The 72089-nt window shown below is 24.6% G+C and overlaps 1 protein-coding gene across 1 annotated transcript; it reads right to left on the reverse strand.

The window, feature by feature from the left end:
• Nucleotides 1–22184: 22184 nt before the first annotated feature.
• Nucleotides 22185–23554, reverse strand: LOC129605472 (glutamine synthetase 1, mitochondrial-like). Its single transcript, XM_055515258.1, has 2 exons — nt 23527–23554; nt 22185–23287 (listed from the first exon to the last, which is right to left on the reverse strand). Exons 1-2 carry the CDS (start codon nt 23552–23554, stop codon nt 22185–22187), a joined length of 1131 nt encoding a protein of 376 aa, XP_055371233.1.
• Nucleotides 23555–72089: the final 48535 nt, after the last annotated feature.

Here is a 72089-nt window from a genome sequence, read left to right on the forward strand (position 1 = left end):
TCTTCGGAAATGCCGAATCAGAGGAGATGTATCACGTGGAATTAGAAAAAGTGGAATCAGAAGTGAAAAAAAAAATATTTTTTTAGAATAAAATTTGTATCATTCATTATACCTTTGACTTTTTCATTACACCTTCATTATTACGAGCTTCTGTAGTGTTTCCAATACCTTCCAAAAATTCTACTATGCGTAAGTATTTTCTAATTCTATCACAACTGCAATTCACACAATACTACCACAAATACAATCTTCCGAGCTCCTTCCAATTTTTTTCTGCTTCTTAATTTATATAAACCAAAAAATCAAGTGGGGTATTAACAAATTAATGTTTTTCAGAAACTCTCTATAATGTTTTTGTGGCTTTCTTTATTCTATCCATTGCAGCTTCATTCCATAAATTCATCAATTAGTGAGATATAAATCGATCATCGTCTCTCTAGGGAAAACAATCCCAACTCCTCGCTCAACTACTTAATTTTCTTGTGGGAATCTATCCGTAACCGGAGTGTTAAATTGTTAAAAACAAATGAGCTGATTTAAAAATTTCTAGCTGCATAAATATTTTAATATTGAATAAAGTTGTTTATTTTTATAACTTTTGATTGCGTTTCCTTTTAAGCCATATTATTTAATTTTCTCTACACCTTGGCGGCTTCAAATTTATTGTACTTTAATTTGTTGAATTTGAGTAATTTCACAATCAATTTGTTTCCGTACTGATTAAGTTAAAAGCCTTGTGTTAAAACCTTAAATTAGAATTAATAAAATTTATATAGATTTTTTTTTATTTAAATAAATTGTATGCTATTTTTGTATATGAATAATTTTTTACTACATTCATTTCAATTCATGAAAATTCAAAAATTTAAATAAAGCTATAATTTTTCTCTATTAAAATATTAATTTGGAGAAACTATTCATCATACATAAAATCTTCCTTTATTTTTCAATTTTTATGCACGTGTACGTATTCTTATTAAGGAAGTAACTATTTATTTACAAAACTATATATTGTGTATAATAGAAATCTTTTGTAATTTAACATAATAAATTTATTATTTTTATTGCAATGTGGTTGGAAGAACTATATACAGAAAAAAAAAATAGTGAAACAAATAAATTAAGGCTTAATTCAGGACAATAATTTTTTTCTTTACTTTAGCCATATTATTATTAAATGATTGTTTAAAATATTATTTCTGTCTAAGCTTCATGCTATTACCGAAAAAAAAAATAGAAAATCTTTTTTATATACACTTCTGACTACAGGAATTGAAATTTGTATACACTCAGAATGAAAGTATATACTTTATAATATTTTATATAAAAACGAAAAGAAAATTTTTTTAATTCAAATTCAGCGAACCAAAAAATATAGGAAACAAAATAGAACAAGAAACACTGAAAAAAAAATTATATTGTAATTGTAAGGAGCCTAAAAATATGTGAATTGTAAATGGAAAAAAAAAACCATAGTAAGTATACAACTTGTAAGCTGAGTAGAAAAGTCATAGAAAAACAAAAAAGGAAGCAAAAAATTCACTTAATAAAGAAAAAAAAATTTTGATCCTGTCAGGATTTAATTTTTTTTGTTTTCTTTTTTCTTTTAAATAATGATACAAAGAAATTCTATTTTTTTTTAGTTATTTATAGCTACATACATACATACAAATTTGTTTATTTGTTTGTGTACATATTATGAATTTATGTAAGTGTGTATGCACTTTTAAATAGTGGTGCATTCAAAATACATACATATATGTTTAAAATTTTATATAATTTGTGTATATAAACAAAATTTTTATATTTCATTTAATGTTTGCATGTAATATGCTTTTTAGTGTACATAACATAAAATAAAGCTAGCTTTATATTCTATATATTTATGTAAAATAGCAGGACTAACGACCTCTTCATAAACGACAAAAAAAAAAAAATGGTGGAAATTTTATATTTAACTCTGTTAACTTTAAGTTTTTTTTTTAAAAAGAATAATAAAAATTACTTATAGACATTTTAAGAAGTTGAAAATTAACATTATCTTACTGAAATATTTTTTTTTTTGTAATTGAAATTGCATGAGATATTTTCCAGAGAATTAAGAGCCATATCAAAATCCATGTGATTTTCGAAGCGGCACATGACATTTTGTGCGACTTTACGAAACAACTCGCAGCATTTTGTGCAAGTTTACGTAAAAGCTTTAAGTTTTGTTTTAGTTTAGGCTCGATGATGGAAAGCAAAATATCTGGCTTCGGAAGTCGTATCCAAAACAAATTTTGCATTGGAGCCAGATTTATTAAAATCGTGAAGTTTGCTATCAGTTTTTTATCGTACGGTGTGATAGAAATCAAAAATATTAAGAATGAAAGCACTTAGAAAAATTTGAATCTGATCTGGACTAGAACAATCTGGATATAAATATTTCTGTGAAATAGATTTTTCGTAAAGTTTCAAAAAATTCTACAACTTTAAGATTTAGTAGGTATTTTCAAACAAAGAAAAGAAGGAAATTCCTGCGGATTGCAATGCGTTTCGCATTTTTTTTTAAAAAATATTTATGGTTTTATCATCGCTTCGCTTGTCACATTGATTGAAAAATCAAAGATCATTTTTATGTTGGTTCCGAAATTCTATCCATATACAAAATTATTAATTTTTTGTAAAAACAATATCGACTATTTGTTACCACAATCACGATTTCTTATACCCACAGAAAAAAGAATCGGGTCTAATTTTCGATTATTACTTCAGTTTTTTTTTGGATTTATGACAACCTTTTAGGATTTAAATAATTTTTCTTTCAAAATTTTACGGGAAATTGAATTTTTCCATATTTAAATCTGAATTTTTAAAACGGCAACAAAATATTTTTTGAAATAAAAATTTAAAATATTAAAAACTCTTCAAAAATTTTCTTTATGATTTTTAAAAAAGTCACGCTTGCTTATTCCAATCCTGAGTGTTAAACGTTTTTTAAACTATGTGATGGTTTCTATATTTCAAGGTTCCCATAAATATGGCTAAAATTAAAAATAACATTATTTTTTTTTTGTTTTGTTTCATTGCATAAAAAAGAAAATCTTTCTTTTTTTTGTTCTTCTTGAAAGCTAAAAAAAAGAAAGAAAAGGTCTATGTATAAAAGTGCATTTTAATTTATGATGTTCTTTAAAAATATGTTTAGTAAGAAGATTGTATGAGGGTACTCAAAGAAATTGATGAATAATTAAGGAAGAAAAACATACATAAACTTTATAAAAAAATATTTTTAATTTAAGGTTGTCAGTTTTGCCCCTTTTTGCTAACGTTGACATTTGGATTTTAGTGAATTTAATATTGTGTAAAAAAAACTACAAAAATTCAAAGACTTAATATAAGTCATTTGTGTAAGCAATAAGGTGGAAATGTCTAAGACGACTTAGCGTTCGATATCACTCTGCTTAATATTTAGAAAAGAAAAAAATTTGACTTTAAAAGCTTTCCTTAAAATTTTTAACTTAATTTACTTTAAAGTTTTTGTTGTTTTGGGTGGAGTTTTCTAATACTTCGGAAAATGCTCACCAACTTTATTGAGGGTATCTCTAGCTTTATACTAAAAAAAGGGTAAATACATGGAAAGGAAATATTATAGAGCTTAAGGAGGATAAAATAAGTAACGAATGGCTGTTGTGGCCCAGAGGGAGATATCCTCTTGCTACATTCCGTTCCCTGAAAAATCTACAATCTCCTGGAAAATTTTGACTCCGACTTGGGAATTTTTATCCCATTACTACAAATATAATGTGTGTCTGCACATTTAACGAAACTATATGATAAAATTTATCAAATCTTTAGTGGTTTTTATACAGATTAGCCTAAATTCGGAAGTAAATTTCATTTAAATTTTAAACAGAGTTGAAATATTAATATTAAAGAATTACTTTCTTTTGTTAACTCTGTTAATATCTTTTATTTAACAAATTTTAACTTTTATTTTAGAAATTAAAAAAAAAAACCAAATTTTAAAGAAAGATACGAGATTTCTTTAGATAACCCAACTGTATAACTTGTAATGAATGGACACGATTTTTATTAACTACAATATATTCTTTTGGTTTATTTTATTTTGAGTACATACAAAATAAGAAAACATAAACTTTGTTAACAAAATAAAAGAAAAAAAACAGCGACAACGAAAAATAAAAATTCTAAAGGATGTTGATATTTTTTTTCATCCTTTCTCAAAGTACATGCATGCATACATTCTTATTCCTATAAATGCCATATTAAAAAGTAGCTTTACTCTTTATAAGAAAAGTTCTTCTTTAAAACAAAAACACAAAAAAAAAATCTTCTTTTAGATAAAAAAAAATATACAAAAAAACTTAAGGCACTCTCAGGTAAAATACAAAAAAAAACAGGATATCCTTTTAGCGGAGTAAAGGCAACAGAATGAAAGTTTGTTTTTTCTTTTCAAATTTTTGGTTTTTACCACGAAAATTACCATTGCAATTATAATTTTGGTAGACTGCTGTGTTCTGCTTTTTTTTTGTTTTACATTATTCTATAAATTTTTCACTTGTTTTACTCAAAAAATAATGAGAAAAACAGAAATTTTCACAAAATTTTCCATTTTTTCTCATATTTTTTTTTTTGAACTATGAAAAAACTTTTCGTTTTTTACGATGAGATAAATGTACTTTTCTTAAAGGATGAATGGGAGGAGGTTGGAATGGGGGGGTTACAAAACAAATAAAAAATGTTTTTCTTTTTACCATTATTTCTTTTGAAAAGTACAATATTATATCATAGAGAAAATATAACAAGAAATATAGAGGACTAAAGGGAGAAAGAGGGATGAAGTGAGTAAGCCATAACTAAAGAAATATATAATCTATGGAAGAGGATAGACCGTGTGAAAGTGAAATTCCTGTGAAAAATCTTTAAAAGTTTTAAGAAAATTATTGTAAAAATTTAAAAAACAAAAAAAAAAAACTTTTTTCCTTCTGGAAATGATTTTATTTCCGGAGTTTTAAGTTTTTTCTTCTTTTGTGTTCTTATTTTAAATATCCAATAAAATACATAAGCTTAGCCAAGAATTTATTAATAATAATGAAAAAATGGAAAATATTTATGGCACCAAACAACACCATAAACGTTAACCAAAAAAGATAAAAACACTTTGGTTTGAGTTCAAAAATAAAATGCAAATTGGTTTAATAAAATTCAGTTTTTTTTTTGGAATTTATAAAAAGAACAATGGGAAAATTATTTTGCAATATTTTAAAGTTTACGTGTGGCACCTTAAAAAAAAACGGTCAAAACTGATATAAAAATCAAATATTTTATGAATGAATTTACTAAAACTTATTTAAAGTTAATTGAATATGTACTTTACTTTGTTGTTACCTCTGCTTGAATCATTTCGATCCCCCTTAAATAATAAATTTATGGGCATTATTCTCCTTGGAGGCGATTATTTTTTGCAAGCTATCGTATATAATGTTTTAAAGAACTGGTGTTAGTACTGACAGTACCAGATTCAGCTACTTTTCCTGTTATTATCTTCTTTCATTCTCCACTTTCAATCCTTCATGTCAGACCATAATCCTTCAAGTATATAGTTTTTTCAAAGTTTTTCTTAGTAGAAACCCAGTCACATGCATTGATTCACATTTTAATGCATTGATCCACATTTTAATGCACTGATCCATATTTTAATGCATTGATCCACATTTTAATGCATTGATCCACATTTTAATGCATTGATCCACATTTTCATGCATTGATCTTATTGCTTCAATTTTCTATTAAAGTAATGCCAATGTCATTATTCTGAAACTGTTTCCGCTGGATGCTGTTCCGCTATATCAATTATTCTTATAATTTTACCTGCTGACTGATGCTATCCAGCGTATCTTACATGATATGATAATAGGTCTTGTCGTTCGCATTTGTATATATGTTATTATTAATTTTCATCCCTGTAAATGAAAAAAAAAAATAGTTTTTATTTTAAAATTATGAAATAAATGTAATTGCAAGTTTTATAACCATTGGTTAAAAATTCTCATCTAATGTAAATAAAATAAAAAGATATTGTAGAATTCTAACAATAAATGTAATTGTTATTTACATATATAATGGTCACAAAGGAATATAGAGTTCAAAATTCTTGAAATTCTTGTTAAGAAAGAATAGAAGAAACAAGTAGCATAAAAAAAGAGTTAATGCAATTTTAAACAATTTTAAAGTATTTTTTGATTTAATTTTAGAATCTTTTCTGAATACTACCATAAAGTTGATCTTTTTGAATTCATATAGTACATTGATTGCAAAATTATGAAGTGATTTTTGAAAATGAATTTTGCCTAATGCCCAAAATCTAAGATCTAAGAAGTAAACTATCTCATTAGTTTAACAATTTCTGAATAATAAGTTGAAATTAATTTGAAATTTGAAATAGAACTAACAATACTTTACCTATCAAGAAAATTTAAATATTTCATTAATCTAAATTTATTTGTATTACATGAAAATTATTCTGAATAGATAACTCTAATATTATAAAAACTACATTTTCTACATTTTACAAATTAAATTCTTGTTCCAGCTTAACTTAAACGTTCCTTTTTTTTATTATCAGTGTAACATGAGTACTTTAAAGATTTTATTAATTTATAGTCGCATATTATTCAACATTTTGTATATTTAAAACAATTATTATTGTACTACAAATTATACAAACCTATAAGTATAAAATAATAATATGCTAAAGGTGAAAAATTTAAAATAATAAATGCAAGCATAAGGTTTTCCTTTATACATAATAATTTGTTTTCTCTCCTTGAAATTACTATTATAAATGGTGAAATAAATCACTTTATGGCAGAAAATTACATACCTTTTGAATTTAAAAAAAAAATTTATTTTTAAAGTTTCACATTTGATTTTATTTAGGATATAAAAAGGAGAAAAGAAAAAATGTTAAATGGGGAAGAAAAAAAAATTATAAAATCGCGTAACTCTCTCGGATTTTTCTTGCACTTATAACAATGAAATAAAGAGAAGAAATCGGGTAAATGACATTACAATAAATTTTATATAATTACGTTCCTTTCTACCTTTGAATTTTTAGCTAGAGATGACTTTAAATTATTTAAATAATTTCCAATAATGACTGAGATTTGCAAAATTCAGTATGAATTTCTTAAATCAAAATGCTCGATTTATGAGTAAAATTTGAAAAAATTTACTTATAACTACCCAATAGGAACTTGATTAGCTTGATAATATAAAAAAAAAAATTCTAAAAATTACCAATATACACTGAGACCTTACATTTTTTAAACGATTTTCTTAATTCCACAATGGACCGGGAATGTAAAATCGTGAGCAAAATAAATAAGAAAAATTTTTGTCTGGTTTTCTTTTTAGATTACCTTGAATTATATAAGCGAGCAATCAGAATACCTATATAAAACAAAAAATAAAAGAAAAGATGAAATAAATTTGAAACAAGGGAATTTATGGTTGATCAGGCTTATTCTACCACAGTAGATGTAAAAAATTGCTTCAATCTCGAAATTTAATAGAATAATTTTTGTACGAAAGATAAAAATATAATATTACATTTAATTGTTAATTTAAATAGAATTTTATATATACACGTATTATATAAAATGGTATATGTATATAATTTTGAAAATGCAATTTTATTAATAATTTTCATTGGATGCTTTAAAGTATAATTAAATCAGTCTACAATATAGTTTTTAATATTGGGGTGTAATGATGAAATTGCTTTTAATATTGTTTGGAATAATATTGAGCAAGAACACGTTTTCAAAAAAAAATTGCTGAATTGCGGATAAATAGTAGAGCTTGTATAAATTCAACGTTCATACAAGCAAAATTTTGTTAGTTCATTTATTCAGTTTCTTACTCCTGATGTAAAGTACTTTTTGTTATTAAGTTCTTATTATTACATTATATACCGGTTCTTACCAGTCGATTCGTATCCACTTTACATAGCCACATATCCATATCCATATCAATTTTCCTACGTTTCGAACAGTACAAAATATTAATTTGTAGCATAATACTTAGAATTTCGTTATAGAATTCTGAAACTGTGATAACAGTAACATTTATGTTAATTCATTCATTTTATAAATTTTATAATGCTTTTTTCCTTCCAAAAACGGTTTTGAAATTAATAATACCATTCAAGTTTATCTATTAAACGTGTACACATCTATATATACAACAGCTCCTTCAACACATACATTTAAGGCAAAAAAAAATACAATCATGATAACCAGGAGTGAATCCTTATATATAAGGTAACAGTAACAGTAAACGCAGCATAAACATTATTAATAATGACCCCATCTTCGTTTCATGATTTTCCATGAGTAGCATTTTTTTTTTGTAGAATAGTGAGTGAAATCGATATTTTCTGTATTAAAGTTGCTTAAACACAAATTAAATTTCGTTGATTCGGGAAATTTAATTGTTTTATAAATATCCAACATGATTTAAGAATATCCATTGTACCTAAAATGATAAAAAAAAAATATATTGAATTCGGTTTTATATAAGTATAGAGTAAAAGTAATGAAGGAAGAATTTCACTTATATATATTTTGAAAAAAGGAGACCTTCCTTCAGAAAATCAGAAAAGCAATCTTTTAATATGATGGTTTGTTATTCAAAAATTTTGAGATTTTCAGAATAAAATTAATTTCGAAATTTGAAATTCTTTACTGAAGAGTAAAATGCTTTTAAAGAATACCCCATCTATGAATATGTATTGTTGTGTCTGGAGGTCAAAGTTTTAAACTTAAAATTTTATAAGAAATTTTGGGTTAAAATATAAAATGTTTAAGTTTCTAAAGAGCAACTCCACCTACACATTATAGAATTAAATATCTTCTATATAGTGTGTTAAAATTAGGGAAACATTATTGCTGACGATTTTAAATTTTTACTATAAATGTAATTTTGATTGCTATACAAAATATCTTTTTTTTGTAAAATTTTTTTTTTATATTTTTAGTATTTTTACACATACGTGAATTGGAATTTTAACATTTCTAACGATAAAACAAAGAAACATGAACGTGATTTAAGAAAATTTGAATAAATCTTAAAACCATTTACCAAAAAAAAAACAAAATTTAAACAAAATACAGAAAAAAAAAAAAAGAATCATGAATTTCGGATAGAGGTAGGTTACTTAAGTTTTTTAAATCGTTCTACTTGCAATTTGTGTACGTATTGTTCGTACATCTTTAGAATATAGAATTAGTACTTTTTCTTTTTGTGAATTAGTATTACACAATGTGCCTAGAAATATTTTATATTGTATGTTTGAATAAAGTTATATAAATAAATCATTTCTACCTACATATACATATTTTGTCATCTTAAATGTTAAAGTTAATATAGATAACCTATAGCCCTATAACATAGTCTGTTAAAGTTATTTAAATATATTTTAACATTAACATCTATTTGTGGCCTAATGTAGGTTAATAGCATAACAAGTTTTAAGAAACCATTTTTTTTTCTATGTTATTTTTAATTAACAAATTCTAAGGTTTCTTCTACTCTCATATGCAACGTACATGTATATAATAAATATTCTAATAAATTATCATAGAAACGACATTTAAAATAAATTACTGTGAACTAATAGAAGGACATTAAATAGCAAAAACCATTAGACAGCGGAAGTAATGTTACAGAAATAAAAAGTGTATATATTAATATACATACATATATGTGTATGGATATGTAAAATACGCCTATATACTTATATGTATATAATGGGAAATGAAATGCAAATTAACTTTATTTTCAATAGATGTTTGTCAGTATAAAATTGTATGTATATATACATCGTTAATTTGTAATTTCCATCTTCATTTAGAGTTTCATTAATTTAAAGTACAGAAAATTAATGTCAAGGTTAAGAATATTTTTTTTTTAAAATTGATTGTTTACTAAATTACCATAAATGAAATGAGAAAAAACATAATCAATTATATTTTATGTACAAAATACTTTTATATTTTAGTTTGACATTTTCTTAATATATACGAGTACCTATATATGTATGTACATTGATACATAAATCAATTTTAAAGTTTTTAAAGATATTTAAATATTTTTAAATGAGTTAAAGTAAAATATTCTACTCAGTTACAAATAAACGAAGCAGTGTAGTCATTACAAAATTCACAAGAGGAAAAATTTTAATTCGAAGCATGAAGAATTTGGCCCAAGACGGGGACGGATTTATTTATGTTAACTTTACATTTATTTAGCCTTTATGATAATAATTAAGGTAGTAAATTAATTTGTTATACAAATATATTTAAGAGTTATCTTTATGAAGTAAAAATACGCTATATTATTCGAACCGTACACTTCGAAAAACGAAGTGCTTTCATCTGCTATTTATATTTAACTAGTTTAGCGTTATTGAGCGTTTGTAAAATTTTGCTTTACTTTCAAACCATTAGCGAGTTTACACTATAGAAAATTTCTACTAAAATGTTTTTCTTCTAAAGTTTCCAAAATATTCTGATATATATATAATGTGCCTACTTAATAAAATTTCACAAGAAGCGAGAAAATATAGAATTGACAAAGTTTACGAAATTTGTGGTATACTCACGTTTATATGATTTCGCATATGAAATTTTGGTTCCAAATACTAATAAACTTCATTGTTTCTAGGTTACATTAACTTAAAAATTAAATTAATAACTTCAGATTTGTATGATAGCTAATTGATTTCAAAGGGTTTACCAGAAACTTCAGCAACCGGCTATTATTCGATCGAAATATTTTCGAAAACAAGCTTGACACACTTGCTTTGTACTTATAAATTCTCTTCTCCAATTTTATTTGCCTCGATTCTATACAATCAAAATATTCATCCACATTCTGTTAGTCGCATGGTGTCCCAATTTTCTGTATAAAATTAATTTAAAAATTTTAAATTCTATACAGACATCCAAAATACTTTTTAATGATTACCTCAATTACTCGCGTTTTGAGTGGACTTAGATATAAACTTGGTAAACTAATATATTCTCTCTGATTTTTCACTTTTCTTGCTTAGATCTTGAACTATTTACCTAGTATAATAAATTAGAGCTAAAATATGTATAGCAGGCACATAATATTTTACAATTTGTTTACGGTTGTAAAATAAAAACTTGTAAAACATATTGAAAATATTGTAGTAGGAATTTGTCTGTATAGGACTTAAAATCGATAAACTTATTTTAATCGCTTCAATTAATTTTTATGATATTAATAATTATATAAACAATTAAAAAAGCTAACAAAATAAAGTAATAAAAAGAAAGAATAACAAGAATAAATTCATAAATTACATGATGTCGGGGAAAATTTTTTATATCTTTCGGTTTAACTGTCCTTTAATATTTCTGTTGTTTTTTTTTCGTTCTCTTATGAATAAAATATTTATTGAGTTGGCTATATGTTGGAAGTCCTAAAATAGAGCAATTAAAATTGAAAAAATAACTTTTTATGTTCAATTTTATAAAAGTATATTACTCCTGTTGAGCAATCATCTTTTAATAACTATCTTTTAATAGTTTCCCATTTTGTTTTTCAGACTTTTTTTTTTATAATGAGTTGTCAAGTAAGTCAATTGTGTTGCAAAAAAATTTTTTTTGTTTTCTATATTAACGAACATATTTGACCGTATATATTTATATACATATTACATACGTTTTGTCTTTGATCTAAACTGAAACTAATGCAATAAAAATGAAGATATTATAGAATTATTTCTGTAGACTTTGATATAGGATATAAAATATGAAATTATAACTTCGCTACAAGTTTCAAGTTCAGCAATATTTCTATTTTTTTTAGATACTCGTATAGAAATGACTAACATACATATATACTCGCAATGTTATATGTGCAAGTTGACCTTTTGTGCGTACTTGCGTCTACTTTTGAGGTCGTTGATAACTTTCAATACGTCATATAATATGGACAATATAACAAACTGTAACACTGAAGTAAGATTTGTAATGTCTGGAGTTTTTTGTGCAGCAGCGGATCTCTTCAAAAATCCCAAAGCAATTGAGAAATATCGAAATTTTTCTTCCCTTTTAATGGATTTAAGTATACCGAAGTGTGTCCGATACTTGGAACATTCAATAGTCAATAAAAGCAGAGTAAGTTCGTATGTGAATACGTTGGCATCTTATCATGAATTATTGAAAACTATGGGGAAGAATTACGTTCGAAATAAAATCCGTTCGGATCTCTACCGAAAAACGCAGCCATTCTCAGTTTTCGAAAACTACTTATCAATAACGATGATTAACTTTTGCAATTAATTCGAGTTATGCGTTCAAGATACTAGTATTATTAATCACATTTATTAAACCTTTTCTTAATCTTTTAATGTTGTTAACGAAACTAACTACTTACTATCATTCAAAATCACCATTATTGGAACATAATATAAAATTGACATTATGACAACAATGTAATTGTCTCGTCCTTTAAAAAATAACATTGACCACACAATGTTAAAATTCTATTAAAGCCGCGAACAAAAAGAATGAATAAAAGAATTTTTAATGAAAAGTAAATTGATGTAAAAGTTATTTTTCTTCATTTAATGCAATTAATACAAGAATGTATATATGTTTGTCTCATTCTCATACAAGATCTGTAATTAATAAGGAAAAGAAATATTTTTTTTTTTCTCTTTTTAATTGAAATAGAAATTGTTTGCTTTTCTTTCTTGTGTAAAGCTATGTTTTTTTTTATTTTAACTTATTTTGTTTAGAATTTTCGTACTTTTTTTTCGGTTTAATTTGGTTTAAATTAACAATTACATTTTTATTTTCCCTCAGTTTTAAGTATTTTAAGTGAAGAGGCTGGCTTTTGACTATAAAGGAAAAAAAAATGTTTTTTTTGAAGAGACCATTGTTAAAATGGTGAAAAATATTTTTAGAAAGAGGTTGTTAACATTGTGTATTTGTTTTAACATTAAATTATGATTTTCTTTTTTTTTCGAAAATGCAACGAGAAGTTTAAATAAGAAGTTCAGAAAAATTTAATACTGATTTTTAATTATGTATTTAAATCTAAGGCGCTTGCTTGTACGTATTATAAATACTTTTCGACTAATAATCAATATTTCTTTTTGATGTTTAATTGTTCTTTTTTAAAATTTGGACCTTACGCATTATTATTATAGTTGTAAAATCGATTAAGTTCTAAAATTAGCTTAACATTTTCCTTGTCAATATTATATCCTTCTGGCATCGATCCATCCAAACCTGGAAAATAAAATTAAACATTTAATTAGTGGCTCAAAATTAAGGCTTTTGAACGGACTCCCTAAAATATGTTTGTAGCTAACATACGCAAATGTTCCTTACACGACAATATTTATTTGAGAAGTAAAGATTATAAATTCGTTTAAGAACGAAACGTCTGTTTGTTCAAATTTTGAAAAAAATTTAAGCTTCAGCAATTCTATTTTAAGTCAATTTTCATAATTTGATTTCAAATTCTTACATTGAATGTAAGAATTTTTTTTCAAATAAAATGCATAAATTATTAACAGTTATATAAAGAAAGTTGTAATGTTAACATTATGTGTACATATAAATATTTTTTTGTACTCGTTTTCATACTACTCTATAATATATTTTTTGTTCATTTGAAAACCGTAATTTTAACTGCAGCAATTTTACAGCTTCATTTTTTTTAATCATCATTATTATTTCGCCAAACAAAGGTGAATAAAATAACACTCTTCTCTATAGATTCCATTATTATGTATAAAGAAACCACCAGCTTTAATTTTTATTATTCTTTTCCAGCTATTATTCTCGAATAAAAGGAGTTATTTAATTTATAATGTTATTATTTTCAGAAAACATAAGTGTTATAAGCAGTTTAAGAAGATGAATTAATCAGTGTTGGAATAAGTCATAAAAACATTTGTATCAAAAATTATCAACAATGTAACAAACAAAATAACAATGTGGCGTGAAATAACACCGTGGCGTAAAATAACATTGTGGCGTGACTTTCGATATTTTGAAGGTGCATAATCATAATACAATACAATAAATTTGCAAAAATTTGAGTTTTCCATTTTAAATTTAACGAATAATATTTCCACAATTTTTGTGACAACGCACATGTATCTGGTATTTGTAAAAGCTTGACTAGATTTTTAAGGTTTGACTAAGATTTTTTTAAGGCTTGACTACAAATGTACTTAAGTTTACTTATTACTCAAATTTACTTAAGTTTATTTATTGCTGAAATGTACTTCAATTTTTAAAATTATTGAGTTGAAAATACATGATTTTGGTACCGTAATGTATGTAAAAGTGTTCTCACTAACTGTAAAATAATATTGTTTCGTGGTAAGTCGATTTCAGGATTCAAAAAAAGTGAGAAAGTGAAAATGAAAATCTCAGTAAATCTACCAGGTGATTAAAAACGTAAAAATACCATTATATATACCATTATTTTGAATATGGCAAATGAGAAAACTTTTTTTCCGAAGTGGATAAGTGAAATCTCAAGCGGCATTTCTTCTGTTGTGAGTTCATTTTTCAATTTTTAATGTTTAATCGGCCCAAAAAAAAAGACGAATAAAGAATCACAACCCTATAATAACAAATTTGAATGCACTTTACTTACGTATCCATTGTAGCAGCTAAATTTTCTTAGCTCGGATCCAGTCGTTGTGTATGTTGTTGTTGCATCTTTATGTTACATACACGATTACTAACGTCAATAAAATAACATTTATTGTATATGTTGAAAAAACCCCCCTAGCTCGGATCCTTGTGTTTTATCCAAGGCTACTAACATCTTAAATGAAGTAAAAATAATCTGAAAGAAGAGAAAATGTGAATTAATGGAATTTTTAAAAAAAGTACAAATATTTAACTAGCCGAAGCAAGTTTTTTTTAAAAGATTTGTTGATTTATGGTTTAACGAAATATCAAAGAAATTTAAGAAAGTTTTTACATATAGAGTGTGCGGGTATGTATAGTTTATAAATTTGAGTATATAAGGACGCTTTCCGAAATCCTTTATTTTAAAATCCTGTTATTTTGGCATACGCTTCTGAATAACCCTGTTTGTAGGAAATGTAAAGAATGAATGAAAAAAAAAAAATTGAAAAATATGGAAATAAAAAAGCAGATTTTTTCTTCCCTTTTCATTATGTTTCGTTTTTTCCAATATTTACTAGCTTTACAAAAAAAAAAACCGTTTTAAGGATATTTTATTTATTTGAGGTGAGTCAGTGCTTTTTTATTACTTAAAAATCTTTATTAAAATCTTTATTGCACTTTTTAAAGGATATTGTTGTAAAACGTAGTCCTTCGTGAAATATTTGAATTTTAAAAAATTTAATAGTATTGTGAGAATATGCAAGCTATATTTAATAAAATTTTAAATTTAAATTATTTTTGTAAATAAAATGCTGACATTTTAATAAAAATATATTTCGAGTATGAAATATTCGACCGTACTTAATCAGTGAAATTTTATGAATTTTTCGCGAAATCATACAAAAAATTCAATTTTTTTAAAAATTATAATCAAATATAATATTAAAATCTATATGTAAACTTCCTAAAAATAAGTCTCCGCTGGTCTCTAAAAGTCTCCAGGCATACAAAAGTCTCTTCCGTGCAAAAACTTTCAAAGTTTTTCTTGTGGAAAAGTATCCAATGATCTTCCACACAAAATTTCCCAAAATAACCTTTTTTTAACAAAATTCTCCAATGGTTGCCACAGAATAGTCTCCAGTGGTCCTAAATACAAAAGTCTTCATTAGCGTTCCAGAAGAAGTATTTACGGTATAAATGCTAAATTTCTAAAAATTTCTGACAAAAGGAATCAATTTGAATTTTCGGCCCTTATTAGTAGCTTTTATATTAGAGCATTCTCAGACTCAAGTTAGAATCTTCTTTTTGCTTATTTTTGTTGTTAACTTTGTTATAAAAGTTATTTTATTTTTGAAGATGAGAGGGTACACACACATATCCTGAATTCAATGAAACTTCTTAATAGAAATTTTAAAATCAGATTAGAATTGCCATAAATTATGTACGATGTGTGACACTAAAACTTTTAATGAATTTAATAATTTATTCAAAAAATTAATTTTATTTCAATTCCTATACGTTAAATTATTTTATCAAAAGCATTTTTGTATAGATTGCAATTTTAACTTTTGGGAATAATAGCTATGGAATTCTTTTCATATTTAAACATAAATCGATTTTATTATTTTTTCTAGCGTGTTTCAAAGCTATCAAAAATCGATTCATTCAACAAATTTTTACAGTTTTTTTTTTGTTTCATTATATTTTGTAAAATTTTATTGTTGCTTTGGTTTTTGTTTTTTAGATTACTTGTTACACCACATGCAACAGTAATAATTTTCTTTCATGTTTGGCCTATATTTAACGGTGCTACTTTGTATTATACGTCAACGCTCTATAAAATTTAAAAAAAAAAAATGTAGAAAATAAAAAAAGAAAAATGCCGCGAAAATATGGTTAGAAAATAATAATAATAATAACAATAATAAAACAATTTAATTATAATATTGGTACATAACTACATACATACAAATATAAATTCACTAAGCTAATTATAAGATTAATTCATTTTCAAATACCGAACGAAAAATATTATGCTCGGTTTGAATGCATGTATAATATTTTTCTATTCTTCAATTTTATATAAAAACAAGTTTTTAACAAATTTAAATAGAGTTGAGCATTCTGTGAAATTGAAATGGAAGTTACTGGGATTACAGTCAATTACAAGAAGATTAACAACTACTTTCTCCGGTTGTAGTCTATAAAATATCATATTGAAATGTATGCGAAATGTGTTTGTAATATTATGTATGGTATAGATAAACGGTCATGGGGATTTGAATACCTTGAACTAAGATTTTGTAAGTTTATTGTTTCAAATTTTCTTGTACAATCCCGGTCTGAACTTTAATCTTATTCAATTTCATATGTGTGCGTTTTTTCGTCAGTTTTTGAAATGCTAACATAAAAGGCTAACTAAAATGCTAGATGTGTAACGAGCTGTATAAACTTGAAACTTAACAAATATAATTTTTGATTGAATTCGTGTTAGCAGTTCTAACAAATTTCTGCAATGTAGTTTGCTGCAAAAGGTATTCTGTTTTCATGGTAGTACTGCAAAAGATCTTCTGTCAAATCGACAGCATAAATTTTTTTTCTTATCCCAATCAGAAGAGAATATATATTAAACTTTTTGAAACCAGAGTTTCTGCTTGCAGGCTGCTTTACTAGTGTTATTGCAGTACAGTTTTAACTAATAAGATCTCTCACAGTCAGAATTGCAAACGTTAATTTAACCTTTTGCTTCATACAGATCGGAAATGCAAAAATTAACTCATATCTTATTTAAAATTTAAAAATACGATAAAATGTTGAAAAGTTCTACAACTTTTTTACAGTAATATATTCTAAGACCGATGCGTTTCACTCCTTAACTCCGAAAAATGTTTAGGTTCTGAAACTATATAATTTTAAAAACTTTTCAATTACAATAGGTGTGTATATTTCAATTTTTATAATACTGAAAATTTTTATACTCTTGTTAAATGTACGTATGTATACTCCAAATACAGGATTGAAATTCTTGAATATTAACTTCATATAACACCACACCTAGTAGCTGTCAATTAAGTTTAGAAGCAATGCCATACTGAATATATTTTTCTATTTTTTCTTATCCCGTACACTTTATATTATACGATTTTAAATGAATACAGTGGTGTACACGCTTTTTAATAATTTAATGATATGCGTATCTATACTTAAATATATGCTTACATATGTACGTTAATTTAGGTTTATAAAATTCATGGCGAACACATTATTGAGTATAAATAATTTATGATACAGTGCTTGTATGTTGAATTTATGTAATTCTGTATGTGCTATGTGAATTTTAGAAAAATGCCAGTTTATTTATTATTCAAAAATTTCAATGCATGTAGAATCAATTCGACAGGTTCAATTAAAAATATTGCCAATGATTAGATTATTAAGCTAAAATTTTTTATTAAAAACCATTTTATTTAACTGTTTCGTTTTTTTTTTTTGATTTTATGATTTTCTCTCACTTTGTAGTAGAAAATTAAAAAAAAAAATTATTTTTACGTACGATTTTCTCATTTCTAACAATATAAAAAAAAAAGTTAAATAATGTGGAAAAAAGGGTTAATTATACTTTTATAAAGCAATAGAATTTTTTTTGTCAGAGACATGGGTGTTCTATTTTATAAAAATCTCGATTGATATTTTCGTTTCTTGTTGACCGAAAATTAAATAAAAAGAAAATAAAAAAAAACTGAATGAACAAAAGATTAGAATTGTTTTATGAAAAAAATTAAATTTTATGCAGAATGTTGCATTTAAAAACACGCACCTTAAATTGTAAAAAAAAAATGGTGCAAATTTCTGAAAAAGTTAAAAAATAAAAATTTTTTTTTGAAAAAAATGTGAAAAAGTTGTTTTTAAGTAACAATCTAATTCAAAATATTAATTTGAAAATATTTTTTCATAATAGAATTTTGCAAGCAAGAGTTTAAAGTTGACCCACAAAATCAAAGAATGCCGAAACGGATGTGCGAGAATTAATGAACAATAAGTTATAAATAAGAGCATGCTTAAGAAAAGAGAAAATTAATGTTCTTAATTTCTATAGAAAAGTAAATTTTTTAAGAGAATAGAGAAAATAGAGAATGAGAAAATCAAAAAGCTATTTAATTAATTTTCGATATTTACATAAGAAATTTTTTTATACGACTATACTTTGTCAACATATTCAATACTCTTGTCGTATGTTATTTTCCGTGATTTTTACTTTAACACCGTGTAACTTTAAAAAGTTATTAAACAATTTAATTAGGAGTACAAATTTTAATTTGATTTATAATTTCCAAACTAGTTTTTAATAATTATTTTTTATTCTACTTAAAATAAATTCATAATATTTTAACACAATTATATGAGAGTGCATTGTGATAATTTGGAAATAATTAACCATCATTATAGTAATAAGTCTTTTGACATCTTTTTTATATTCCTGATTTATTAATATAGGTCAATTATGACTACATATTTACACATACAATATATATATTTGTTTATATTCATAAATATGTATATTTATATTTTGTCCTCATTATAATATTGAGATTATAATTATTAAAATCTTTTGTATTATTTAAAATTATTTCAGAGTTTAATATTTTTATTAATTAACAAAATTAATGGTCATCTGACATATTAAAAGCAGTTACAATGTGGATAATAAATGTGCATTGTAAAATTTTAAAATTAAACTTAAAAAATTTTTTTGTACTTATATAGTATACAAAATAAGCGGAAATAAAAATAAAAAATCTAAAAAATAAAAAAGCAAATTGTAATTAATTTTTTCCAAATAATGTAAGTATGACAAATGATTTTTTACTGTCACTTGACATTATTAAAATATTTTTTTTTTTTGTTTTTAAGTATTTTCAACTCATAAAATATAAAATTATATTTTGAAAATCGAAATACTAAATGATAAAAACTCATTTTACTTACACTGTGTACAATATTATGATGATTTTTTTAAAAATACTATAGAATAATTCTGCGTGTATGCTATGCTGACTGTATATTAAGTATTGAACCACACTTATTGAAGTATCTATAACTAGTTGTACACATCAAACATAAGTATAAAAAATTCAGGTTCCGCACATGGTGGCTATATGAAAACAGAAAATAATTTATTATGCATGCATAGAAATCTTAATGATATTGTAAATAAAATAAATAAACATGAACATTATGTAAAATGTATGTTAAGATTATCAGTTATCACTATTACTATACATAGTATACATACATATGTACATATATAAATACTTACATAATAATATATACAGTTAGAATTCTATGTTGTCAATAGTTTGTTAAAAGAATTTTAACCATATACAAAAATGAAAACTGTTTCAAATTTCGATTCAAATTATCATTTTATTTTTATTTTACGTTCTCATTCTTTGAACTAAATTCTAAACTTATTTCACGTGTGCATCTATGAATATGTTTAGGTACAACGGTAAAATATAAAAATTTGCATTCTGTCACAATTTTTCTTGTATAGAAGAATTTATATCTATAGTAGTGGAGTTTGTGGCGGAAAGGTTTTTCCTGAAAATAAAAATAAAATTTAAAAAATTATTAAAGAAATTATTTTTATCTATAGTAATTATTTTCAATTGTATACAAACTGAACAAATGATTATTTATAAATGTTTAAATTAAAATGAGAAATAATTTAAAATTATTTCGATTCACTTCTCAATATATAGAAAATTGCAATAATTTTACATCTGTAGATTGCTACAAGATTAATTGATAATAAGAAAGTGAAGAAGATTTTTTCAAATATGGCAACATCATTATAAGAAACCTTACTACCAATATTTAATAAGAGATAAACAAGTTGATTTACTTAGGGTTTGTTTACTAAATTAATAAAATAATTCAAGGCATCATTTACGAAATTTGTTTTCAAAAACTTTAACTTGCGCCGAATTTTTCTCATTTACCATTATAGTTAAATTTTAAATACTGACTATAGCTTTACTAGAGCTACAATATATGATTTAGATCTCTGACATAAAAAATTCCATTTAATTTGAATAAATTTTGGTTTGTTCACAATATTTTTTTTTTAATTTTTCTCTATATTTTACTTGTATTTAAATTTTTTCTTATGTCTTTATATTTTGTATAAAAAATAAATATTAAACCATTGAAATTACCATACATAATAATTTTTCAATAATTATTTTTTCATAATATTTTAAGTATTTACGATAATAAAACCCAACAGAATATTAGTATACGTAATTATACATGAGAAACCCAAAATCAATCATAAATTTTCATACCAGACCGAACACAGCAGAATTATGTACAATGTGGTAAAAAATTATAAATTTCATAATTATTTATTTATTCTCATAATTATTTTATAATTTAGCTTTGTTTATGAAATCAAAAGAATTTTTAATATTCAAATAAAATTCTTTTTTTATGGTATTTTTTATAATGATTTAAAAAAATTAAAAAAAAAAGAATGTTTGTTTTTAATACATATTTTTTTTATGTCCTTTTAATCATTTTATGCCATGAATGAATTTTTTAAAAATTTATTACAAAAATAAAATGGAATGAATTTCATTGTAACATGCAATCATTTGAATATATTTTAATTTAAATAAAAAAACATATAATACATGTATATCAGAACTTAAATAATGTTTGTGTTACATAGAAAAAAAAAAAAATGTCCTTGGAGATAAAACACACAAGTAAATGACTTCAAAGAATCAAAAAATTGTGTCAAGAACTTATAAATTATATACTAAGACAACAATGTCCTATAATTTTGTAGGGGTCAATTCAAAATTTCGTCGAACCACTTCATGTCCATGCCGAATTTCTGAAACTATAGATACTGCACAATTCGAAAATTACTTCAGAATTTAATATTGAACTTCTAAACTTCAGTCAATATAAAAATTCAATGCTTGAATATAAAAATTTTATTCACAACCTTTTATAATTTCCACTTTGTAAGTCTCTCTGTAATTTTCCACTTATTTCCATTGATTTAATTTTAAAAATTTCCTTAAATTTTTTTCTTTTCTTTTACTATACAATGAAATCGGAATTTCTGTGGTTTAATAAATAAGTGGGTATAAAAAATTTATGATAATAAATTATGTTCATAATTAATTATCAATTATATTTCGAGGTTTTTAATTGAATAATGTAGAAGCACAGCTAAGCTATTACGGGTATGAGTGGTTTTTTGAGTATGTGTAAGAAGAGCAGTTTTTTTTGTATAAAATAAAATATCCAATGAAATTGTACATCATTTAATATACCTGTAGTGCAATTTTAATGTGGCATGTAAATATTTTCTAAAATTTCCCGTAAAAATTTTTTTTGTATTAAATTAATAAAAAAAATTTACAAATTGAATTTTCAAAATTCAAAAGACTTTAATCAGAACAAAACAAAAAATTAATGACAACCAAAAATTGTTGTTATAATAGCATTGGTAACACTATACGGATCACAATTAGAGCTTGGTCTTCGATCTTCTATATAACCTTTACCACATTTTGAAACACTTAATGGAATACGAACACTAGCTCTACGATCAGAAATACCAAATGTAAATGTATCAATACTTGATGTTTCATGTGTACCTAGAAGTCTTCGTTTATTATCTAATCCACCATGTGGATCATAAGCAATCAAATGTTCTTTATGTTTTTTTGATAATTTCGATATAATTTCATTTATAACATTAATACCACCATCATTTCGCATTGATTTTGACGAAAAATTTGTATGACAACCAGCACCATTCCAATCACCGGGTATTGGTTTAGGATCAAATGTTACTGTTAAACCAAAATCTTCAGTTATTCTCTGTAAAATATAACGGGAAACCCATAAATCATCAGCAGCTTTAATTCCAAATGTTGGACCAGTTTGATATTCTAATTGTGAAGGCATAACTTCAGCATTTGTCCCATGTAAATCAATACCGGCATAGAGGCATGCCATAATATGTGATTCCATTAAATCTCTTAAAAATACTTTATCACCACCAACACCACAATAGTAAGGACCTTGTGGTTTAGGAAAACCATCTATTGGCCAGCCAAATGGTCTTCCGCCAAAACCTAAAACAGTATATTCTTGTTCGAATCCAAATAGCATTTTTTCATTTTCATATTTACAGAATGTTTCAGTACACTCTTTTCGTTTATTAGTTGCTGTAGGGCTACCATCTGAATGGAAAGTTTCGCATAAAGCTATGATATCATTATTTCCAGCTTTGAATGGATCTTTATATATGACTTTTGGGATTAAAACTACATCAGAATTATCTGCTGAAGCTTGATAAGTGGAACCGCCATCATATTGCCAAACTGGTAAATCATCAACTTCGCCAAATCGATTATCAAGTGCTTGTTGTGGAATACAATCAATTATTTTGTCCTTTATACGTATATTTGAAATACCATCAATCCAAAGATATGTCACTTGAATTTTATTTTCCGGTATTTGAAGACGTCTATACCGGTTCAAAATTTTTTTGTCTAATATTCCTCCTGGATAAACATGAAATTTTTTATTTATACAAAATTTCACGGATTTAGTGAATGACCACAGTATTTTCGATGACTGAAAAGTTTGCGTAAATCGAATCAAGGCAGGTCCAGTGACGGAAATCATAATAAAGCAAAAATATTTTACAATTTCTCAAAGGAAAATCAAAGAATTAATTTTTCATTTTTAAATTCAATGACAGAATGTTACTTAGTTCCATATTTTTTTTTCTAAAATTTACTTTGTAAAATTATTTCAATATCAAACATGTTGTACTCGTATTTAGTATGTTCTTATACCAATTGACGAAGTTAAATTTTGTTTGTTCGTGATTTTTTCGTCATTTATTTTGAGCTCATTGTATTCAACTCATTTATTATTTTAAATTAATGTTGAAACAGAAATATAAAATTACAAACAAATAATAATATTTTTATTAAATTAATTTTTCATTTATTGAAAGGATTCAGTTTTATATAATATATCTGTATGTATGTATCTATGTAGATAAACGTTTAGTTAAATAAATGATTTTTTAATGCCAATTTAAATCATTTGTTGGATTCAAGAGTTGAAGAGCTATACAAAAAAAATTGAAGTGGTTTAGAAGAATTTTGAATTCATATTTAAATTAACCTTAGAAAAATATTTAATAGGAAAAGAACTGAGCAATTTGCATTGAAATGGTCCCCCTTTATGCTTATTTGCTTTGATTATGTAAGGAAAATATAAATATTTCTAAAGCATCCTTTTGAAATTTAATAAACAAAAGCTTTTTATACCAGTTTTTCAATTTAATGACTTAATATAATTAAAATAATTTAGCTTTCTATTATTCAATTCTTATTTTGATTTAAATAATAGCATAAAAGTTAATTAATAATAAAATGTTAATGATCGAGCAATTTTGAGATAAAATTCAGACTAATAATTTTTGAGATTAAACTAATGATTTGTATAAATTGGTATTCGAACTTTTTACAAAGTTCTATCATAATTAGCACTGCTATTATAATTATAAAAGAGAATTTTTGTTCTTAAGACGGTATATATGTATAAGAATACGCATTAAAAGATCAAAAATATAGGAACCAGAAAACTTATGTAAATAAAATGACACAATACCAATATAATGAAATGAGATATTTTTCTCTTATGAAAGCTCTATACAAATGGTCTGCAACGGTCTTAATATGCGAATATAGTAGTTCAAACAACAGTGAATTACTAGAAGGTGGATGCGCGGATCTCTTTCCTGAATTTCAAGCTGTATATAAATTTTTTTTTGACGAGTCTCGAATGAGCAGTCATGGTTGCCACATGTCTCATGTCTCTTCCTAACACTATTATTCCTATTTATTTCCTCAGAGCAGCTATCTCAAATCTTGATCGACCACTGAGGAGCTCTGAGTTAATGAGGATATCTTGTTACCATATACGACCACGTGCCCGGAAATCAACGTAGAATGATTATATATTGTTTCTCTCAAAATCGGATGGAGTTCCGAAAGCTATAATTAAAGTTATATTTATATTATATTATAATTTCAAAAGATTCTTAAAAAGTTATAAGCAAATAAAAGGAATATTCATTATCAGAACTCGAGGATAAATTAATCAAAAAATAGGTTGCCAGTAAAAAAAAAGCGCCCCGTACATATTTCATACTTTTAAACCCTATACTAAAACATTTTCGATAGAAGACAAAATATTTGATAAGAAAGGATTAAAGTATAGAAAAAAAATTTTTGTTATATAAATCCCATTTATTTTCAAAATTTAAGAAAATATTTGAATATGATTTTTTATCATTTTGGATGCTATAGTTTTTCTATTGTTCTCAATTTTTTCATACTTATGTATAAATAACATACTATGTAAATCGAAACTACTATGGTATACCATTGTGAAAATAAGAAATGTTTGTATGAAATTAATGAGAGTATAAAAGGATATTAAAAACAAGATAGAAGTGAGATAAATTTTTTCAACGAAATTTTGTTGATGGGTGGGACTTAAAGTGTTGATTAATTGCTTTTTATTTTAACATTTACATAAAATATACATTTTATGTAAATATATATTGTAACTGTTATGTTCATAGGTTCCAAGGTGTTACGTATGGATGAGGATTAATGACCTAACGTAATTTGAAAATGTGGGTATAAAATTTTTTTAAATCTATTTTCGAATTTAATTTTATCGTTCTATTTCTTATTTAGGTCATGATCATATTTTACTTGAATTTTTTCTCTCCAACTTAAAATTAAGATTTAAATAGTAAATTCAAATTTGATTCTAATTTTGAAATTTCATTCTAGTTCTATATACGGAATTTAAAAAATTTGCTATAAAAAAAATAAGTTTTTTTTCGGGTATTTTTTAATGATAAAATAATACGTTGTGTAACATAAAAATTTGAAAATATTTAGTTACTGGGTGGGTTACTCAACGGGGATTGTATATGTAAACTTACACAACACCACACAAAATTTATAAAATCCTGAAATCCGAATTGCTAATACTAATTAAAATGCACAACGGAATTCAGATTTATCAAAGAATTTCTTCAAAATTTTCTTTCGAAAGGTATTTTATCACTTAGGGTAAAGTTCGTCAAGTAAGAGCTGTATTATATTTTCTTTGAACTACATTTCAAATTTACAGTTTACATTTAACTCTAACTTATGTTTGTTTTGTGTTACATTAAATTCACCTTAATTTTTATTAAATATAAAGTTCATTTAATACCTTAAGATTATTTTGCAACTAATTTTTTCTTTTATTCTCGTTTCAGGTATGATAACATTTTTTTGTTAAAGTCATTTTGGCAGCATATGTGTTAAACTACAAAAACATTTTATTTCAGCAAAGCAAATTTTTTATTTTTCATTTCATTTAAAATAGTTTTGAAAAATCTTTAAAGTTATCCCAACCCAGAAGTATTCTATCTACTTAATTATATTGTTCCATTTACATTTTGTAAATAATTTTTAAAATTTATTTCAAAACTTTTTATAAAACAACTAGAAAAAAAAAACTTGAATTTACAAAATAAAGGAGCAAATAATAATATTATGTTTGGTTGGGTAAGTAAAAATTGCAAAATAAATTCTCAAAACATAATTTTTAATTTTATAAATTTTTTTGTTTTTTAGTTTTTAATTGAAGTTTTTTAAATTTTTTATTCATTCAACAGAATGTACACTAAATTATAATTTTTAAAATTATCCAAGGTATAAACTAAAAAACATAAATGTGACATAAATTTTATGGTGTGCAACAACAACAAAAATTATTTTTTTGCATTATCTAAGATGAGGTCAACTTGTCTAACAAGATTCTTTTGCTAATTTTTATAATAATTTTAATGCTACCGCATTTTCTTTTATATACTTTATCAGAAAAATTATTAAACCAAATCTAAATGAATTCAATGTACCATAAAATAATATTGAAAAATTGGAAAACAACTCATACACCCTGACATACATCGTATGTGCAAATATACTGAGAAATTGCGATGAAACACTGCGATTAAAACAATTTTTCGTTAGTTTAAATATTAAAAAATATGAAACAAATGTAATTATAAATTTCGTACACACATATTGGCTATTAAATATCATGTACCATGTCATCGTTAATACTTAGATGTAATGGAAGATTGTAATAGCATACTTTTGTTGATTTATTCGCCTTTAAATCTGATTGTAATTTTTAAATTTTCTATTTTAATACAAAAACTTAATTTTGTTATTTGATATTATAGAATAAGTGATGCTTTAATTAACTCGTTTATTATAGTATAATGAACTTAATGTCGTCCACTGTAACTTAATTAGAAAAACAAAACCAAAATGTGTACACACTTACTCAACACACACACATTTATTGGTACGATTAGAATATGAACTCATTTTAAAAGGAGATCAGTAGCGGAGACTACACCTGCTTATTTTCATGAAATATGAGAAATTTGGAATAATCCAAAGACAGGAATAAATGTTTATTTACATTATTGAAGGAAATTTTTAGGTACATGTTTGACATACTTTGATGTAAAACATGTACATAGATTGATGGAGATAAATTGAAAATCAAGACCTTTGATAATTATAAAAAATTTATTCTAGTTAAGTTTTTTTTTCGGCAACAAAAGAATGTTTTCCCCAAAACAAGTTGAAAGATCACAAAATGTAAAACAATTATCTACTCTTGTTTACTTTACCAAATAAAATATTTACGTACTCTTCTACGTCACTGATATACAGTTTTATTTATACCAAACAATTTCATTTGTAATATCGTATAGTAGTGTGTTATATTAAATATCGTACAATGCATTATATTAAATATTGTAAATGCATGAAGTTCATGCAAACCTATGTAATGTGAAAAATTATTTTGTTAATTATACTTCAGGTAGGTGTACCACAAAATCTTATAAATAGTAAACAAGAATGCGAATGCATTAATATGTTAAGCTTACGAATAATGTATATTTAACCCCATAACCTTACTAAAGTATTTATTATAGCAGGAATGTGCAAAACATGGCCCACAGGTTGGACTCAGAGTATTATGAATAGCTAATCAAGTAGTAGATATATTTTTTTTTGCTTTTGTTCTTGAAGCAAAAAATTAGTTTGACATTTTAGATGAAAAGAGTTTATTACCTTTACTTATGTGGTGGTATTATGAATTTAGTAATTTATTTGTGTATTTTGTTTTATTTATTGTCTGAATTACAAACGATGCCATTAAAGTAGGTACAAGGAAGTGAGCCTAATAGCTTCCTTATATAAAAATGTTCTTAGTTAAAACAGAAGCATCAAACAGAGCAGCTATTTGTAAGTACTGTTTCAAAGTGAATTGAACGAGTAGAGGATTACAAAATCGAGAAGAGTTCAGTGGTTATCTAAATAAAAAATCTGCATCCCAAGGTTAGTCAGACCAATTAACAATTTTTCCACTTATATTTTTCTGTTTTTCCTTTTTATATAATAAATCAGCCTGCATTAGGTGAGTGAAAAAACACATTATTTATATTATTTATAAAAAAAATGAAAAAAAAGCAAATTTCAAATGGTTGACCACAATAAACTGGTTCATTTCTAGGAGATGCAACGGTAATATAAAATAAGCAACAACTATAAACAAAAAATATAAAAGAAAAAATTCAATAAAATATGGTACACGTTATTGCTTTGGTGTGAATCTGTTAACATACAAAAGTACATGTGTTCAAGAATTTATTATATTGTGCAGAATTACAAGCATACAACGATAGAAAAGTTAAATAAACAAAATAGCATTAAATTGGTTTAACAAAAATTCTTGTTATCCGTCGTTATTGGTCACATCAATTATAAATAATATTTTCGTATAGTTATATGCAATGTACATATTCGATACCACCAAAAATTATTGTTTTATTGTATTTGTTAATGTTAGGATTCCGCTTAAAAAGGCAAAATGCCTAAATCCATAACATCGTTGGCAAAACTGCGATACCACGTGTAACTAATATTACATAGAATATAAAGTAGATATGATCAACAATTAAAGATTCTTTTAGAAATTATAGATTATATTATTGGGAACTACCACCGCATTAAAAACATAAAGGTTTCCGAAAAAGTTGCATTAAGATCTGGTTCACAATGTGTCAAGTTTGCAAAGTAAATAAGAAACCTAAAAGCATTTCGATTTTATTGATTGATTATAACACCATTAAAATAATTCTGTTTGTCAGACTATAAATTGTATTCAAAGAATACACGGTTTTTTTATGTCTTTGGTACTAAAAGCGTTCATTACTATACATTATATATAAGCATGCATGTACTATTGAAATCATGCACTTTTTTTAGTAATTATCCTTAACGATTTTGAATATTTTTATTTTTTCTAAAAACTTTAATAATACGTGTTCTCTTGATTGAGAGTATTGTGAAAGACAAGTCAAATTCGGATTGCATTATAAAAGGAAAACTAAAAGAAATTTTTTTAGTAAAGGTTTGTGAATTTTAAATTTTCTACAAATTTTAGTGTGTGTAATTTAATGTGAATAGTGATTTTGCTCAAGAGAATTTAGATATAGCATATTATTTAAAACTATTAATAAGTGATAATGAAAACAAAATAAGAGTAAACTTAGCTAATAACCCAGTTTAATTAACTAAAAGATTACCAAATCTAAAATTTAAGAACTCTTTAATGACTCTCATATTGACTTTTCTACATTTATGAAGATTTTTTGTAAACGTTTAATTAAAGCATAGAATTCTCTTTTCTAACAAATTAATAAAATTGTGTTTACCGTATTTATGATCGATCCATATATCGAAGTTATCCACGCATCTACCCTTGTAATAGTTCTTTCAACATTACTGTGATAGCTTCATTGTCTGTATTCTTTGGTTTTGTTATTCGGTTTGTTTTTCTCCAAACAGCATTTTTAACTGAATCACGAACAAGTTCAGATGTCTATTGAAAAGCGTGGACCTTCCTGTATTCATTATTCATCTGTTTAGCTGATTTCATGATTGCTGTCGCTTTTGCTGGTTTCAGTTTAGCTTTATATTCCTTTTTGTTTCATTTGTGTGAGTTGAAAAAATTTATACACAATACAGCCAAACCCTATGATGGCTACGTACATTTTTATATCATCCTATAAATCTTACAAGTATTTGAATCCTCTTAATTAATGAAGTTCTTCCAAATATTATTCTAATTAAATGAGTTTAACTTCCATAGAAAATTTAGGCAATTATTAATTTCCTTGTTTCATGGAAATCTTCGTTTACACTACACTATAATAAAAAATAAAATAGATATTTTAAAATTTTTATCGTTTTATAAAAATTTTTATATAAAAAAATAAAATATAACTTTTTATACACCATTAAGTTAAATGAGCACCTTAACGATGGTGTTTTGAGTTTTATAGAACGGCACATATACGAATACGTATGTAAATTTAATGTAGATTATAGATAATGTCCATTTTATGGAAAACAAAATTTACATTCCTCAGATCTCTTTTGTTAACTTCTATATATATAAATTTATCATTATTTTTTGAATCTACTCTCATATTATTTTTTAAATACGGTACAAAAAATACACAAGTCAAACCATTATTAAAAATTTTTTTTAAAAATTAAAGAAATTATCAATGCATCCAATAAAATATAAGAAATAAGTTTTCTACATAATTCTATTCTAAGAACTCACTTTATGAATTTTATGGTATCACGTAATAAATGTTGATGATAAGAATTCTATTACCTACTATACTAACTGTTATAAAACACAGGTAGAATTAAATAATTTTAATATTCATGCCATGCCACATAAGTTTGGTTACAAAATAATCATAGTAGTAAAAGTTAAAAATTTACATAATATTTTAATAAGTGCATATTACGAACATTATGATTGTCCAGCACTCTCACATTGAATTTAATTAAATTAGTTTGCAGGTAAATAAAAAATAGGAAGAAATTCTTTTGATTCAGGTGAGCGTGATATTAATTATTATTTTTTTTTTTTTTCGGTATAGGTAATTTAATTTAATAAAAAATTCATAAAAAAATGCACTTAAAATAAATTACAATAAATTAAAAAAAAAATTTAATAGTTTTCACTGTTTTCCCCGTTTTTGTTTGTGTTGTGTTTTGTTTATTATTTAAATTGAAAAATGGCTGCATGAATTTTTTGTTTTCTTTAAAATACGTGGCACTATAAATAAGGGTATGAAAGAATTTTATAAATTTTTGTACTGATTTTTTAACAAATCAAAATATTCGTACCTACTCATTTTAATACCAGCACTTTTAAGAAATTTTTTTATGAAAACAGGTGTATTGAGTTTGTAACAAGGTATATAGCATCAAAATGAAAACACTTCCAATGCCTTCTGTAATATATAATGGGACTCTTGCTCAGGACTGAATTTTAAATTGATATAGAACCAAATGAGTTTTCCCGCTTGATGTATAAGCACCTATTCGATAGAATTTAAAACTTGATTGGGATGCTTAATTTTACTGCATAAATGGAAATACAAGGCTTTCTGGAACTGCCTCGAAAACTCTCGGTAAATTACTCTTTATAGAGACCAACGATATGCGCTAATGTTCTTAATAGAGTATAAGTACTCCCAGTCTATGCTAATATGTAAATTACATAATGTCTCAGGTTTTCGACGAAAATTATACGCAATTGTAGTTGACAATATTGAAGCGAATTTAATCATACCAGCATTTTATTTAGTAACTATTTGAAAACTATATAAAAAATGACAATTTCTAAGTTTTAATTTTTGTTTTGTAAGTATTTAAATCAAGAAAAAAAAAATCAAACTTTGTTTTTGCAACTACACAAAGTTATTTTAAATTTTAAATACTCTACAAAATTTATATATGACATTTCGAAAGAGAATTTCAAAAGAGAATAAAGTTTTTTTTTTTGAAGAATAAAGTTAGGAAGATTAACAAGAGAGTAATATAGCAAAAATCTGAAGAAAAACGAGTTGTAAAACTTTTTGAAAGCAGTTGAAGTATTTCTTTTTTTTTCTTTCTCTCTCTTTCTATACTGTATGAATAAATGTCAATGATATTTTGTTTTTGACACAAATATGTGCAATATTATATAACAAAAATATATGAAAAAATAAAAGGAAATTTGTTTTTAAGGAATTTTTAAATTAAATTTTTTTTTTGTTTTAATAAAATGATAAAATGAAATGAAAAAATTAAGATGATTTCATTGTCATTTGAATTTTTTTCAATTATACATACACATGTACTCACATATTATTATATAATTTAATATTAATTATATAAATGTACTGTGTATAAGTAAATCTCTAATATTTTAATATTTTTTAACTGCATTATTGTATAACATAAAAATTTCTTGAAAACTTTTATTAAATTTACAATAAAAATTATTTAAATTTGTTTGAGAAAAAGATAAAGAGATGAAAATAAAGAGAAATTCATTATAAAAGGTTAATCTTTAGTTTCTTCTTATACATACATACATCCGTACATAAATCCATACATATTTATAATATGTTTCTTTCATTGAACTTTCAATATAAAAATGAATTCAAAAGAGAATTTTTTATTTTGAAGCATGAATTATTTTCTTTTTATATAATCTTAAATAATTAATTAAGGTTATTTATTAAAGATACTTAATAATTTATAAAATATACCCTTATTTTAAAATATAATTAGGAAAAACAATAAGAAAATATTGCCAAGAAATACATGGATATGCAGAAAAATTATAAATTATAAAATTTAAATATTAAATGATTTGTGTAAGACAAAGTTTCTCTTTTTTTTGGGAACTTACTATAAATATTCTTAAAAAAAAATTAGTACGGAAAATTTACATTAATTAAAGAACTGCATTTTTATTTCTTTAAAGATTTTATAACAAAATTCGATGTTTTATAATAAAATTTATTGAAAGGTTCTTGGACATTGCCAAAAGTTTTTCCTCCTTCTTCTATTACTTGAATTTTAATATTTTACAAATAAGCTATTGTTTAAAAAAAACTTAATTACGACCCTATGTTTCGGTTTCAATTAAAACTTTTATTAATAATTTCGTTTTAAATAAATTTTAATTAAATTTTACATTATTTTTGTAATAATTTAAAATTACAGTGTCGGCGATAAACACCTAATTAATAATTTTGTAGCAGCGTCAAATAAACTTACATTGAATGAACTCAATAAATGTTGCTGTTAAGAATCTTTTAACTTACATACATAAGTATATTTTAAAAAATATTCAAAAGTAAACCATCTCGTAGCTTATGGGTTATTAACTTTGTACAATTATTTTAAACTATATACATATAACAAGAGTATGTAAGAATTTCGCGCATATAAATGAAACATTTAAAGTTCATCTTCTTTATTCTTTTTCACATCAATGTACAAAAAAATATAAAAACAATTTTAATGGTTTAATTAAGTGCTTCATTTGATTTTATTTCATATTAAATCACCGCTATTAAAGATAAAGGAATATTATAATTATGATTTCTTTCAAAATTTTTGTTTGATAAACGTAAACAAGATTACAAAAACAATAGTAGACACGACAATAACAATAAAAGTACATCTATGAGACTTAAATTTAAAATGTTGTACAACATTACACCAATCGAGTATATACCATTTTTATATAATACATACAATTTTTTATGTATACGTTATATATTATGTATGTATAAGAGCAGTCTAACTGGTATTGTAATGACGTGAATAACCTTTTTAGAATTTTTGCAATACATTAATTTTTCTCTTTTTTTCTATTTTAAATGCATTTTTACAGCATGAATGTTATCGTTGTGCATATTTTTTTTGTTGTTTTTTTTTTTTCGTTGTTATTTCTACGAAAAACTAGTTATATTAACAGAGATTATGTAATAATTTAATAAACTAGATCTTATAAGAAAGCAAACTACTGTTGTTAGTGCTGCTGCTGCTATTGTTGCTATTTTACTATCGTGCTCCTCAACAATTTTCTTTTTTCTTAACAATTTTCGTTGACCATAATCATTAGATCAAATCGAATTGAAATTTTTTTTTTTAGAAAATATTTAAGAACTGAAGTCGACCAGAACACAAACGAGAAAAAACAAAATAAAGTTTTCAGTAAAGCAGAAAATTTTACATTTCATTACTGTTAAATAAAAAATAAAATTTTATTTTCCAGTTCATATGTGTGCCGCCGGTCGTATCCACTAAATCGATTAATTTATGGTTGAATATACAGTGGTGTGTCCAATTAAAATCATAATTATAATTAAGTACATGTTGTAGATGGATTTATATTTAAACATTTTTATTTTTGAAAATAGTTGGCTCAATCCCTTGGATAACTTTTTCTAATTCGTAATTGGCTTTTCAGAGAAATTTCTTTTGAATATGTATTATATTTTGACGGAATCAAAGATTTATTGACAATTAGTTGTCAATATGAATAATGATTCAATTCGTTGTCTTATGTTGCTCAGATTGTCAAAATTCTAAACTATAATAATTAACCTTGTCTTGCCACATTTTTTAAATTTTCTTGACGGAACTCGATAATCATAATTTATTATTTTCAAAGTATGTTAAATTGTTTAAGTGCTAATGCCAAATATTATGTAAAATCTACTTTTTTTAGATTAAAACTTTCTTACGATTTCAAAAGAATAATCTAATCCAATCTCAATATAAAATTCGTTTAATGAAAATATATAAGTATAATGAAATAGAACAATAGACATTCTAAGAGCCTCGTTTATAGATAGCATACTTTATGTGCGGCAGAAATTCTTTAATACAATTTTATAAAAATAACAACTTTTACTAAGAACGTTATTCTTACATACTTACACATTTATATACATAACTATTTTTATAAGTTTCAAGATAAAAAATGAAAAGAATAAATAGAATACATAATAATATTCTTCTTCTATCATGCAATATACTGGTAATCGCATTCTAACAAACCGCATTTTGACGTTACATTAGGTTCAAAGCTTACAATTTTTTTGTAGGTTGTGTTTATAAATGTCATAATAAATTCATTAGTAAAATAACGGAACTTACTTCCCGTAATGACAGCCTTAAAGAATAGAAAGATCTTTTTATTATAGGTGACTACTTTATGTTACAACAAACGTAGTAGTAAAGTAGATGCGCGTATTTTCTTCATTTTAAATTTTTTTTATGTTTTATACTCTTTGTGTTTTTTTTGTAAATTATTTTTTTAAATGTCATTTGATTTTTGATTATTTTTTATTGACTCGCGAGAAATATAAGAACAGATTAAATAAAATATGTATTTGCTTTTTAAAATTGGGGTTACCATATTGTCGTTTTAATAGAAATTTAAGAGGCACATTGTGATTTAACGTATGTATGTCCTTTATTGAGAATTTCATTCGCAGAAATAAATTGTTAAAATTGTCAGCGACTGAAATTGTCAACATTTAGCGCGTTTCCGATTGCGAGGTTTATCATGAATTCAATGAATTCTCATCCTATGAATTCAAAAATACAGCAAAGTATCTTTCTACATTGCAATGCAGCCATCAGATTTTTATACAGTCCTATTCAAAAATTAAGTTCAAATACTTTAAACACTAAATAAACTCATTGCAAATAATTAAAAATACTGTGAGCCCGAAGACTTTAATTCACAAAACAAGCAAAAAAATAAAAAATTACAAATGGACGCCTTGCAATATTTCAATGGATTTTTCCCGCTAAAAGAAAGATTAAAATTTATTAAATTTATATAAAGTACATAACAAGAAAAATGCTAGATAAATTTTTTTCTTTTCAGTTTGTTGTTTGGAATGGAAAAATACAAAATCATGTTTTGAACTTGAACTTTATACACGAACGTTAGTAACACAAAAATTTAAAATAACAAAAACTTGAACCCCAAAAAGAGAACACAATAGTTTTCTTTTTGAATGTTTGCTTGTTTTCCTATTTGATTGTTTTCTTAGCCATTTCTTTATGTAATTTTCCCTTCCTTTACTTTGTTACCCACTATGCTATTATTCTATTTTTTGAACGAAGCGTTCAAAGAAGAGATTTTGTTATTGCTGTTGCTGTTATGGCTTTTGTTTTTGTTGCATTGTAAAAGAAACTATGAAAAGTAATTTATCTTGCGCAGTTCAAAAACTATCGTACCTACATAAACCTACCGATATTGTAACAATAAATTTTGAAGGTATCAATATGAATAAGGGTGATGGAGTTGTGTGATTTTACGGCTATTATTGTCAATAGAATTCATTATTCTTTCTTCAATAATGCTTTAATGCTATTAAGTTGTAATGAGTGTTCTAGGAAAAAAGACATAAAATCTTTTTATATAAACATAAATCATTCGTTTGTTCTCCTAGAAAAGTTGACTTATCTATCTTTTAGCGTGACTTTTTTTATTGTTCTTATTCTTTGACTTAAAAAATCTATGAAACCCGATTGTTTGGTGTATGTTCGGGTTTCTTTCTTGCTTTCTGTTCTTCTGCCTTTGTTTTTGTTAATAATAAGCTAAAAAAAATGGCTATATTGAATTGGAAAAATTCCAAACTTTTCCTTAGAATAGCAAAATTAAAAAGTAGAAAAAATTTACAAGTACTTAATAATTTACATGTGGTGTTCATGTATAAACATACATACTTTTATATAAATAAAACTATGATTATATAACACAAACAATGTGTGTTTGAAAGAATAAAAATTTTTACTTCATTTGAGCATTTTCTACATAATTTTTAAGGAATCCGAATGAAATTAGTGCTTTTGAAGAAGGCGAATATCATTTTCTACAAAATTTTTTGAATAAATCCAATAAATGTTTTGAAAATATATGTGGATCTGATGGGAATTAATGATTCAAAATCTGAAAAGTTATTGCGCAGATACAATAACTGAAGAATGTGTACAAAAACAAACATTTAATTATATTTCTTTTTTATTTAAATTTGGCTGTATTCGAATTTAGGCCAAGAAAGTGCAGCCATTGACTGTTTATAAAATGTTTATCACATCCACAATCCTCATAGAATTATAGGATTGCTAAAAAAACACTTCCAACAGGCATAAAGATGACATCACATCACTCCCATGTGAATAAGTCGCCTCTTAGCTAAGTGTCCTCAAAAGTAATTGATACTGTCGCATCATCGTCATAGTAAAATCACCACACACTAGTCTCAATTCGTAAAAAATGACAAAGAAGCCTGCAATGCCTTGTTTATGTATAAACAACCAAAAGTTTTACAATTGTAATTCATTTTTCAAATATGATTTTTAGAATGTGCTTAAAATTGATTTAGCAATACAAATGATGCGATCTAGTATTTTTGAAACGAATATTACACAATACGTTGTTAATCACATGAATTGATTTGAACTTTTGCCCGATTTGTAATAAAAAGTCTTCTCTTAAGAATTTAAAACTTCATTTGTAAGTATACAAGAAAAGAATGGAAAACAATTTATTATTTTTTTATTCTAGTGAAAATTTGACTTTTCCGGTTTCTTATTTTGGGTTTTTCAATTGTCTTTAAATATCATACCTACACACTTTATTTATCTATTTATTATATACATATAATTAAATAAAAGGGGAGTAATACAAAAGAGGCGTTAAAAATATTTTTGAGAAAAAAGAATAAATGAGAGAAATAAAGTCGATATAATCGCTTTGTTCTGTTATTTTATACACATACATATATATGCGTTTTAACGTTTGTAATAAAATTTGATTCTAAATAATAATTTGTGAGATTTCAAATTAAATGAATGTTTTCTATCAAATGCGTCAATATCTATTCAAAAAATGGAATATCGAGAAAGTAAAAAATTAATGTGAAAAGTGTGAATATGATCGTAAAAATATTTTTTAGAAAGTCAAAAATGGTAAGCAAGCTTAACTTACATTTTTTAATCTACTTACTTATCAAAAATTTAAAAACTGGAGTTATAAACCATTGTCATATTAATCTTAGCCACAACTACACTTTAGGTGGTGCATTAGAATATTAAAATTTTTGGACAAATTTTTCTTGCACTTTTGTACACTTTATGTACATTCAATGTTATTCTTCAAAGCTGCAATCAGTTCGATGTTATAGTCAATATAAACAAGCTCCGTGTAATTCCCATAATTCATGCTCTCCCGAAAATTAAATAAAATTATTTCAGTTAGAAATTAACAAATCCACAAAGTAAAATTAGTTGGTCATCGAACTTTATTAATTTCATCTTTTCAGTAATTCAACATTTTGGAATTGTTGTGCGGACATGACGTCACAGCTTCTCTTTAATGTAATAGCAATCGAAATTGTGAAAAAACCTACAAAAAACAAAAAAATTATATAGATTATTGAAAAATATGTATAAAAAAATTTATAATTTTAAAATTTTGTTTTTTAAAAATTCAAAATTAGCAATTAACCATAATCAAGTTTCTCAGTGAATTGACATCATTTTTATATAAAATGTCACAACAATGATAACTTTTTACACAAATAAAGGGTTTACCCTTTTCATTTTACAAAAGTATTATTGAATTCAAGAGTAATATAATAATTTTTCCAAATTATCAAAAAATAAATTACTATTATTCATTTTAACCATTTCAAGCTTTCCATACAGTTTAGCGGCCGCTGAACGTGTGTTTTTCAAATTGAATTTAATTAAAAATATAAAGTAGAATAGGTTTTTTGCTGTCTAACGTACAGTAAAATCCATTGAAATTTATTTTCTATGTAGGTGTTAAGCATATTATTGCTATAGACACTTATTGGATACTCTTCATTGGTTGATGGTAATATAGTTGGAATCGCCGGACTCTTTTCACTTTCCGATTTGAGCTTTCAACAAAATTTTGAAGCAGTATCGATTTCAAGCATTGCACTACAATACAAAACAAGTTCAAAATTTCTCTCTTCAATTTAAATTTTTAAAAATTTATCTCTTCAACTCTTCAGTTTTTATTTTGAATAATTCTCTTCCGCTCACTATAAATGAGAAAAACACAGAAAAAAAAAATTAGAATAATTTTTCAATTTCGTAATGTAAATAAAATTTTCGGAAAATTTCAATTTAAAATGTTTGAATAAAGTATTTGCATACAAAAAAAAAAGTAATTATTATTTTTTTTTTAAATTAAAGTCTTCGAATTTAAAAACTATTAATTTGTAAATTTGTAACGTTCAAATTTTTATTTCCTCCTAATTTTTTTTTCGTTTTCTTCTTTTTCTTCATTCTTTATTTAAAATAATCATTCAATTTTTTTTTAAATATCTTAATTTCAATTAAAACTATTGACGTTTTTCAATGATTAATTATTTCTCAAATTGTCTATGCTTGGATAGTTTCGGTCTGAGTAAGCAACTGTAATATGATGTAAATGTATAGTAAGTAAAATAAGTAAGTAATAAAAAGAAAATTTTTGAACAAAAAATTAAATAAAAGAAAGAAATACCAAAAAAAAAAAAGAACTTGTCCTACAAATAGAAAAATAAGAAAAAAAAAACTTTTTTTTCTTAATTTAATTTTGTTTTCCTTCTTTATTCAAACCAATTAAAAATAATTGGAAAAATCATTGGATTCAATTTTAAATTACAACAATAATAACAAAAACTACTGCTATAAATATAAATTAACATAATAATGATAAAAAAAAAGCAGTTAAAATAGAAAAACTATAAATTTAACTACGATTCAAAATTTTTTATTGATGAAAATGAAAAAAAAACTCCTTCAGAACAATAAAAAATAAAATATTTTTGGCGAGTCAGACTTGTTCTGAATTGAATTATTAAAAAAGTTGAATTTATTATTAAAAAATAAAAAGTAAATATTTTTTTTTTATTTTCAAATGAAAATTTCTATTTTTAGAATAAAATTTTATTGAATTTTTTGTACAATATTTTCAGAAAAAGAAATTATATTTAAAATTTTACATTAAATGCGGTTGAATTCTTGAATACTAAAAAAACTTCGGAATTTTACTTTATTTTTGTTCTTATTTTTTTTTTTTCAGTGTATTAAAATTGTGAGAATAGTTTTTCAAAAATACAATAATACAAAATTCTAATTGACTGGTTGAATACACACAGACAAAATTTTTATTTTGTATAATGATAATGATGTCCTTAAGGAAATACTCAATTTGTTTTTTTTTTGGATAAAATCGAGGTGGTTAGAAATAGATTCTTTTAAATAATAATGTAAAAATGAAAATTTAATAATGAAATGAAAAATTTCATTCCAGATTTGTGAAATAACAAAAAGTAATGCACCTTGGTCTTTTTATAATTGTTATTAGAATTTGTAAATTTAATAAAGTTTTTATTAAATTTATTTTCTTTTATTCGGATTTTTACTTTTCTTATAAGCACAATCTTGCTTATTTTATTAAAAAATTTCCTTTATTATAGTGTGTACATATTAATTTACGAACTGAACAGAAAGATATTAATAAACCGAAAATTTGAAATGATAAAATTGTAAAATTATAATTACAAACTAGTACTAAATTATTTCAGGAATTCTGAATTCAAAATGTGTATGAAAAATTCATCAGATGCCAGCCCAACTATAACAGTTTGGGTCTTAAAAGACTAAAATCTGATAATAATGCGAAAGGATGAATTTGAAATATGGCAAATTACAGAATCATTTTATTAGAAAATATTCTACTTTATTGCATATTTTTAGGGGAACGAAATTTTTTGTGATTTTTTTGCTGCAAAATTTATGTCTGATGAACTAAAACCTGGACAGAGATGAACCAAATAAATAAACATAAATATTTCTTTCCAATTTGCAAAATAACAAGAATCCTTTTACAAGTGATGACAAACCAATTAAGTTTTATTGTTGTTTCGCGTGTAAATGTTTTTAATGTGAAAAATTTAAAATTTTCTCATCATAGTTTTAGGAGTTAAATTTTTGTTTTCTATTTCAGACAATTAATTATAAAACATAATTTTTTTCAATTTTTTAAGAAAATATTGAAGTAATGTCAAAAACATAAAAACTGTTAAGAAAATAATTTTCTAGAGAATCTTTAATAAATTATTCATTAGATTTTTCTTTTTTTTTTTAAAAAGACTTTTTCACTTTGCTCTCTATAGCACTTTTTTTTTTCATTTTCATCTTTATTAATAACAGCCCTTTAACCTTTCATGAAAATTTCTTATTTAATTAATTATAAAACTTGATTCGTTATTGTTTTCTTATTGAATTTATGACTCTAGTAGAAAAATTTTCTATCATAATTAAATTATAAAAAAAAAAAGAAAATGAACACAAGAACAAAAATTAAAAACAAAACCATTAACAATTTTTATTCCCGTTCCTATATTGATGCTTTAAAATTGTCTTCTAAAATTAACTGTGATTATAAAATTGATCTATGAATATTTTCTTTTAAATCTTTTTTGTTTTATTAAAGTGACGTATTATAAATTCTTCTATTCGAATCCATTTATTCTAAAAACTCAACTAATGGTTTTGAGGAATAAAAAGAACACGGTACATGAAAGACGAAAAAAAGTAGAACAAAATTTTATGCAAAGGATAAGGCAATGACACAATCATCACCATCTTTTTTAAATATAAAACAATAACGTCTGCTGAAATAATACTGTTCCTTGCTTTATTCATACTTGTCCCCCCACATTATATTGTTGTAAATATATGAACAGATGGGATTATGGAGTCTATATAAGCAACTTAATAAAACTAAATCCCAAAAAAACTTTCTTTATATTATGTGGGGTGCATATTTTATTATTATCATTCTATTTGCTCCTTATTTTTTTTGATTAAAAATCAATGTTACAAATTAGTCCTGGTATATATTGGTTGTGATAGTTGTATTTTAAGGAATTTTTAAAACGACTAAAACATATTTGAAACCACAACAATTTTCCCAACAATACGATAAGTATAATAAGCATGTTCATAGTTCCATCATTATAAAATAAAGTCATCACAATCATCATTATAATCAATGCTATCGATATTAGTGTTATCATTTTCGTTATGATAACATTTTTATGAGGCACTTTTCTGTTATTTTTCTGCGCCTTTCTGTTATATTATTCTTAATTTTTTTTTATCTTAATTACTTGAAAATTCAGTTTAAAATATAATTCCATAGTGAGGGAATGTGTATAAGTGTCAAGTAATCCAAATGGAGAACGAAAACACAGTAGAGAATGAATGAAGAAAAAGCTATCGAATTTTGTAGCATTTTCTTCTTTGAGTCTTAGATGGAAAATTAAAACTTTCATTTTGGCAACATAAATGTACCATTCGTAATTGATGATTTTCCCGAGAAAAATTATATTAAAGTCGGATTTTTTAGCAATTAGCTTGGTTACTTTATCAAATATTTAATAAATAAAATGAACAAATGAAAGAAAATATCAGTTTAGCACAGAAAAAAATTTTGATATTGAAAAGTTCGGAAAACAAATACGATACGCTCTGTATAAATTCCGGAATCACAGTCTTAAAACAACAAGATTCAATAAAAACAATTCGCCGCAATATATACAGAACTTTCTTTTTGTAATATTTTGATTGGAACACCTTCTAAAATAAAAATTGATGTTAAAAGTATGATAAAAATATCGAATAGAATAAAAACATACCATTACTGAATCTACATTATCAAGAATCCCAGATCTTTATGTTAAAAGTAGAACGGAGGAGACCAACCATATCATTTAATATCAGATAGGTGAAAATTGTTCATACCAACTAAATATAAAATCCTATGTACATGTTATCAATGTATAATATAAGGGTCATGAATTTTTACATACATTACATACATACATATGTATGAAATATATACATAGGTATATATGCAAAATTTATATATTATAAGTAATTTAAAATTGAATTTTTATTTAAACGTTATATTTGTATAAAAACGAACAAGATACGAAAGTATCATACAACCAAATATACGATATACATTAAACACCTACATACATAGGTATAATATTACATATTAAAGCACATAAAGTAATGTCCTTCTTGGTGGTATTTTTAGCAATTGCTTTTTTCTTCAGCCTCACTTAATATTAAAATTGAAATATTTAATGAACTAGAAAAATAGAATATTTTGTGAAATGTCTAGGTTATGCGTACCTATAGAAAATTGACATAGATTATGCATACATAACGTATAGAAATATTATGTTATAGAACAGATGTTAAATTAACGATTATCTACAAAAGTATAAAAAATTATTTAAAATTTTACATTAAATTGTCATTAGACAAGTTACAGGTCAAAATATTTACATTCTAAATGGTATTTTACATATCTTATAGATTTAACGATATATAGAATTTGTAGATTGTTCTTTTAATACGCTAAAATTGGTTAATAATACAGGGGATAATTAATATTTTACTTTAATTAAGAAAATTTTAAATATGTTTCGATTTATCAGAACAAATAGTAAAAGAACTTCAAAAATATTTGAAGGGAAAAATGGAAAAAAGAATTTGGAGAAGAATTAGAGAATAACTGAGGGACAATATGTTAAATGTTAGTTCAAGTGGATTAAATAATGAAAATCATGATTAAGATTCAATTGAGAAGGATTCCATGTAAAAGGAGTTTTCCCTGCTGAAAAGAACACTAAATTATGATGTAGTGTAATTTTGACCCACTTTTTCGATCGTGCCCATACCCCATCCCAATATCCCATCTAATAAATTTATTTACAAGCTCTTTCAAGGTATTAGGGTTATTGTCCAACACATTTTTGATATAAAACAATGGGTACAACACATCAAGAGTCCAATCATCGAAGGAACAACATATTAATGGTTATGTAACTTCAATCCTTGAACAAGCTTAAATTTTTATAAGTGTGTAATTCGTCACCTTTGTGTAAAATTTTCCATGTAATGCACTGGACAAGAGAGCTCAATCAACTGTGGCTCGATGTATTTGGATCTTATTTAAACTTTCGCCCATAGTTGCAATATAATTTTCCTCTAAAGTGCTAATATAGTATCATTTAACTAGTATAATTTTTGTATACGTTCCCGTCTGACAATGTATTATACACGATTTTCTTTACACCAACACACTTCTTCGCGAATATTTTACAAAATAATAAATATCCTTTGCTTAACAAATCACTGAAATGATAAAAAAAAAAAATAAAGTTTTAAAGTAAAAATTAAAACAAATAAAGCAAAAATGTTAAATTTAAACATCAGATGGTTCTCTCAAATGATCCTTTTAAATAGTTAAAAATAAGAGTATTGAAAAAGTTATGTCTTTCATTGTTTCTAGAGGTCATTTAATACGATTAAACTTACACATTTGTTAAAATATTTTGGTATACAGTAAAAAGAAAAGTGGAAAAACTATTCTTACATAATATTTAATGTGTGCGTTGGTTTATAATTTTAGGGTTGCCAGAAAATTTTCAATTAAAAGTGGTTTTGTTAATTGGGACGTTTCAGCTCATTGTACTCGTAAATATTTTTTTAAGAAATGTGCTATCCGAACGGTCATTAACACCAGATGCTATAAATGGAGAGTTTCCTATGATTGCGTTTAAAACAACGTCTCTTTGTTAAAACGCTTGAGCTTCGACTACAAGAATTTCGATGCGGTTACAGTTTTGATTTTAGGATAAGTTCAGTTGTTAAAATTCCTATTATAACAAAAATTTTTAAATATTTTAAATAAAAAATGTAACCTAATATTAGATTAATTTAAACTCAACTTAGTAACACAAAAATTGAATTACAAAATTGGGGATGATTAAAATAAATTGTGATTTACGTCTCACAAAAATCTTCATATTTAGATTTTGAAATTAAAAATGTCGGTTATTGCTTAAATTTATAAAAGAATATTTGCTGTCAAATTTCATTGTTTAAATCATTTGAAGTGGGAGCTCCCATATTTAATTTTAATTTCTTTGTTTAACATATACGGGATCTATTATGCCAATGACTTCTTTCTATTAAAAAGCAAGCATAGTACTCATATACCTATAAATCTTGGAAATTCAAAATTCTCCTCATTAAAGTTATTTTCCACATGCTATTTAAATAAGTATTTTCTTTTTTAATAATTCTCGTTTTTTATCATGTCTTAAACATTATTAACCATCCTGATATGATAGGTTATCATCATTTTCTATTAACCTCAAAATAAAGAATTGCTTTGCAATTTGTGATAAATGTGTTGTAAGCTTCTTCAAACATGACATTGTTATCAGTCATCTTTGATAGCAAAAGCAAAACGAAAAAAAAACCATGACTACCTTTTTTTATATATGTACGTTGTATGTTTTACCGGTGACCATAATCATCGATTTATCTTGGGTAAAACTATTGAAATCATTATAAGGCTTATCGACTGACTTACACACAACTTCCCGTCCTATAAAACAGCTGGACTTGACGGTATAATTTCAAATTACAAAAACACAGAAGTTTTATGATTTTTTTTAATACTAAGACACATTTCTAAGACGTGGAAATCGATTAAAGTCAATCCGAGAAGATGAGTCTGCTACTCATATACCAAATACATACAAAACAGTGTCATTTCCCTCTGCTCTTGGTAAAGAACGTTGTTTGTTTTAAGGTGGACAAAACGCAGACAGAACAGTCAGTATTGATTTAGAGGGGTAACGGCAGGTGGTGTGAGGTGTTATGAGTTTTCGATTTTTTTATTCAGAAAATTCAAAAGTTTCACAGAATTTCACGCTTGAAAATTCAATGAATGGTCACTTTAAATATTCGCACAAAATTCATTTTGTATTCTACAATCTGAACAGTATCAAAGAGAACTTTATTAAAATAAAAAAAAGAATTTGTATTAGTTTTTTGCATTTTCACATTGATGAGGGTCAAAAAAAAAAAAATAGAAAAAAAATAACAAAAAAAAAAATCTGTATGTGTATTCAAAATTTTTGTCTTTGCTCTATTTATGTTCACATTAAAAGGCAAAGGAATATAAAAAAGATGCATGCATGTATTCTATATCACGTTCATATTTACAAGTGAACACACACACATATAGAGACAAAAATCACAAGAGGATTCTGATTTTGAAGCTAATGATTCCTAAGAGAAATTTATTGGTTAGAATTTGTGATTTTTTTTTTCTGATTTTCTTTATTTATTTTTATGTTAGCAGTACATCTAGTTTTAATTTTGTTTAAAACTTTTTTAAAAGTTAAAATGTTGGGGTAAACAAAATGATTTTATCATTTCATTATAATGCATGTATGAGTTTATATACTATGTGGAGAACGTTGTATGCCATAGAAAAAAATTTACTAATTTTTTTTTGAGCGCACGTATATATTATTCTTAAAGTGTATCTCTGTATGGCATGACAAAAAAAAAATCATTTTAGAGAAATAAAGATAATAATTGCATTCATTGTGTAAATTGTTCGTATTCATTTTTATCCTCTGTAGAGTTTATTGTATGATCTTTAAAAATTGTGGTGTACATATATAAAAAACAAAACAATGGACCAATCTATATAGTTATGCAAGTGAATTAAGGTTACCATTTTAAATATTTATTCTCTATGATTATAGAAATGAGAATTTTTATAATTATACTAAATTCAAATATATTGGCTTACTAAATTCTAATAAATTACAGAAATTAATATTAACTTGAATTCTAAATCAAGTTTTTTCTAATGTAAATCAAAAATTCTGAATGTTACATATAATTTTTTTTTCTCTATGAGTTTATCTAATTTAATACTCAACTTTTCTTTAAATTTACCTATTGAACGATAATAATTTTTCTATAAACAAGTATATATGATAATATGATAACTTTCTTCTAAAAATAATTTAAATGAAAAATTTGAGTCCTTAATCTAATGGGAAAGGAAAAAAAATCATTCTGAATACAAGGAAATGTATAAAATCGTTGAAGAGGAAAATAAAATGAAAACACATATTTGTAATTTTTTCCCTTATATCTATATGACTTTTAAGATTTAGTGATTTGATTAACATTAAAATGTAAAAGTTTTCCCATACCGCATTTAAACTAAATGTGAAATTAAGTCATTTAGGAAAGTTTGTGTTTATCACTAAAATGTATATAGAAAAATGTTATATTCTTTGGAAATTCAAATTTATCTTTAAAATAATTTTTAAATTTTTGATTACCCTGATGTTTTTCCAATTCCGTTTATGAGCATTCAATCTCTCTTGAAATTTTGACTGCACATATTAACATCAAGAAGTGTGGTGTGATTAACTGTTAGAACATTCTGATTGAATTTTATTGGTTTTAAAAATTGAATAAATTTTTAAAACCAATAAAAAAATGAAACCACTGTGCAACATTGAAATAATTTTCTCATTATGCCGACAATGCATCGACGATGCAATGCTTTTTTAAAAGTGGCTTTGTCACAATATAATGATTATTTTCCACCACATGGTGAATTATTTGGTAAGTTCATCATATATTGAAAAATTTAAATTGTCACGACTTCAATCATAATTTAACGTTATTATAAATGCATTCTAAAGTATACTGGATGTCAGAATTTAAAGTCTTAAAAATAAGAATTTTTAAATGAATTACAAAATAAAATTTTCTTTCTAAATATAAATATTAGAGATTTCATTAATTTTCGATTAAAAACTTTTAATTAAATTTTATATGCTTAATTGAAAAAAGAAAAAGAAAATTTCAAATTTAAAGTATTTAAGACTGTATGAGGGGAGAACTAAAGTTTTTAATCCTTTCTATAAGCTCTTCTATCTTAAAAATTTAACTAAATGAAAATGTTAAAAGTATAATTGGCTTAATACAGTATAGAAAATAAATCTTAAATGTAGCAACAAATAATTCAAAAAATCTGGTTACCATAAAATGAGTTAAATAAAACTTTATTTTAAATAAAATTTAGTCTAATTTCGAAAAATTAGATTTGTGGCAACAATTTATTTTTATTAAAAAAAGAAAAAAAGTTAATTTAAGTTTTATAACAATTAGTAAACTCAATTTCTTTTAAACTTATTCAGTGTTAACGAATGTTAAAAAATTTATTTTTGCATTTGAAAGGGAGATTTGTTTTGAAAATGTGAAATATTTAAATGGTTTTGTATTGAAAACCTATTATATTGAAAAAAACGCGTGAGTACCTCAATTAATTTTGAAAATTAATCAAATTAAAAATGAAAAATTGAATAACAGAATGGAATAACAAAAATCGCCAAATACACCAAAAATATACACCAAAAATGTGCTATCAAAGATTTTCATTTCAAATTTATGATAAATTTCAATAATGATTATTAGAAAAAAGTACCAATTTCTATTGCTAATGTTTGGGTATCTCATACATCAGGCAAAGATACTTGGATTCACGTTTTTTCTCTTGCAAATTATTCAGTTAGTTTCCAAAAATTTTAGAAATTTAAGCTTATGGGATACAAAGCACATGCGGCCTAGGTGTGTCTTTACAGAACCTCATTAATTAGAATAGAATTGTTGAAAATTATAAGCACAAAATTTATTCAGAATTAAATATTTGCTTTTTAACTTTCGCTATTATGTTAATCTTAAGAGATATATTTAAATTAATGCTTTTCTGTTTAATCTTTAGGAAATCTTTAGGAACCTTTTACTTGACATACTGTACATATCCAGTTTATCGTGTTGGTTAAACTTTACTTTTTATATATTATAAATAAAGAAAAAAAAATTATATAATCTAACCACACGTAAAATAAGCAAACGTGCTCTCATTTTACTTAAAGATCTTAAACATATTTATGTAATACTATTATAAGTATATGTACGTACGTATATATAAGAAACTACTGTAGTCTTAACAAGAACAAGGTATAATAGTTTAAACAATTGAAACCAAAAAAAATTTTTTTGTTTTTTGAAAAAAAAAAATGATAAGAGTTGCATTTCACGATAGCAAATAGCAATAAAAATTCTTTTCACTCTTTATACCAATTACCTTTATCATATCAACCTTTGAAATAATAAACTATGTGCATGTGAATGTCATGATGTCCACTCTACTAATATCCAGTTATGAGTATTCCTACAAAATATAATATAAAATAACATAAATTTAGTAGCAATTTAAAATGCAATATCATAAAACTTAATTAAAATTATAAGATGAAAGTTTTTCAATTTTGTTGCACAGAATTATATAATACTCGTATATGTATAACAAAAAAGCCTGGCTGTAGCTTCCTTAACAAAAAAATTATGTGTTCAAAAGAATTTGGTAAAGAATTTTTAATTATTAAAATTTCTATTATAATACAAGATTGTGCACAAGAATGTAATCTCAATTGAGAATGTTTATATCAATAATATGAAACTCGCACGCGAAATACAACCCCTGTCCCGATGCTGCATTGTTTATCTTATTGCTCGACTTAAATAACGTGTAATTTAAAAAAAAATTTTTTTGGTAAACCAAATATAGAACATCATCCAGTTCCTTTATTTAACAGTTTAAAGATTAAAATTATTAACAAATGGCCTTCGTTTACAACATTACTACTTTGTTTAAGTAACGAGGTACAATTTGTATGGTTTTTCTCTAAACTGTTCTAATTCTCTTCGTAATAATTTCAACTGTATTATTAATCTGTAAATAATGTTCTAATATTCTTACATTATTTATTTTGAGATTACAAACATTTTTAAAGTAATTTATCGTCTTAATAAAACAGAAAACGCTTTTAAAACATTTCGGTTTTTCTTTGAAAAAATTTTATGACTGACCTTCAATTAGATGATGACATGACATTTTATTCTTTTAATTTTTTCATGTCTGTTGTTTGTTTGTTGTCCTTTATCCTATTTATAAACTTTATAATGTATAAAACGAGGGACTTATGTCTAAATGGATATTTGTAATAAAAAAAATGTATATATATGTATATATATTTTATCACATATTTATCTTGTATTTTATTTATGGCTTTTAAGTTCGGAAATTTTCATTAAATTTAGTTAAACTAAAAAGAGCAAACAAGTGAAGAAAAATATTTTTAAAAAGCTCTTTCATTATAACAAAATTGAATTGGGATATACAAGTATATTTTATAGCATTTCAAATATTTATGAAAAAATATTGATATGGAAATACGTGGTTTATTTAAGCGTGTTTTTGAAATTTGTAAAGAAATTTTGAAGTTATTAAAAAATATAATTTATTTTTTAGTACACTTCAATTTAATTTAATAAATATATTAAAAAAGTCAAACCATATCAAAAAAGATGAACAGTAATAGAACAAATCCCTAAAAGTCTAGCTATAAATAAATTTGACATAGAAATGTGTAGCTAAATCATTTGGGTTTCAATCTAGTATTTATGTAATTATTCTGACCTAAACAAACATGTTCGGAGTCTATGAATTTAAAACCAGCATATTAGTTTTAGGGTCCAGTTCATTTTAAACTAAAATATAAACCAGATATTTTTAATTTTTCACAAATTTAAGAAAAAAAATTTTCAAAAAAAAATAAGAAAATTAATTTTTTTTTTAAATTGAATCGAAAATTATAAATAAATTATTAAAATAAAAATTGTGTAATAATAATGTTCTATTTTAAGTTAAATTTAAGGTACCTAAAAATATTGTACAACCTACTAAAATAAATTATAAATTAATTTTATTCAATTTAACATTTTATAATTTTATAAATTTACCTAATAATCCACAAATTAGATTACCAATAAAAAAAACACCTACAAAACTTGATAATAATTTTATGCCGCATAACACTTTTCAATTCATAACAACAACGGTACGAGTAATATTTCTACATGATTTTGATGCATGTGACTAAAACTATTTTTACTTTAAATATTTATTAAAATTTTGTGGTTTATATTTGTCATTTGAAAATGATAAATTGCAGAAAATTATGCAAAAATATTTTTAGTAAAACAAAATTTTGTGTTAATTTGGTTTTTCCACCAATATTATTGATCTACAGCATTTTCCACAACACCATTACACCCTCCTGTATTCATTATAAAAATTGTTGTTTTAAAATTGTAATAATTTTCCGAATGATTTGATTGAATATTTTATTTAGCAGTTTTGTTGTTATTTTATAAAAATAATTTGTCAAATTTTTATAATATAATTTTCTGATGAGACGATTATTTAAATATGGTACACGTCTTCAGAATACGAAAAAACTGAACTTATGCATAAAATATTAATGCACACAAATTCTTGACAAACTGGAACTAGCAACGTTAAAATAATAATTGGCGATTTTCGATTTTTGCCTTGAAATTGTCGATAATATTCTTCAAAATGATGAGGAAGACTCTTGTCTTTCGTTTCGAATTAAACTATTATTCGTTTAATTCATATATGAAGCGATAATTAAAAATTTAAATTTTATTTAAAAAATAAAATTTTTTCTTAAATTTATTTTAGATGAGATTTCCACCTTTATTCATTGCAAATTATTTATTCAAATCATTAATTTCCTTAACCCACAATTAATTAACTTAATTTCCTTTACATTTATCGTCATCTTCATTATACACATATTTACATCTACTACATACAAATATGTACATATAAAGATAATTAATTGTACGTTAAACAAATACAAATAATTTTCAATCCATGTTAAAAAGTTTGACATTTATAAACCATTCTTTATTTATCATTTAGTGGAGAAGTACCATCAGTAAAGATCACAGTATGTGTGGTGTTAAATATTACACTCATGACTCTAATAATATAAATAAACATATCATAGAAAATATACATACATACATATGTATGTGTTAATAAATCTTTACTGCCAATGCTTCATGATTAATCTCGCATTCCGATGGAGGGTAAAAGGCATAATATAACAATTTTCCATCTTATTGTATTTGCTTTTGTTTTTTTTTTCAACAAATTTTTCTGGCATACTTCCCTTTTTTTTTCTACGATATATATGGGCAATCAAATAAGAAAAAAGGAAGTGCTCTTTTATTTATATTATGGGTACCATTGAAAAGTCCTTAATCATTTTATAGGTAATATCACCTAAAAACAAAATAAAAATAAATACTCTATACAATAATAAAGGTAAAATAGTCCTTAATTATTTCATCTCAATTTTAAAAAAAGTTGCTTATACTCGTACATAATATAAAAGTTAACTACATAGTTAATAAAAATTTCTAAGTATAAAATGTTTTTAATATTACAATAATTAAAATTGAATAGAGAAAAATATTATGTAAATGTACACAAATATAACAAGGACATTTTGATTATTATATATGAAGAGCCTCAAGCCCTTCCACAAAATATATATATAAATTATTTAAGAGGGAAATTAGATTGAATAAATTTTTATGGGCATCAGAAAATAATTTTTTTTTTTCATTTTTAAAGGTGCTGCTATAAATTAGCGCCGATAATATTAAAGAACAGAAATGTCACATTATGGTGTTTCCGATAAAAATGAAATAGATTCGATACATAAAAATAATTTAGAAAAAAATAAGAAAAAAAAAAAAAAAAAACATGAATATATTTCTCTAAAATGAAACGGAAAAGACCTTTTATTTAAATAAAATTTATTAAAAAAGGACACGTTGTGGAAGGAAGTAAAGTTGAAAACAATTTTAAAAAATATTGAAAAATGGTAAATTAAATTGTCATTAATAAAAATGGTTTTTTAACGCAAAAACACGTAGTGATACAAACAAGTCCCTAATCAAATAAATGTTCCTAAAGGTACATACCTACTTGTACATTGAAATTGAAATTAAAATTAGAAAACTTTTTTTCTTCAAAAGAGGTTGTGTTGACGTTCGTTTATAATTTATTAACAAAAAGATTTGTAAACGGAATAAAACATACCAAAAAATTGGTAATAAAAAAACAGTACTTGGAATGAAAGGACTTTCTGAACTACGAAATTCTAATCTGAGTATTCTTTCGAGCCAATCTCATTCACATTTATCAAAAGATCCTATGTTTCAGGTGCCTATATTATCAAGAAGCGTTTCAATTACATATGAGGAAAAGAAACGAAAATCGGTTCAAATGTCCACTAAATGGATTTTTTTGCATAAACAAGGGACTTCGTGGCTTACAACTCGTGGTGCACTTTAATCATTTCTTTCTTTTTTTGAATACGATTTGATCAGTCAAATCTGTACAACCTAAATGATTAAATTTTTTGTTTTTATCGAATAACCTGTCAACAATTGGTTGATATCATTAGAATGCATTGTATTTGAATATAAGTTCCTTAAATTCAGTTGTTTTTTATAGGAGTGTAGTGTATTTAAAAATTCGTATTCAACTACCAAATAAAAAAAAAGTAATTTCCAATGTTGGGTAATACTTTGAATTTTAAAATTTGTTCGTAATTTTTCATAAAAAAGCTTTGAAATGATGAAAACAGCAACACAAGTAAAGTTACAAAGTACATGATTCCTCATCCGCATATGTTTCTTCTTTAAAATTGCTAAATTTATCCTTTTTAAATTTGTTGCTTATCAAAATGTACTGTTATTAATTAATCAATAAATTCGTTTGATATTTCCAAATTAACTAATTTCCCAGACCTAAAAACAAAAAAAAATTAATTATTAATTCATAATAATTAAAGATTTACAAAATATTTATTATCCTTTTTACATCAAAAGGATCCCTTAAAATATGCATTTTATTACAATTTCTATGTAGAAGAAATATATATACATATAAAATATTCAAAGAATAAACGAGCAAATCAAATTAAATTTGTCAATTCGATCCGTTTTCCCCTTTAACTTTCGATAATATTAAATGATTATGTATATTAGTATATATAAATCACATCCCATTCCAATCATATATTCCTTTTTACTTCAACCCATTGAATTTTTGTATCTATTTAAAGATATTTGAATATTTAATTCTAGTGAACTTCACAGCCACACACTCACACACATTTGGGAACATTGAAAATTTTTCAAATTTTTATTATTAAATGGTTTTTTTCTTTTAGTTTTCAATGGGAACACTTTTCTATATTTGCATTTTGATTGCTTTTTATACAGTCCCCTTCTAGCATCAAAAAATATCCTTAACCAAATTACTTCCCATCATTTCTTTTTTGCTCTTGTTTTTGGGTTGAATATTGAGGCAAAAATTTATATCAGAACTATACATACATATGTATATATGCATTAAAATATATGCACACACTTTTATGTGATACTGCTTTTCTTACATAACTATATTCGTCAGTTAGTTATGCAGTACTTGTACTACTTACAGATTATTACCCAAATGGGATTTGACATTTCACTCGTGACGCCAAAAACAAAATTGATGAGAAAATTTTTTAAAATTGATTTGTCTAACTTTAGGGAGCTTAAATAGAAAGGTTATATGTGCTATACATTTTTTGCGATTGATTTTTTGCACATAGGTCAAAAGTTTTTAACTTTAGCTTAGAAGTATGAATGGTCGAATGATTGGTGTGATAATTTTTCGGTTCTTTTGTGTATTAGTGTCGTATTACTGCATTTTGGAACCACGACATCTTTGAATCGCAGGTTATAGATTCACACATATCATAATTTTAAATAAATATGTTAATTTTCTTAAGTTACCTAGTAACTTCCACTCAATCTGATCTTAACTGAATTCCGACCAGTTTGGAAGCTACTCAGTGGTTAAATGTACCGTATACTCGAATTCTATATTCTCTCTCAGTCCATTATTAATTTTCAACCTATTTCAATCGTCTTTTATATAATCAATACAAAACATTTTAAAAATTCATTGACAAAATAATGAAATTCGATTATTATTGTGAGAAAAACTTTTAATATTCACTACAGGTATTATAAAAGAAATTAGATTTTATGACAAAAACACTTCGAAAGCATAATATAGAATGAAAGAAAGGATGAATTACATGTGTTGGTGAGTGAGTTAAAAAGAAATCAACCAAAAATTATATACCATAGAATTTTTATTGTAATTTTTTCGTCATCATGAATAAAAAAAATTATTTTTTCTCATATGTATTTTGCATATGCCGTTAATAATTTAAAGGTTTTTCAACCCATTTAAGGAAATATGATTGATACGTAAGGATATTATTATGTATTTAAGGTTGTAAATTATGTGAAGAGTGGGTTGTACATAAAAAATTTTAAGGACTAAATGTACCTATATATGTTTAGTTTTTAATTTTTTCTTTCTTAGAATTTATAATACCGTTCTTAAAATGAATTTGATTTTAATTTACATTTTTATAAATTGTAAGCAGAGAAATTTAGCAAACTATTATCAAAATACATCTGATCATTGGTGCAGTGGTTATGGCACTATGACCGAAGGGTCTCGGGTTCAAACCCCGGTCAGGTCACTATAAAAATTATATTCAATATTATATAACTTAATATGCAATACTAATAAATATTAAACAAGTAATTTTCAAATATTCATAATATTCGATACTAAAAACTAAGAAAAATAAACAGTAAATATTAATAACCTCAAATAATTAATATAAATAAAACTACGGCAGGCTAGTGACCTACCTAGCTAACTCTCTATGACTATAGAAACTAGGGCATGATAGATATCATGCACTAGCCCTATACTCCTCCTAGGAGTGAAGAAGGAAAAAAAAAAAAGAAAAAAAAAAAATCATAGAAGATTTGAAGCTGTATTAAATATATTTGCTTAGAAATGGAAAATTTTAGACTTTGAAACTGAAGTTTCTCGCTATAAGATTCTACATACAATAATTAATTTGAATGATTTTTAATATTCGAAACCGGAATACTCAGACAATTTAATTGTCTTTTACAAATAAATTACGTGGTTATATGCATATTACGTGGTTATTATCCATAGAATTCATCTCCCTGGATTTTGTTAAAATAGACAACCTCAAATTGTCTATTATATGTTTAAGCAAAGAACACAAGCCTACACGTGTAAAATACGTCATTCATTATTTAAAGAATTTACCAAACAAATTTTATAGAATTATTAATAAGACGTGTGATTACCGTCAATTTGATTAAATGATTGGAACACGTTTTGCAGATGCTCATTATAAGCTCATAACAAGAGCTTATAATGAAAAATAAAGAGAAAAGAATATTGTTTGTTATTAGTTACATAACACATGTCTGAAAATGTTTCCCAAGTAATCAATGTCTAAAGATTTTATGTTTCAACTACATTTTACATGGATTTCAAAATTTTTTCAATAATTCTTAAAGACAATTAAATTTTGATTGAAATTAATTGCATTTTTTGTTTTTTTTCTTCAAAATTGTAAGAAAAATTTTTTTATTAAATAAAAATTATTTTTTTTCAACAACAAAATTTCATTTCACCGCTAAACTTTCTTACAGAAGACCCAAAAATCAAAAAAAAAAAAACATCAAAATTGCTTGTATCGCAAGTATAATTTTTTTGGTTGTGAATTCAAATCTCATATTTGAAGAAAAAAAAGAACAGCTATAACTGAAAATTTAAACAAACGAAAAAAAAGCAAGAAAAGAGAAAAATAAAAAGGATTTTGCAAGTTTCTTCCGTTTTCTTATAATATCCTAGGAAGAAATTTTTTTATTTTTGATTTAACATTATACTAGGTTACTTCCACATATGTATAGGGTGTTTAAGACTCATTGGGACTCCAATGGCACTAAGGCGGATCAATGGTACTTCAAAAAGGAAGGAAACGTGTCTTTTTCAATAGGCCTTTAAATAAGTCAATCAGACCGGCACAACTTTTCGTTTTTTCCGAGCTATAAGGAAAAAAATCAAATAAAAAATCTTTTCCTAGAAGATCAAGTTTAATTTCCAGAGAATTTAGGAACAAAAGACGCGATCAAAGTATTGCCACTTTGCAGTGCATCGACAGGATAAATATCTTTTGGGAGATTGCAGTGCATCGACAGGATAAATATCTTTTGGGAGATTATGGCCATTCCAGATAATTTTTGATTGTTGGAATAGATAAGAACCACGTGAAAATACTCGTCGATACCTTGTTCAGTTACTGCAGGCGCCTCAGGAAGCTTGGCATAGTAAGTGAAGACGGTTGTAGATGTTTTTCGGAAGGTGGAGGAAAGCTTTGTACATTTTTCGGGAGAACGCGAAGCTCTTATCAGCAAAATAATGTGTGAATATACATCCATTCCGGCAAATATACAATTCACTCTACCAGCCATTCTCTAAGTCCATTTTATTGGTCTGCTTTAAGAATATGATTGCATTCCTCACCCTGTATACAACACAGTATTTTTATAATATACATTTATATATTAAAATATAAAATTTATATATTATTTTAGAAAATTTATGTTATGTTAGAAACGTTTTCAAACATCAAAATTTATGGGTAGACTTTTGATGAAATATTATCATCAAAATCTTTGATGTAATTTAAACATTTATATACTTATTCACATACATATAACACATGTATTGTGATCCTATTTATTCTCCATATTCTCATATGTAGAGCAAAATTTTTCATGAACATTAGCTTAACCGTTTCATATACATATGTATTATATTTTTTCCAGAACATACAAAATTAAGAAACCCCCATCTCAGCGATATATTGAAGGAAATTTTCAAATAAAATTTATTTTTTAGAGTTTAGGAGACAGAAGAGAATTTTTTGATGAATAATGTGAATTTGTATAGAAAGGATATGTCAGGATATAAGAATGAGAAAGAGACATGACAAAATAGATTTATTAGTGCTAGAGAAAAGAAGTTTAAAAAAATAATTTATTAAAAATATTTGTTCGTTCTTTTTTTTTTCTAGCTTGTTTTTTTTTTGGTAAATATTTCAAAATTTTGCTAAAATAAAATTTAACATTAAAATTTTATGTTCACTTTCAATAAATTTCATACAATTTATTGGCAAATTTGAGCAACCATATTATTATAAATTTAATTTTAAATGAGAGAGGATGGTTTTTTATTACTATCCAAATAGTTTTCCTCGAGTAATTTCCTAATTTGTATGTTTTAATAAAATTATGTTAGCTCAATTGTGTGGTTCAGTATTTTATTATCATCGTTATTAAGGCCTGGCTTTGTTTATAAAACAGAGTTTTCTTAATATGATTAATAAGTTGACGATATACGAGAAAATCGAATAGTAGAAAATTAGATAAAAAGTAAAGAGAGAAGGATTAAGTAAACCGACGGGCTTTTTTTATTTGTAACTGCGTCTTAGTACCAAAGTAAACCTTAAAATAAGAAGTTTAAACTAACATTGAAAAATGCATAAAGGATATTGTCTTTATTCTTTAGGGTTCCGCAGCATGCAAATGTTTTTGTTTACTATATTACAAAGTGGTTTCTTTCTGTTGACAACTGAAACAAAATTTCCTGAAAAGGTTTTTTCCCGATGATTATCAATTCTCAGAAGATTATGTAATCAAATCACTTTATCTTTCACACTAGTTGTGCAATGTTTTATCTTAAAAAAGTCCTTCAAACTTTGATTCATCAAAAAGAAAAAAAATCAGAATATTTTATTTATTTATTTATTTTTTAAGGACATAACTTTCCTTTCATTCTCAAAATAAAGAGAAAAAATTAAAACCCCTAACACTTCATAAACTCCCTTTCAATTGAACATCTATTTAATGTTACATCCTAGATTTATGGTAAAAAATCAAGAAAATTTAAAATATAAAGGAGTAGGAGGAAGAAATTTTCATCAAAATCAGTATAAAATACACATGGTGCGTATATAATACGAAAATATCTTACAATATTTTTATATTATTATCCTTTGAAAGTCTCTAATGTTACCCTATTTTTCTTTTCTTTTTTTTTTAGATTCTATACCTATTATATTTTTTATTTTTGGAAGAGTATAATATAAGCTTTTCATCATCAATAACTGGATAATAATAGGCTTTTATGTTGAAAATTTGCTAAAAATAAATATAGAAAATTTGTAAATGAAATGAGAAAATTTACTTATATATAGTGCGTACACAATTACATGCCTCTACATATATATATATTTTGATATTTATAAGGGTATATTTATATGTTTGTCAATATTTCCTAATATACATTATGTTACATATATGTGAAAATAATACGTGCTATATGTTAGTGAATATTCGACATATGCTCTTTACATATTACACTTTATGTTTTTAATATTTTTGTCCTTTTTGAAATTGTCCTTAAATTTTTGTAAGTAATTGTATGAAAGGAAAAGTGAAAATATTATCATTTGTATAATATTTTACTTTTTGTTTTTCTTTGTTTTTTTTTATTGTTTCATTTCTAACATAAACTTTTGACTTTATATAACTCTTATATGAACAATATTACACTCTATATATACCTATAATATTAGGATATATTAATGAAAGGATAAATAAGAAAATGTATGTAGCCTAAAGGATATAGTAGCTTTGTATATAAGTATACATATAAAAAAAAAAAGTTTTTTGATGATGATTGCCTTCATAACAAACAGGTGGTTTCCTTCCTGTGTTTCTCATAATCTTTTTTTTATTTTCTTTTTCAAATAAAAATCACTCTTCGTTGTGTGTTGATGGTTTGACTGCAGCAAAATAAATGAAAAAAGTAAATTCATTTCTGAAGCAAATTTTATAACAAATAAATTTTAAATTTAAAAAAAAGGGAAAATTTCTAAATAAGAAAAATTTTTATTTTTTGTAGGTAAAAGTTAAAAAAAATATATTGAAATTGTTTAAAATTGCTTCTCATAAAGAAAAAGAAAAAAAAAAGCACGGAAATTATGTACAAATTGTTATCATTTTCAATAATTTATAGTTAGAAATGTTGATTTCGGCACAATAATTTTACAACAGAATAACATGAGTTTATGTTAAGGTAAGGGTAAGAAATAACAAACTCAAGAATACAATTTTTGATTCATTAAGATCCAATATGATCTTATCAAATTGCAAGTATTTCAACAATGGAAAAAATTTCAAAAACGTATTCAAAGAATTTAAAAAATTGTCTTTGGTTTGAAGCATAATATTTTTTTGAAAACATGTGAATAGAAAAGACAAGTAGATGGATATGGTAAAACGAAAAGCCACAATTTTCCACAAATTTTTTTAGAATTGAATTAATAATATCCAGTAGAAAATAATATAAATTTCAAAAATTTTAAGTTTCAATTATATTTCTTTAAAAAAGCAAATTCTCCGATTCACATTATCTCATTGTATACAAAATCCGTCTAATTATAAAAAATTTCTAATAATTTTTTAAAGATTTTTCGAAAAAATTGTAAATTTTTTTATTTGTTTTACTCAATTACCCGTAAAAGTTTCTGTTATTAATGATCAAAGCCATGGCATAATTTTATAATAATAAACTTTAGAAGTTTTAATAAAGAAATTCTGTGTATGATGTAAAATAAAGTATCTTGTTTCTTCTTAAAATTTTTTGGCAATAAAATACAAAAAACAAAAATCAAAATAAAAATGCATTAATCTTCTTCTTTAACTTTATTTTGGTGGGAAAAAAAAAAAGAAAAAACTGTTCATTGCACAAAAGTGTTTTTTTATTTTATGACTTTTAACATAATTTTAATTTTGTTTTTTTATAACATAAAAATTTGTTGAATTCATTCAAAAAAAATTTTTTTTCACTTTCTGCAGTTAAAAGTTAAAAGTTTTCGGGGGATAAAAAAAAACTTCTGTTTAACATTTTTATACCATTGTGGTTATTAGAGTTCCTCTGTTATGATGAAAAAAAGCATGAATGAATGAAATGGCTGGTTGGTGGGTGGAGAAGGTGAACGTTTGAGTTAAGGAAAATGGTTAGCAGAAGGTAAAAAAAAAAAATTGGTGCAATATAAATAAAATTTCTCAGTAACTTTATCGAATTATGAGCTTTCATAAACGAAAACTTTTTGAAAAGTGATTAAAAAGTGAGGAAAATTTTTTATTTTATTTTTAAGAAAAAAATTTGGAGAATAAATAAATTTTTTTTTTATTATTTTGTTTTTTGTTCCAGAAAATTTATTTGAATTGTTTTTTTGTTTCACTCACTTTTTAAAGTAAAAAATTTTACATATAAAAATTTTAGAAAAATGAAAAATTCTTTAAAGGAATGCAATGCAATTTAATTTAATAAATTTTTTCAAGAACAAAAAGCGTAGAAAGAATCACAAAAAAAAAAAAAAGAACTGATAATGATGAGGGTTAACTACTTTTTAAAATTAACTTGCCATCATACACATTAGGTTCTTCTTCTTATATACACATTTAATTTATGATTATTATGTAAGAAAACTTGAATAAAAAAAAAAGTTTTAAAGTGTAGAGTAAATCATTAATGGTGTTAAAGTTTTTTCTTTTAAAAAATCAAATAAGTTACAATGAATTTTTTTGTGGGGGAAAAAATGCAGATAATTTTTGTTATAAGGTTCTTAAAATTAATTTAATTTTTGAGAGTTTCTTTTACTTTTTTTTGTTTTCTTATACAAAACTTTATTACTTTTAAATTTCTTTTAAACGAATGAATGAATTTTTATATTAAGTATTTTATCAGAAAATTTTTGGTTTTATTATTTATTTCATGAGTTTTAGAAAAAAAAAATAGAGTGAAAAGAGAAAAAAGTTTTCTTTAACTTTGATGAATTCTAATTTTCGATAAGAGTTATTTAAAGTGGCGTTTTGAGGATTTGTTGATTTCGTATTTAATTTTATAATTAAAAATTTTACTAATTGATACGCATAGTTTTGATGTATAAAAGTAAGAATTTGATGCATAAACTCTTGCATAAACTCGAAATGCAATTCATTTCAAAGCGATTAATTCAATATTTAAATTTATTAAGTGATATGAAAATATACTACAGTTCTTGCTGTAGGAAATTAAGAACTCTAGGTCAATTTCATTAGAAAAGCATTCACTTTTTCAAATATTACAATGGTGATATTTGCAAAAACTGATTGTAATAATACCCAAAAACTAAAATATTAAAAAAAAAACCACTTAAATACAATAACAAATTCCTATAACATAAACTTACGTATGATCCATTGTTGCATTGTAGCTCGGATCCAATTTGATTATCTGTTGTGGCGATTCACCTATTTTGGAACCAGTTTATTTTCATGTATTTTTTCACCTATTTTGGAACATGTTTATTTTCTACGGATCCACATAGCTTGGATCCAGTTCCTGTTTATGTTGTAAGGATCCCATCCATATAGCTAATGAAATTATAAAAATGATAGTTTATGTATATTTTTAGGGATCCAGTTAGCTCGGATCCACGTAATATGTCCGTTGTTATTAAATCATACAAACAACAGTTCGTTTATATATGTTGTAAGTATCGCTGTTATATACCACTCATCGCTGTTATATACCTAGCTCGGATCTTTGCATTACATTCATCGCTACTGCCATAATAAAAATGACAGTTCGTTTATTTTTGAGGGATCCAGTTAGCTGGGAACTTTGTATTACATACATCTCTAATAACATCATACAAATAACAGTTCATCTATATGTTGCAGGGATCCACCTAGCTCGAATCCCTGTATTACATCCATCGCTACTGACATCGGAAGAATAACAGTTTTTGTATATATTTGAGGAATCCACTTAACTCGGATCCCCGTATTTATTTAATGGCTAATTAATAACCTGACTCTTCATATTAATTTAATGACTACTGACATCAGAAGAATGGTAGTTCGTGTATATATCGGAGGATTTACCTTGCCTAAAATAATATAAAAAAAGAAAAAAAGCATTAGAGCAATTTCAAAAAAAAAAAATCAAATAAATAATTTTTTTTATTGACTTATCAACAAAGCGTTAAAAGCAACCCAAGTTATTCACTTAGTTCTAAATTATCTGTTATAGTACAAAAAACTTCAGTCAAATATACCTTAAATAGTAAATATACCTTCAAATTTTTAACGAAATTTATGATAGAAAATATTTATAGAGTTTGATAAATAGTATTAATATCTAATCATTAGTTAAATTTATATAAAACTGCAAATGAAATGGGTTGTGCAATATCTACCCATTTAAATATAATCTCGAACCTCAATTTTAATTTTGTTGCATGTTGTTACATTAAACATTTTATGAATTAATTAATTTGTTAACTTGTTGATTGAATACAACCGATTAATAAATCAAAATCTATTTCATAAATTTTCAACTCCACACCTAACAAAAAAAAAAAACAAATTTGTTAAACTAATCATAAAAATAATGTTTGTCACTCTTATAGTTCTACTCTCACACTCTTATACTTTTCAAGGAACAATATTTTTTTGTTTTATTAAAGAACGTTTTTAAATACAATACACTAAAATTCATATTTAATAAGTAAAATTAAAATGTATTTTTTGTTTCAATTTAAAATTTCTTATGGTAATTAAATCATCATTATTTCTATTATTTTCATTTTCTTAATTGTTACCTTGTTCACTGTTAGAGGTCACCTGGTTGTCATTAAATTAAATTTTCTTCTTATGTATATTTTTATGAGCTGTTATAACTCTTGAATAATTATACATGTATATATATACAAAAAACAAAAACCAAATAATAATAATGTTGAAGGATGAGAAATTGTTAAAAATTTAACAAGAACGAAAAAAATTTAATAGTTAAAGAAGACGCAATTTAATTAAAGAATTTAAACAATAAATGGTGCAGGTAATATAAATGAATGTATGATGTATAACTGTTATAATAAGAATTTTTTTTTTATTATATTTTTTGTATTTTATTTCCGGATGGCTTTGTTAAGATTTTCAATTTTTTTTCTTTTCATTAATAATTAACGATCTCGAAAAAAATTTTCTCATCATAAATAAATTTTTATATATTATTATATGTTTATAACATTTTTATTATCTTATATAAGATTTTGTTCTAATTATATTGCATCATCATTAGAATTATTATATGTAGATACAAGCAAATGTTATATTAATTATATTTAAGAATACGTACTTGGTATGACTATACAATTTCACATAAAGCATGTTTTGTAATAAAGGATGTAAACTATGCTGAACGCATCTTTTTATATTACCAAATTTATTCTTTAAACAGGATGGTTGATGGGTTTCAATGACATTGATATGACATTAAACAGAACTAAATTCCAATTGCACAGAATAAGCACTTCGATTGTAAATTCGTTTTGCATTGAAAAAGTGGATCCAACATGCTTGACGAGATGGGCTGATTAACTTTCATAGCTAACGTTTAATTACAATTTCTGTTATTCTCGTACGATGTGTCTGCATTTCTAATGTTGCACTAAAATAATTTATGAATTTATTATTTCAATTATTATTATAAATATTTAATTTTTCTTTAATTAAAAGAATATTTTATAATTTTTTAAATTTGTGTACATATAATAACATTTTGTTATTTGATATTATTATATGTTTTGTCATAGAAACAAACAATATAAAATAATGTTGTTTTCTTTATTTATAATTTTATTTATGAATTTTAAATTTTTCACAGAAATATTATTAAATATTGTTATTAATACATAATTATTATAGAGAATACTGTAATAATTAAAAAAAAAAACATATTTTATTATGGTGCGCAAATATTATTGCCATATTGTGCGCATAAGCTTGAAATCACAAAAATTTTCTTTCAGTATAACAATACCAGTTTTAATGACAATAAACTTTGTGAGGAAGTTGCAATAATTTTGTAATCTTCTTAATAATTTTGATTTTAAAATTTCTATAAAATTGAAATGTGCTATGTGTGCAGAACTCTTATGTTGTAGTAAGTCAATTTGGATGATGTGATAATGAATTTTTAAATAAATTTTGTTGGTACACATAGGCCTTTTCATATATTGAATGAATAATACACATATATTGTTGAAGAAAGGTACTGTGTCAAAACCTTAATGCATACACGTGTAAATAGGGCAAATTTAAATAAAATTATTTGACTATTTCAGTTTTATGGGCAACAAACATAAGAATTGAATAATATTAAGTCGATTAATGTTGAAAATCATCAACTAAAAAGAGATTTATTACAGATTGAATTTTCAAAAAATTAAGTAAGCATGAACTTTAAATACATTGATCTTAGCCGTAAAAAGGTTTCTTTACCCAAATAATCTGAATTTGATCCGACAATTGTTTATATACAAAAGATGCTTATATTTTAAATTGTACGTATAATTATATATTTAATTTAATCAAATATGTTTGATCGATTGCTATGCAATTATATACATACAAAGTGTACAATTTTCTATAAAATTATTCGCTATTCATTCACAATTATTTTTATAATCTTTAGACGTCTATTTAATTTTCTTTCTATTCATAAGAAGTTCAGATGATATTTTTTTATTTAAAAAATAAAAAACAAATAAAAAAATTCTTTAATGATTTTATTTAAAATGTTATTAAACGTAAAAAAGCCCCAAAGGAAATCCAAAAAGCAAAGTATGAAATAATAATGAAATTAAATGAAAAAGAAAACCGTTTCGTATTTCCTCTTTATTTTTCTTGTTTTTCTTGATTTTTATGAAAAATACGTTTTTTCTTTTTATACAACTTTTTCTATGGAAAATTATTTGGTAAGAATGAAAAAAAAAATTAATGTTTTTCCTGTACCAAAACGTAGTAAATTTCAAAAAAGTTTTTAATTAAGCAAAGAAAAAAAACAAGAAAAAATCAGCAAACGCTAAGAAAATTATTAAAGTTTTCTATTAAATTTCTTATTTTTCTTTTTTTTTTTTTGTTTGTCTACTAAAGTAATAAAGCATTTTAGTTAATCGCTTTATAGAATTTTTATTTGTAGCTCATTTTAAAGGCATTTTAAACAATATTTAAAAATTTTAATAAAAAACAAATTTTGTGTTTTTTTTTTATTTCTTTTGATTTAATTGAATTTAAAATTCAAAATTGTATGCAATTATTGAAAAGAATAAATATAAAAAAGAGTTTAAGTTCGAAATTGAAGAATAAAAGAAGCAATTTACATAATACAATGAGTATAAAAGTTTTGAGACGGCAAACTTAAGGCTATACACTTCTTTCAGAATGAGAAAATATCTAAAATATTATGTAAATCAATCTTAAATTATAGGCTACCTTACATATTATAAACTGAATGAAAATTAATAAAATGTTTTAGCACTCTTGCCATCCGAGAAAATTTCAAAACCATTAAATATCCCCCCCCCCCCCCCCCCCCCCCCCTCCCTCTTTGAAAGACTTAGAACACCCCGTCGAGATCCACATTTCTGATGAAATCCATACTCATTGAGAAAGTGCATCAGGGTCTCCTCGACTTCTCATAGTTCCTGCAAGACCCATTAGTACATAAGTCCAGCTTGCTTAGGTGTTTATTAAGAACGTACTCCCATCTTACAATGTTCCCGATTGTAATAAATCATGGCACAACAAACATATCAAAAGATAATAGGATTTCAGTTAAACAATAAAAAAAAAATAAGAACATTTGCAATTTGAAAATTCTGCCAAAAAATTTAGATCGCACTTTGAGTCTTCTTATGAAGAATCTTATGGAATTTATGAATTAGTCTTGCAAAAATGTTCAAAATTTAGCAGACCGAGAAATTTAACAAAATATAAAAAAATTTAATATAAAAAAATTTAACAAAATATAATAGAAAACAAATTTCCGTCCCATTGGAAATTTTCAAAATTTATCAGGCAACCAATTTCTTTACTAATTTTATATGGAAGGCAAATAGATTTATAAAATTCCAAGATTAAAATTAATAAAATTTCAAAACACGTGTAAGCGATTATCTGAATTAACCTACATAAACACAATATAAAAAGAGTAAAGAAAAAATTTATTAGTGTTTTGCAAATAGATTAGTGCGGGTGACTGCATAAATAAGCATATATGCATGTATTTTCCCCTATAATATCTAAATTTTAATTCCACCTGCACATATAATAAGCCCACATATAAGAGCTTGTCATCTCATCTAATTTGTCAAGCGCAACGGAAAACTGATACCAGACGTAGGTAAATGAAATTTTTATATTTGTTATCTTTACTTTTTATATATATATATATATATATATATAGTTTTTTTATATGCCGTTTGACATCACTTGCAGACTATTAGTGTTGTACTAAAGCTTTATATTTTTTTTGTTTTTTAAATTAACATTTCTAATAGCGCTTTGTTTTTTTTTATTTTATTTTCATTTTTATTTTATACTGACGTTTCGCTCATATGTTGTGGGAGCATTTAGAGGACGCATTACGCGACGTAGTGACAAGTTGATGGTAAATGTGCGTGGGAATTTTTAAAATAAAGTGAACATTAAAATATTCACTTCATAAAAAACGTAATTTGAAACATTTAAAGTCATTCTCTCGCTATAAGCAATATAGAAGATTAAATTACTTTAGTAATTTCAATTATTGAATGAAGTCTTATAATAATTGCACTTAATTTTATTTTTATGCTTCTTTTTTATTGATTTTTTATTAATTTTTTAATAAAAATTTTTAGATAAATCATCAACGTAACTTTTGTTAGGTTGACCCGAAATCATGCTTAATAAAATAATTGTGTCCAATAAATTATGGCACCTGTGATTTTTAGAATTTATAAAAATGTTACGATTACTAAAATAACTTTCATCTGATTAGGGAAGAGTACTTATTTTGGAGATTATATAAAAATCTAGTTTGTTTCCACGTTCCTCTTGAGTATTTCTAGAAGTCCAAAACATATCTAATTTCCTTAAGAGCTTCAATCTAGAGTTTGACAAAGCAGTAACATTCGTGTTTCGACGAAGCAATTGGGCAATTAGCCTTCAATTTTTTATTTGTGCTAAGAATAGGTTTTTGTTTTGAATCAAATATTCCAATTTTTGTCCCTTGTAATGTTTGTGTTGAATCCCTTGCCATAGTATTCCGATTGCCCTATATAGTCTACTATATTTTCAAATAGATTACTTCTTAGTCCCATTTACTTCAATTTCCCTTTTTTAAAATATTTGATTTTTGAAACGTTCATCTTGTACATAATGTTGAATAAGTTGTCTATTAGACCACTTACAACTATTTCTTTTTCGTGCAATGATTTCTAGAATATTAATGAGCCTCACATTGAGGGCTTGTCGATTTATATTAACGTGTACATAACGTTAATTTACAACACATAAGCAATTTAATTTTTTAAACAAATTCTTCTATCTTACTTTTTTTATTTTCAAACTTTTTTTTTAATTTCAATAACAAATTGATATTTCTTAGAATGTTATCCATTGTTTTTTTTTCAAATCTTCACTCTTTGTAATTCATCAATACTTTTTTAACCATGAGACCTTTTCAAGGCTTTCAATTTAATAAAACCAATTATAATAATTGTTGCGTAATTTCATTCAGTTACATAAACGAAAAAAATATTATTAAAAAACCAAACTCTTAAGAAATTTCTTATCACCACTTAACCAATTTAATTTTTGTGGAATTTGTAAAGAAATAAAAAAAAATCAACAAACAAAAAAGTGTTAAAACAACCTTCCTCAATAAAAAAAAAATCTTCGTTTTTGTTTCTTGACCTTAAAAAAAATTTAAAAATAAAATTGAAAATAAAGAAAAACAAAATCCAAGTTAGAAATCCGATCCTTTCATATTCATGGAATTTAGAAAAAAAACCTACACCACACCATATTTTGTTTAAAAGTTCATTTTGCTCCTCAGAAAAACAACATTTTTCTTATAAACGGCTTATTAATTTTACCTTATTCCGAAATGTTTACCTTTCAGCCGTCCCAAAATTGGGAGTAATCGATATTAGGAAAAATTCCAAGGTTTCAATTCTCACTAAAAGAAAAAAAAAAAACAAAAGTTTAATCCAAATTTTTCTCATTTCACTTTTCTGTTATTTTTTAACTAAACTGAAAAAGCTACATTAAAAATTTTATAGTAATTTTTTTCTTGGGATCCACAGAATTTTTTAACCTTCTAACAAAAAATAAGATTAAAAAAAACACAAAAAAAAAACAGGCGCGAAAACTTTTTTGTTGATTGCAAAACCAATCAACAAAAAAAAAATTAATTTCAAATGCAAGAAGGAGATAAGAAACAAAAATCTATAAGACGACTAGAGCGCAGTATAGAAGATGAGAATTTTTTTTTGTGCAAGTTTTTAATACTTCCCCTTCTACACGGGGATCTAATTATAAAGGTCGAAGAGATTTAAAAATGAAAAATGTTAAATTATTAATAACAGAAAAAAAAGTTTCCTAAATTTTTACAACGCCATTTTGTGTGTACATAGGCACATTTCGAACATTTGAATGAAATTAAAATATTTTTGGTTTTGTTAATCAGATTAAGTGAAAAAAAAACTACAAATTTACAGTAAAATTGAAATAAGTGGAACTTGTATCAAGAGATTTTGAATATTAAAACGTTTTTATCTTGCTCAATTCTAGAATGATTGAACCTAAGAAATTAGATCATCAATTCAATAAAGCTAAGATAGTACGATCATTGGAAGTGTGCAAGACTAAACTGACTACCTAGTAGGTAGTCAGTTTAGTCCTGCACTCTTCCAACAAAAAAAAAACCTTTGGCGAGCGCAGACGAGGTCATATCTGTGCGAGAATACTGGAAATATTAGAGGAAACAGAACAATTTAAGATATTTACGATCAACAAAAGCTGCCGCTGCTTTTATTTTTTTGAAAGCCAAACGAAAGTTACACAAAAACAGAAAATGAGTGACAACGGTATAAAAATTCTATTTTTCCGACGGAGTATGTAAGGAAGTGGAACCGAAAATGCAAATAAACGGATTAATTTTGAATTAGGCCTTGCCGTCTTTAATAAAAAAACAAAAAAAAAAATGGTTTAGTTATATCGTTCGAGTTCGAATTCAGCGATTGATTAACGACGGGAAGAAAATGTTGGTGCGGAACATGATTCAATGAAAGTAAGGGATTGAAACGAAATTTTCAAATGACAATTTCAAGTTTCACAGCTATTTATGGACAACATGGCAAAGTACCACGCAGTTTCGTAAATAACTTTGCCTCTATGCTAAGTAATACACGAGTTTAAAAGTTTGAATTCGCGGAACTGTTCAGGTATATTTCGTATCCTCAGAAGTCAGATTTAATATGAATGGATCGAAATTCTACTAGGAGGAAGTAAAGACCTGATTCTTGCTCAAGGCTGGTATTGAAAGTTTTCTTGGATAACGTAAACGAATTTGATATGTTCATGTGAATCGCAATCTTCATTGGAATTAACGGGATCACTGAACTAATATTCACTATCTTCCGTGATCTTAAATAAAAATTAGTTTAAGAGTATTTTACTGTACACCTAAATTTTTTTTAACAAAAAGTATACAAAATTTAATTAAAACGAGGTTAAAAGTTTAGAGGGGAGCACTAAAAATTTAAGTAAATTTCTCAATTATTTTTTCTTAATTGTAAAGAAAAAAACAAATTACTTATTAATTTTTTTTTATTTTAAAATTAACTTTTTTTCTTTTCATCTCCATGTACTCGATTTGTTGATTTGACAGTAAATAATCTACAAAGCTTCTATAATATTAGGTAATTTAAGGTCTTTTGTTAAAAAATTTATTTTTTTTTCATCATTTCTTATAAAATATTTAATTATTTTATCTATATATAAGTAAATACAATATAGGTGTATAGTGTAATTGTGTATTCTGTTTTTGTTACAAAAAAAATAATGGACAAGTGAGATTTATTATCACCTTTAATATTAATAAAAGTCTAAAAAGATTGCATTATTCTGGTACAGCCTCTATACACGTACATTGTATTCAGAAATTTTCAAATTAAGCTTTAAATTTTTTTAATTTTTTGTGCAACATTATAAATATTGTGAAGCTTGTTACTTATCTAAATTGTAGTACAGGGTTAAAAAATAGATTATATAATTTTAATATTATTGTTTTTTGTTTTATAATTTGTCTATCATTTTTAATTAGCTGACAATTAAAGGTCATGTAAAAATATTTTAAAGAATTTGATATGGTACATAAAATTATTTATTATTGAATTTTGCTATAATTTTTGTAATATTACTTTTTCTCATAGTTAATTCTCATATATGTATTCTCTGTAGGAAATTATAAAGATAAGATTCACATTTAAATTTAAGTAGATTCATAAATTATTATAAAAATATTTCTTTTTGTATGAAAAGTGTTGAAAAACTTAATTGAATTCTTATTTTGTATAGGTACTATGTTAGCGCTAACATTTAATTTAATTTCCGATACACAGCATGCAACTTTAATATTTCCCTTGTTTCTGATTTGAAATTTTTTAATAATTTTTGTAATACAGTTATTATGTTATACTTGAAGTGTCTTTTAGTATCACATTTTATTAGAATGTTGTTTGTATATAAGTTTTGTCATGTTAATTACAATGGCATTCATATAAAATTGATTTGACATAAATTTTTTGGAAACGTCATTGAAATTAAGAAACTATGATTAAAATTAATATTAAATTGAATAACTTTAGAAGATGACTGAAGAACTCTTTGGAATAGTTTGGGGATTTTCGTTTAAGCACGCTGCGCTGAAATTTCTACATTAGAAATAAAACTTTTAAGCCGCAGCGCTAAACAGTATGCAAAAACTTCAGCTAAGTTTTTTTTGTTTACGCAGTCTACAAATTCTGAAACTTCTAAATAATCAATAGAAAATAACAGAAATAACATTGTTTATGAAATTAAAATTTTTTTTGAATTTTAAATTTAAAAAAAAAAGAAGTTTCAAGGGCAGCATGAAAATTTAAACTAAAGATCTACTCTACATTTCTGACATTTTTTTATTACAGATTGAATTTCCGAAAACATTTTATTATACAACCAGTAATTTCCGAACGATCTATATTTTCAGTGCATGTAGCATTAATTTTCAGAATATACTACAAACTAGAACTATTCTAGAACTGAATAAGCGAAAACCCCCTTGGTAAATTACAATACGTAAATTTTGTAAATTTTTAACCCTCTTCTTCCCTTTCATCGACAGCACAACGCAACACAAAATGCTATATCCAAAATACGAATCCGCCGATACTCTTATTTCCATATAATGAGAGTACCGATTGTAAAATCTTATCGGATTTCCTTCTTCTCTTAATGTGTCAAGCACTTAAAA

Source organism: Condylostylus longicornis, unplaced genomic scaffold (genome assembly GCF_029603195.1).
Source record: "Condylostylus longicornis isolate FDR11 unplaced genomic scaffold, ASM2960319v2 ptg000002l, whole genome shotgun sequence".
NCBI lineage: Eukaryota > Metazoa > Arthropoda > Insecta > Diptera > Dolichopodidae > Condylostylus > Condylostylus longicornis.

Bases quoted from the DNA above. Each gene is read 5' to 3' on its own strand.
- LOC129605472 (XM_055515258.1), bottom strand. From the start codon at position 23,554: ATGTTTGATATTGAAATAATTTTACAAA. The intron at 23,288-23,526 runs GTAAATTTTAGA...ATGTTTATCCAG, and splicing joins TATTGAAATAATTTTACAAA to GAGGAATATTAGACAAAAAA.